The sequence below is a fragment of the Marmota flaviventris genome, chromosome 3, assembly GCF_047511675.1.
Source record: "Marmota flaviventris isolate mMarFla1 chromosome 3, mMarFla1.hap1, whole genome shotgun sequence".
NCBI lineage: Eukaryota > Metazoa > Chordata > Mammalia > Rodentia > Sciuridae > Marmota > Marmota flaviventris.
The window spans coordinates 166,775,535-166,847,623 of record NC_092500.1 but is presented as its reverse complement, the minus strand read 5'-3'; positions in this window follow the sequence as shown (position 1 = coordinate 166,847,623).

Below are 72,089 nucleotides of genomic sequence, written 5' to 3'. Positions count from 1 at the left end.
TAATCGGCATCTTTACAATACTGAATCATTGTCTCCAGGAAAGTGATGTGTGTCTATCTTTATTCTATTATTTTAATATAGATTGTGTGACTTCCTCTTCAGTATATCAGAGTTCCGTTACTGTTAGGAATGGAACTATTTACTCTGTTACTTTTACTAACTGGCTATAAATACAGATTAGGAAAGCTGTTGATATTGCAAGCAGTCACTTTACTATTCTTTATTCTTACAGTTTTATATTTGACTTTCTTCATTTTCATGTATTGTTCTATTTCCAGGGAAAATGTGCGTCACTGCCTATAACTCTTACTTAATTATTCACATCTTCCCATATTGGCTGTAATATCCAACAAATGTTAAATGGTGTTGGTCATAGTGGGCATTCTTGTCTTATTCCTGTTGCCATTAGAAATGCAATCATCTCTGAGTAAATTGTGGCTTCCCTGCCTTCTGTCCTTCTGGGCTCCCATAATTAGGGGCCCGCAGATTTAATTAGGGGCCCACAGATTGCTAGTTTTGATGCAACTGCTCAAAACAAGGGCCAAGAGTGCGTCAGGCTCTTTCTGGCTGTGCATCACCCACATCGTGTTAGGATTTTCCCTTACTTCTTACTTGTAAAACGGTGCTTTCTTACAACCAAGACACACAGATGAAGGCCAGGTGAGGACTGTCTGTTGCCTCCTTTCATCCAAAAAAGGAAAGAAGCTCTCTCAGAATGCAGGAGACTTTCACATATAACTAAGGGAACAGAACTCCATCCCCTGATCTCCTCCCGCAGCAGGGGAAGCTGGGAAAACAGGCACTTCACCAGGTGCATTGGCGCCCAGAAAGGGCATTGACATTTTGTTCATAAGGAAGAAACAGGCATGATAATGAACAGACAGCTCACAGTGTTAGCCACACTGACTTTCCAGGGGAGGTGTCTAGTATTTCCCTAAGTGTGAGGATATGTGCTGTAATTTTCTGATTCAGGGTTTTATCAGCCTGAGGAAGCATTTTCTATTTTTGGCTTGATGAATTAAATCAGCAATGAACGTTAAATGCCATCAAAACCTTTGTGGCACCTACTGAGAAGATATTGTAACGTGGTTTGTTTTTTTCAATTAATATGTTAATTTAGAGTAATAAATTCCAATTGTTGAATTATTCTTGCAATCCTAGGAGAAGCCATGTTTGGAATGTGATTATTCTGCTAATCCATTACTGTATTTAATTTGAAAATACCATATTCAGATTTTTTATATTGATGTGCATGAGTGAAATTGATCTATGGTTTTCTTTATGCCATTCTTTTCTAGTTATTTTCATAAACATTTTGTAGCCACATAGAACGAGTGAAGAAACATCATTTTTGCTCTATTTGAATAATTTAAATAGAACTATGTGTCCCTTGAAGATTTGGTAGTTCTTTCTTACAATAACTTAAGCCAATGGTTGCCTTATGTAGGAGGTCCACAGTTATGTTTTCTTTTCTCCCTTGATTCTTGGTGTCTTCAGATTTTCTGCCTTTTATTGAAAGGGTGGTTGTTGCTCTAGCTGGTTGAGTGATCTGCTTCATCTTCCATTTCTTGTTCTAACATATGTATATTATTAAGAACTTGACCTGGAGTATTACTTTGTCAGTTTTGATATTTTGATCATATATTCATTCTTTCCCAAATCAATTACCATTTTAATATTGATTTCTTCTTTAAGTTGCATTATTTCTTTTTTAAGTTTTCTTCTTCTTCTTCTGTTCAATTGAATAATACAGGGCATTTATTTTTGTTTTCCTATGTCACCAGTTGGTGTTGGTGTTGCCAGTAGTGGGTATTTATTACTTGGTACTAGCTAGTATTCAGTCATCCTTTAATTTTGATGTGAGCCTCTGCTAGTTGGGTACCAGTGGCATGGGCCTGTCATATTCAGAACATATGTGCCCATGTGATGTAGACTTTACCAAGTTAATGCTCCTATCTCAAATTTTAAATGTTAAAAGGGATATGCCAAAATCTAGAGAGTTGGGAAGTGGTGTAGAAAGTGCAGAGGTAAGGGCAGCTATAGTGTCCAGGGGCGACACATATCTGAGAATAATAATGCATGAAACAACACCCAAATTAGACCTTAGCCATCCTTCCTGAGGAGGCCTTCCTTGCACCTTGCCTGGTTCTATAGCTTACAATCAATTCTGAAGCTCCCTATTCTTATTCTTATAAACTTCTTTACTGTTTAAAAGAGTCTTAGTAAGTTCTTTTCCTTAAAATCAAGAAGTGCTTTTATTGGTAATTTACTAAATCCTTCATTAAAGTTAAGAATATTTTCTATAAAAATTTTGCTTCATGACCAATGGAACAGAAGTCACAAAGACAAATGCACATAAATATAGTCATGTGATCTTGATAAAGGTGCCAAAAACATACATTGGAGAAAAGACAGCCTTTTCAACAAATGATACTGGGCAAACTGGATATCTGTATGTAGAAGAATGAAACTGGATCCTGTCTTTCACCGAGCACAAAAATCAATTCAAAGTGGGTCAAAGACCTAGGAATTAGACCAGAAATTCTGCAACTGCTAGAATAAAACTTAGGGTAAACATTCCAACACATCAGCGCAGGCTCACTTCATTAACAAGACCCCAAAAGTGCAAGAAATAAAACCAAGAATCAGTAAGCAAGATGGCATTAAACTGCTTCAACACAAAAAAAGGAAAGAGGAATATGAAGAGAGAGCTTAAAGAATGGGAGAAAATCTTTGTCAGCTATTCTTCCGCTAGGAGATTAATATTCAGAATATATAAAGAACTCAAAAACTTAACACCAAAACCCAAAAATAACCCAACCAATAAATGGGCAAATGATCTAAACAGACATCTCTCAAAAGAAGATATATGAATGGCTAAAAATGTATGCAAAAATGCTCAACATCCCCAGCAATCTGAGAAATGCAAATCAAAACTACACTGACACTTCAATCATTCCAATCAGAATGGCATTCATCAAGAATACAAATAGCAATAATTGCTGGTGAGGATGTGAGAAAAAGATGTACGTTGTTGGTGGGACTGCAAATTAGTACGACCAACTTGGAAAGCAGTATTAAATTCCTCAAAAGACTAGGAATGGAGCCACCACATGACCCAGCTATCCAACTCTCCTTTATATTTTTCCAAAAGAACTAAAGTCAACGTACTATAGTGATACAAATGTATTGATGTTTATAGCTGCACAATTCACAATAGCCAAGCTATGGAACTAGCCTAAGTGACCATCAACAGATGAATGGATAAAGAAAATGTGGCATATATACACAATGGAGTATTATTTAGCCACAAATAAAAATGAAATTTTGTCATTTGATAATAAATGAATGGAACTGAAGAACATCATGCTAAGTGAAATAAGCCAGATCTTAAAGTCAAGTGTTGGCTGCTTTTTCTCATATGTGAAAGCCAGAGAGAGGAAAAAAATCAATCAGTCAATCAGAGAGGATCTCACTAAAACAGAAGAGAGACTAATAGAGTAGAGGAAGGAGATTCAGAAGGGGTAAGGAGAGGAGGGGAGGGGAAAGTACTAAGGAACAAAAGCTACCAAATTATGCTATTACCATATACAAATATACCACAGTGAATCATAAGTATATGTGTGTGTGTGTGTGTGTGTATATATATATATATATATATATATATATATATATATATATATATATGCAAAAATGCTCAATATGTATATATATATATACACACACATATGTATACACACACACAATCATAATGCACTAATTAGATAAATGATAGAAGGGAGATCAGTAGAGTAGAGCAAGTGGATGGGGAGGGAGAAGAGAGGGAAAGGGAAGGCACTGGGGGATGAGACTCACAAATTGTGTAAATTTATGAATCTGGCATAATGAATCACACTGTTATGTATAATTATAATGCACCAATACAAAAGAGAACAATTCTGCTTCATGAAAATGTATGGAGTTTTTTTTTTATTTGGGGCCTAAAACAGTCAGATTTTATTAATAGTACATTTTTGCTTATTGTCAGTTTATTAGACACAAAAGTTCAAACATCAAATTTATTTCCTATATAATTCAAGATTTCTATTCATTTTTGTCCTATTTGCTTTGTTAGTTTCTGAGATAAGTGGGGTTAAGTCTTACACTCTGGTTATAAATCTGGCCAGGTCCTCACCATTTTGCTAGTGTACTATGAAATGTTAGTGTCTGTAGGCGTTTCTCTTAAGCCAGTTCCCCCAGACAAGAATCTCAAAGTTCCTTGCCAAGAGAGATACAAGGCCAGCTGCCAACAAGCTGGCTGAAGAGTAGCAAAAGAGGGCCAAGAATATCCCACCAGAGATGTATTTTCTCTGAATCTCTCCACATTTTGTTCAATGCTTAATGCTTAACCTCTGGCCTAAGATAGGGCATCCTGACCTCACCCTAGAAAGAATCTCCCATCTTCCAAAGTGTCAAGGAAGGCAGGCATGCAGTGGACTGAGGCAGGTATGGATGGGGTCTCACTAATCATCAACAGATTTTTTTAAAACCCTAATTTTAATCATGCCCCCTCCTCTTTCTGCCCAGGTAGCTTTTCCACAGTGCTGTCATGCCAGTGACCTTGCTTCTCCCTTGCTTTCCCTAGAGTGCCTTAGGTTTTAGCCTTCTTCAATGTGCTAAACAGGAAACACTCATCCAACTGTTTTCCTTTGTCCCAAATCTGCTGACATCTCTGGCCTGGGGTCTCCCCGTCAGTTCTCTTGCTGTTGGTACACACACACACACACACACACACACACACACACACACAGAGTTTTTCATAAGTAAATGAAGATGTTTCTTTTGGTTTCTTTCTTTCTCCTTAATTGTCTTCTTTTGTAGTGATAGAAGAAATTTTATTTTCTCTTTGTTAATCTATGTAGCTTTTTTACCAGAATACTGAGAAGGGCTGGGAATACATGAGGAAGAGAGGATGGAAAGAATAAGAAGCACTTGCTTTAGTTCTGACCCCCCCTCTGTATGACCCTGAGAGTAAGTACCTCTCCTCAAGACACATCTTATGCACATCACCTTTACCCTACTATCTCCTGACTCTCCTTTAGGTATTTCCTTGTTTGCACTGCATTTAAAGGATAGAACTCAAAAAAAAAAAAAAAGAAAGAAAGAAAGAAAAGAAATTTGTAGTATTATTGGCCTCAAGTGCGCAATATGGAATTTGGAGTTGCCAGAGTAGCTGGAAGTTAATGTAGTAGGTCTCAGGAAGGAAGTAGCCATAGTCTCTGAATGCAACCTTCCCTCAAATTCGTTGATGACCCCTAACAGTGCTTGCATGGGATGAGAGTCCAAGTGGCCCAAGAAAGGTTGAATAACTGAATCCAAAGTCTCTACATCATATAATGTGCAATGTTCAGGTAAAAGTATTTACAGATTTTCAAAAACATTACTTATATTAAAGAGGAAAAAATAGTTTATATGAGTAGAATTGTGAATGTTCCAGATGCCTCAGAGTGAGCTACCAAATAAGATTTTAAAGTAACAATGATAAACATGTTAAATAATCTACAGGATTTATTGAGCAGAAAGGTGCACAGTCTTAGGAATAATACAGAATTTCATATACTGAGATGATATTTCATACCCTGAAACAATAAGAACCAAACAGAAATCCTAAAACTAAAATATATAACAACTGAACTATTTGTAGATTAAATAGACCACATACAGAAGAGGAAAATAGCGAACCTGAAAACAAGTCATTAGGAAATTTTTAAATTTAATCACGGTAAAAATAAATTGAAAGTGAAGAATAATCAATCAGAAGTTGAGTAGTGTTAAGTTGTAATTATAGCAATTACAGCTCCATCTTTCCTACAGGAAAGAGGAAAGACAACAGAGAGAAAAAAACACCTTAAAGTAACATTACCTGAAAGTTTTTCAAAACTGTCCCAAAACAGAATCCTGCTGATCCAGGAAGCCGAAGCAGGATAAACATAAAGCATATCCCAAGAAACTGAAAATAAATAAATAAATAAAAGGAAAAAGAAGCCAAGGGAATGGGACCCATTACACACAGGGAAATAAGAGCAGAACTGTCATCCTAGAATTCTGCATCTAGGGGGAAATTGATTCAGAAATGAAGACAATATAAAGTCATTTTAAGATAAAGTCTTACAACATTTATCTTCTGTAACTCCACACTAGAAAAAAAATGCTAAATGAAGTTGTTCAGACAAAAGTGAAGTAATATCATAGAAATTTTTAAGTCTACAGAAAAGAATAAAGAGCACACTGAGAGTGCTCAATATCTAAGAAAACATAAAAGACTAATTTTCATTTTCACTTCAAGATTTTTTGGAGTTAATTGACTCTTCTAAGCTGATAATAATAATATAAGGTTTATCACATATAGTGGTAAAATACATGATGATAAGCAAAACAGTGGGAGAAGTATACATGGAAATGTATGTCTATAAAAGTATTACATTATAGGTGAAATGATGTTGTACTAATTCAAGGTTAGACAGTGATAAATTAAGGATATATATGATAATCTGTATAGCAGACACTAAAAAAAATTTGTAGAAATTAGGAAAACACCCTGTCAACCAAAATGTCATCCAGTAATGCTCTGAGCATCAATGGTATCCTCCCAGCCCACTCATACCAGGCCATCCTATCAAAGTAGGAGTTTTGGCCTAGAACTCTGTTCCCCACATTCCAGCACAAGGCTCCTTGGCTGCACCAGCTGTGGTTCAAGAAGCCCCAGGTGCAGTTCAGTCTACACCCTGGAGGCCGCAAGCTGTAAACCTTGGCAATGTCTACATGACACACTATATCTGCAGGCCTGCAGAATGCAAGAGCTGTGGAAGCACAGAAACCTTCACCTCAATTTTAAAGTATATTTCAGTCAACCTGGGAGCTCAGACAGAGGCTTGTTGCAGAAGCAGTCACTACACAAAACCCTAGCTTAGGGAGTTGGCAAGCAAAAATTTCAGGCCAAAGCTGCTACCTAGTGTCCTTACAAGGGCAACACTATAGAGCTACTCGGGTGGGACTGCCTCCAAGAACCCAGCACTATAGAGCTGCATGCAGTGCCAGCCTGGGAGAGCTGAGACACAGACTCCAACATGAGAACAGAAGCATGGGTTAAACCCAGGCCAATCACAGGGGAGTTGGATGCCCATGCCTTACACCAATCTGTCCATGCAGCAGGACATGGAGTAACGGAAGGTTATGGTTATTCTAGAACCTTAGGATTTAATGTGGTTTTCCTTGTTGAGTTTTGAAATCATTATTACTTCTGTCTTTTTGTCTATTTCATGGGTTGTAATTTCTATCCTATGTATTCTAGAAGTGGATGACTTATTTGCTTTCACAGACTCATTGGCTAGAGTGGATTCACCTCAGACATGCTTTTGAGTCTTACCCATTCTTGATTCAGATGAAACACTGGGCTTTGGGCTTTGGAGATTGGACTGGAACAAGTTAAGGCTTAGGACTATTGGACTGGAATTAATGTATTTTACATATGACAAAGACATGAATTTTGAGGTCCAAGCAGAATGCTAAGGTTTGACTATATCCCCCAAATTCTATGTATTGAAAAATTAATTCATAAATTCTATGTTAATGGTCAGTGGAGATGGGGCCTTGGGAGGTGTTTTAATTTGGAAAAGTGTCCTCCCATGTGCAGAGTTTGAAGATTTGGTCCCAGAGTTGGAAAGTGGTGAAATCTTCAAGATCTGGAGCCTAGTGGGAAGTTCTTAAATCATTGAGGATATAACCTTGAAGGGGATTTTGGGACTCTGGCCTCTTCTTCTTTCCCTTTTCCTTCCTGGACAATGAGGTGAGCAATTTTGCTCTACCATGGATTGCTGCCATAATGTCTTGTCACAGGCCCAAAGCAATGGGCCAATCTATCATGAACTGAAACTGCTAAAACTGTTGTTCATTGCTGTGACAAAATACCTGAGAAAAACAACTTTGAAGGAGGAAATATTTATTTTGGCTCACAGTTTCAGTAGTTTCAATCCACTGTTAGCTGGATCTTTGGTGTGGCAGTACCTGAACTTTGGGGAGATTCCAGATCCAATCTATAACAAAAACTATGAGTCAAAATAAAACATTTTCTCTTTATAAGTGAATTATCTTAATTATTTCATTATAGTGAAAGAAAGCTAACTAACAGAAAGTTATTAGGATTTTAGATGAGATCATGAGGATATGCCCCTTATCAGGCAATTGGTGGCTTTTTTAGAAGAGAAGATATCAGAGCTAGTGTGCTTGCTCTGTCTTGTCATGTGATGCCCTCTATCATGCCCTGACCATCAGGAACAAGTAGATGTGGATGCCATGTTCTTGGACCTCCAGAATCATCAGCAAAAACAAATTTTAATCTTCTTTATAAAGTATCCACTTTATGGTATTCAGTTACAGTCACTGAAAATGGACTGATACTCTTTCACAGCTTAAAATAACTTTGTACTTGTGGAAAATAATGAAGAAAAATGAGGGTTCATGCCCAACTAGAATTCAATCTGGGAGAGCAATAAAATGAATATTCAATAAAAGTCCAAGATGTCAGTCAAGGCTTTTTCCAAGTACATCAACAACTCCGGTCACCGGAACCCTCGTGAATTGCCCATCCTTTCTCCCCACATGACCCTGAACATTTGATTAGTGCCTGTGTGTTCCAAGGTCAATATTCTCCTCATGCACTGACTAAATTTGATTCTGAAGGATTTCAAATGCAGGGAAAGTTGATCCACTGCAGAGATGAAAGATCTGCTTGACAGCTGCAATGGAGATAATTAAAACATTGAACAGTTTTCAACTGGGAATGAAACTCTGCTCATCACGGCCCATGCAGACCAGGGCCCTGGGAGAGCTGACAACAAGCAAACAGAAATGGATGGTGACAAAGCCAGTCGACTCCTGCAGTTGGAATTTATGAAAAGGACAACATGCCTTCAGAAAGAAGCTCATTTTGTTTCTGAATGTCTTCCTTCTCACTTTAAAAATATCCCTTGCTCTAAAAATGCCTATAAAACATCTTGGGGATATACATTTTCTTTGATGTAGAAACACAAATCACTTTGTCATGGTCATGGATGTCAATTCTTATTGATTTATTGAAATGTTTTTCATACAAAAATGATCCAAATTCAAAAGCACAAGCGATGGAATAGCTGATCAGTTATCGTGGCCCATCAGGGAAGAGTCCAGATGTTATCAGGTGGATCTGGAATCACCAAATATGGTAATTGAGGAGCAAGTGTTCTCCAGAGAAGCAGAATCAATTGGATGCAATCTGCAAGTGTGTGTGTGTGCACACATGTGTGCCTGTGTGTGTATATAGAGAAAAGAAACAAGATTGGTAAGGAATTGGCTTGTGCAATCATGGAGGCTGAGACATCCAGAGACTGCAGTCAGCAAGCTGAAGGAACTTAAGAAAATGTATCAAAAACAAAAGTCTTTTGAGCTACAACTGGGTTAGGAATAGGATCATGAATGAGCACAAGTCTACAATGAGGTTAAACAACTTTTATGATATGAAAATTTGAAATTATTTGAATGCCCAATACTGATTTAGAATACATCATAAAATAGAATATTACTTTACCATAAAATTAATGATAGAAGAGTAATATGTCAATATATCCTAAATAAAATGTACTGAAATTACACATTATAAAACCATGAATATATTTTTCTGCAATGAATTGTACATTTATATAGCAATATAATATGCTTACTTATATAAATATTTCTTCATATAGTGGCTATATACCAACAAGTACATACATCAAAATGTTAACCGTGATTACTTCTAAAATTAGGCTAAAATTTATTCTTATTTTCCAAATGTTTTAAAGTAAATTATATCACACTGAACTCAATTGGTATATACAATTAATATGTGTTAATAAAAAAATAAAATGCATAAATAAAATGCACGATGATTGGCATGATGCAAACCAAAACCAAAATGAATTGTATTACTTTTTTTTTTTTTTTTTGATAGTGGTGGGGGGTTTAATCAGGGAATGAACTCAGGGCACTCAACCACAGAGCCACATCCCTAGCCCTATTTTGTATTTTATTTAGAGACAAGGTCTCCTGAGTTGCTTAGCACCTTGCTTTTTCTGAGGCTGGCTTTGAACTTGTGATCCTCCTGAATCAGCTTCCTAAGATGCTGGGATTACATGCCAGTGAATTGTATTACTTTTTAAACCAAGAGGAAATGTGGAGATTCCTCAGAAAACTTGGAATGGAAAACCATTTGACCCCGCTATCTCACTCCTTGGTTTACACCCAAAGGTCTTAAAATCAGCATACTACAGTGACACAGCCATATCAATGTTTATAGCAGCTCAATTCACAATAGCTAAGCTATGGAACAACTTAGGTGCCCCAAACAAATGGATGGATAAAGAAAATGTGGTATATATACACAATAGAATATTACTCAGCCTTAAGGAAGAATGAAATTATGGCATTTGCAGGTAAATGGTTGGATCTGGATAATATCATGCTAAGTGAAATAAGCCAAACCCAAAAAGCCAAAGGCCAAATGCTTTCTCTGATAAGCAGATGCTGATCCATAATGGGTAGTGGGCAGTAGGGAAGAATGAAGGATCTTTGGATTGGCAGAGGGGAGTGAGAGGAAGGGAGGAGGGGACAGGGTGGGAAGGACAGTGGAATGAGATGACATTATTACCCTGTGTACATGTATTATTACCCTACCGGTGTGACTCTGCACCATAAACAGCCAGAGGAAGAAGTGGTGCTCCATTTGTGTATAATGTATCAAAATGTATTCTATTGTCCTGTATAACTAATTAGAACAATTAAAAAAGAGGAAATGTATCTAAAAGGTCGGTCAGTCATAAAAATAATTTGGAAGTTTTTAAGAATGAAATTGAACTTGTATGATACCACTCAAACTTCCACCTCCTGCTTAAGGTTGCCAGTTTTGTATTTCTTCCTTTCTTCAATTTCTTTGGGCATCCTTAAGAATAGCACCAAGCCCAGCTCTCCCAATGGGAAGTTCAAATAGTGAACCACCCTTAAATTATTCAGGTTTGCCAGTGTTCTGCCAGAAATGATCCTTTCAGAGAAACTAATGTGTTCATACCTGCTCAGGCCTCCTGCCATTCTTAACTGATGCTAAGACTCCATATAAATTGTCCATTGTGAAATCGTAATTGGCATGGAATGAGCCACAGCCTGCAGCATCACAAACACTGTCAAATCCAAGTTGAGTAGCTGTGTGGGGTTAGAGACAGGGATCTGATTCTTGGGGGCAGGTGGAGGAGAGGAATGTGTGTAAGGCATCCTTGGTAAGAAGACTCCATTTATGCTCACCAGGCTTAAATACATCCATATGTGGTATCATATATGGCTGGTCCAGAAAATGGCGGACAATTGGAAGAGTGATTATTCCTTTAGAGTCCTTTAAAATTGAGAAGAAGAAAATGAACTTGAGTCCTCTGTCTGCAGCTGGAGGAAACACAGACTCAGGGCCGTATGTGCACCTGAGTGTGAGCATGCTCTCAATCTTGTCCTGTAGCAAAGAAATACACACTATGGGAGTGTGGCTGGACACCTTCCCTGGGAAGTCACAGAGGTGAAAAGCCGCTCTGTTTCTGCTGGAAGAGCAAAGAAGGAAGGGGCGAATAGCCAGGGAAATAGGCCAGACTGTGGATATTAAACCCAAAGAAAGCACAAACACAGTTTCCCCTGAAAATAGCACTGGCTGGACCAACTGTGGACTGGAAGAACCTGTTGAGAAAGAAATTGCTGAGGACATTTTAATTCTCTGCAACCATTTGACTTCTGCCACCATCGTAAAAACTACCACAAAGGGAGAAAGGCTTCCTCACCATGGAAGACAGTGGTGCAAAGATAACACTTTGGATGAAAGTTGTGCTACTGACTGAATGGTGGCCTAAATCTATCATCCTTCCATAGGACACATGAGTCACCCCTGCCACCTAACAGTGTTATAGAAGATTTTCGTAAGAGAAAGTCCCTTGGATTGCTCAGTTGTGATAATAGGCAGATGCCCCTAGATGCAACACAGCTATGTTCTCTCATCCGGTGACATGGAAACCTGTATCAGGAGGTTACAGGGACAGCCCTCAAAGCCCCTGTCTCTGATGACTGGTCCCATTTTAAATGGTTCTCTGTTCCAATTCTTTCAGCAGGATTCTTCTCTCTCCCTCTTTTCCTATAGTCTGATGACTTATTCTGCAGAAATGTTGAAAAGCCATGGTCTATGTGGACTGCAAAAGGGTCACAGTGTGTCCATGTCCCTTACAGGAAGTCCCAGACCACATGCTTTCTGACCACTGTCACCAATGATCTCTGATGTGAATTGGAAGGAACTGCACGGTTTATTTATATATATCAAGGTATAAAGTACTTATCACAATGGATTTTGACTCAAAGTGGATGAAGACTCACTTCCAAAACTAGATTAATGAAATGGTAAATTCTTTGATAATTCTGTTTTTAGTGTATTGTTTTCATTTGGACATTCTTAAAGCAACTTCACCAAATTAAATGTTTACATGAAAGAGGGTAGAATATTGCTATACATAGAGAAGCTTCATTTTTAAGTAATTATATGCCATTTAAAAAGACAAGTAATGCATTCTTCGTCAGCAGGAGAAAAGCATATTGTGGAGAACCAAGCATGCCTAGCATTTACCTGGAAATCTTCAAGGCCTATGTTATGCTTTATAACCCAGACCTGCCATTTGAATGTGTGTGATCCTCATTATGGAATCAGGCAGCAAGGTTTAGTTGTTTTCATCAATCCACTGTTCTAATGGTTATTCTAGAAACTTGCAATTTGACCTTCTGTGGCATGTTATTACATTAAGAGGTACTGTGTTTTCTCCAGGGATGCTGGGTTAGATAATTTGCGTTTACACCCCCAATCACCTTTGCATTTTTCACAGACACCCTTACACATGGAAGGGGATTGGTATTCTCAACAATGATTTCAATTACCAAGTTAATTGTTCAATAGCATGCTTGCTATACTGCCCCACATTTTTAGAAATCATATATTAAGCATTTTTCAGAATACCGATTTTTTCCAACCAAGTTTAAAGAAAATAAACATCTTCAAGTTCTTTCCTTGCCCTTTCCCAAATATGCCCTTGCCTAAAAATGATCACTCTCCTGATTAATTCACAGCCTCAAAGTTTTCCCCATCAGTCCTTCTCTTTCTCAGCTAGTATCATTATGCCCCTCTGCAAGGGGTATAATGACATAAACTTTAAAGGTCTGTTGGAGAGAAGCAATGAATGGTAAGCCTTTCCATGAGCTTTCTAACTAATTCGTGGACTGTCATGATTGATTGGCCAACATACTTTCCAAAATTACAGTTTTAAGATATGTAATGAAGTGGGGATGAGGTAGGGTACATTGTAAAATGTGGAAAAAATGATAACCCAGCCTCTCTTGTATTACCCCCATGCCCTAAGAAATTCTAACAATTTTCTTCTTGTAGATTTCTAAATAACAGCTATAACATCTGTGATGTTATATGTCCAAACTTGGAAAGGTTATTTTCAATGCCTACTAAGGCCCACGACTTTTTAGTTTGTTTTGAAAATATAGAATATGGCAAGGGAAAACATTTTTTTAGCTGTTATGATCAGATCTTCCCAACTAAATTATACTTTGGCAGATTTTCTTCCAGATTTGTGCCAATATACATATGGTATACACATACTCACATACATACACACATAGTATTTTAAGTAAATGAAATATGTACATGGTATCTACCTATATAATTATATAAAAATATTTATCTATTAACTACACATATGTAATTTTCATTAGCTGATTATTAGAAACATGAATATTATCTATGTGTCCATTTGGTGCTCTGCATTGGCTGTTGATCATTTCTCTCATTACTGTGACCACAGTTATCCCCTCATCTTGGTTTAGTCACTCAGGCTTCGTTAACTTTAGTTTCTGCCCTGAAGAAAAACAATGTGCATCATAATATTGCCCTGCCTGCTTCCCTAGACTCTCAGAAACGCTTCAGAGAAACAGTGTGGAAATGCACAGGGCAGACAAGCCCTCCGAGGGGCAGGTAGCTGGGCTCACGGCCACCACGCCACCCTGGTACCACTCTCCTCTGCTGGTGACCAGCTTCCTCCCTGGTGGTGTTTCTGCCATGTCCTCAGCTCTGCCCAACCACATTTTGTGCCTCAAGACACAGTTTGAGATTCTAACTGCACCAGGGAGTTTGTAAAATGTGCTCTCTTTGCCACTTCTGAACTCTTGGGAATTTATCTTCTCAGTGGCCTTGTGTTTGGGAGAGGGACTCCCTGAAAAAATGACTACCTTGTCATATTTCATAGGAAAAATTCAAAATATTTTCTTTTTTCAGCTTCAATGCCTGAAGCTGAAAAAAAAAATGAAAATCAAGCATTAACATTATAAAACCTGGTACTCCAGGCATATGTATTGATACCAACAGGAAAAGATAGGGGAACAAAAGGCAGTAAGCTGCCTAGGAGTGGGAGACGGAAGGAGCAGGATAGAAGACACAGTTGTTCGAATCTTTGTGTCTGTTTGATTCCTGAACCCATGTTCATATACAACTTTTATAACAGTGGAAACTTTTTAAAAAGTTTAAATTAGGAAAAGTTTTAAAAATTGCCACGGGCAAAACCTGCTACATGATGTATATATTTTTAGTCAAAATTTTATCTTCTGTTTTATGGGAGAGGTGGAATTGCTTTCTTTTTAGCAGAAGCCTGCCCCCTACCCACTAATTGCTCTCACTAGTGTCCAGTTTGACCTTCTTGATCATGGCCTGTGTCCCCCTAATCTGATGCCATCAGTCAATCCCAACACATCAGCTTGGACAAAGCACTTGCCCAGACTCCTTTTGATGACAATGCTCTAGAACATTATTTCATATCCTTCAAAACTAGGCAGACTCAGAAAGGAAAACACTGCATGTTCCCTCTCAAGAGTGGAAGCTACAAAATGTAGATCTGAATGCAGAATTCTGATGACGAGTTCATAACAATTTATATATTTTACGAGGAACTAGAAGATGGTGACATGAAAGTGCTAATTAAGCTGATTTAATCAGTACACATTGCATATAAAATCATTAAACATTATGTATATATGAGTATCACACTATACCCCAAAAATATGTACAATGATCACATGTTGAGCAAAGAGAAAAGGGAAAAAACAAAAGCTCTCAGTAATCCAAATAACTGCCTAATATATGCTTCCACACTTGAATTCTGCTGAAAAGTTCCAGACACATCACATGCCCTCTGCAAGTCTGCTGGGAAGTCTGGAAACTCAGGCTCCCTCCGTATGAGAAAGCCGAGCTCAAGTCCTGCCCTCAAACCTCCTCCCTCCCCAGGCAGCATGGCACCACAATGCACCATGCTCCTGCCCAAGCTGGAAGTCTGAGTTTCAGCTTTATTCTCTCTGCCTCATTTCTCACATCCAGTTCAGAACCAAGTCATAAAGATCCTGACTTCAAAATACATCTCAAAATTACACACCATCCCTCATTACCTCTACCACCAAATTAGTCCACCTTAGCACTACTATTTACTAGAAAGATTATAAGACCTTTCTAATTAGCCCTCTTGCTTCTTCTGCTCCTTGTTCTTCTACAGGCTTCCATACAGCAGGCAAAGTGACTTTTGTAAATATAATCTGATTAGGTTAATTCCTTGATTAATTGCTTGAATGGATTCACACTGCAATTAGGTCCATGAGAGTTTGATTATCTACAAAGTCTTCTTTTCAACTTATGCCCTTCTTCTTAATTCTCACTAGGTCCTGCCTGCTGTTCTCATTTCAGTCTCTCAAATGCACCTGGCCATTTCTTACATCAGGGTCTTTGCACTGGAGGCTACCTCTGTCTAAACACTCGTCTGTACTCTCAAGAGCTGACCATCTCCAACTTATAGTTTAGGTCCCAGTACAAATGTCCTTTCTTAAAGAGAAAGAGACTTCTCTGGTGTATTGATACCAAGAAGCATTTATTGAAGATTTTCCATCTATGTGTAGGAACACCTGTCGACTCTTTCTCCTAAACAATGTCCTGGGAAGTCAGGGACCATATCCACTGTGCTATCTATTGCATCTGGCTCAGGACAGGTGCTCAGCAATATTTTAAAACACATTCCATAAAAGGTTAATTCATGAAAAAAAACCCATAAAATTAAACAGACTGCAAGGACATAGCCCATGGTCAATCTATGGGTCCCTTTCTAACAAAGAGCCTTTGAAAATGGTTCATCTCACCCAGTCTTCCAAACTCCAAGGGTCAAGGGCGCAGAAGGATCTTGACGATTTACACAGACTCAGCCCGGGATTGCCAGACCTTCTTTTCCCCTTGGCTCTACATGCAAATAATATGAACATTTTCTTATTAAAAAGGAAAAGAGCATCTAAGGTATTTTATTCTGAGTATTTGTTCAGGGAAGAGAAGTTTACACAGCTTGCGGAGAATTATTCAGCAGGAAATTAAATCTCCGTAATTCTGAATTTTCACTTTGCTTTCAATTGGCAAAGCTTCCTGGCAAAGCACTCTGTCCCCTCTAGAACATTCATAATCCCACATCCACCACCAAAATGTGCTTTCTGAGCCAAATCACAAAACAGGTTGGACAAGATGCCTCTCTGGAGGTCTGAGATCCTAGGTGGTAGGAAGCCATGGGCACACCACCAGAGCAGGCTGATAGGCCAGCAACTAACACCTAGGTTTTGCAGGGTAATCTAAAGTTTATGAAGCGCCCACCTAACATAAAAGATTAACAAAGAAAATTTTCTTGCATTATCTACGTGAATATATTATCTGATTTGGGCATTGCCACAATTTTACGAGATTAATTCTAGAGCTCTGTTTAACTGGTGAGGCCACTGAGCTTAGAGAGGCTTAAATGACTAGCCTACGGTCACACAACTGGTGCTTCTGATGCAGAACTCAAAATTAGAATTTTTCACAAATTACTTTTTTATACCATGCTGATTATCTTCAAAAAAAATCTGACTGCTTTGGTATTTCATTTAAGGAAAATAATTGGTTTCACCTAGAAACCAATAGCTGTAATACAGAGTGGACTTGCATGCTAACAAACAGACAGCTGGATCCTCTGTATACTAAGAGAGCCAAAAGGACTTTTGTCATTTCACTTTGCTTCAGATAACAAATAAATGGCCATGATTTTTATTTTAACAGGACTGAAAGAATTTAGAGGATTCTTATATAAGGAATATGGAAAAATTGGACATTTGCCTTATATCATTGTATCTAAGACACCATACGTTGTTAAACTCACCGTTATTTTTGTGCATGGAGAAAGAAAAATACTTTCCCAATGAACCAAAATAAATGAACAGAAAGATCAATCCCATTTTCAAAATCATTTAAACATTTTTAATTATGAATTTAGAATTAATGAAATATACAAAACAACTCAGATCAATATAATAGGAAATTTATTGTCCCTCAAATATCTCTTTAGAAACTCATTCCTTATTTCTGTTGCTTTTGCTAAAATCTCATTTTAAACCCTTGTATTTGTCTGCTTTTGTTGCTATAATAGAATATCTGAGTTTGGGTAATTTATAGAGAAAACAAGTTTATTTAGTTCATAATTCCATTTGTTCAAGAGCATGGCACCAGTATTGACTGGACTCTGATGAGTGCCTCGTGACAGAAGAAATCATGGTGAGAGTACATGTAGAAGGGATCACAAGTTGAGATAGGCAACCAGAGTCCAGGAAAAGGCCAGTCTTGCTCTTTATAACAACCCATACTCATGGGAACTAACTCCATCCATGAGACCAGTATTAATCCATGCCAAGGCCAGTGCTACTAATGACCTAACCACCTTCCACTAGAATCCACCTTTTAAGTTCCACCTCTTAATGCAGCTGTATTGGGAACCAAAACTCTAATGCATGAGGCTTTAAGAGACAAATCATAATCAAACCATAGCAGCCCTCATCATCTTTGGGTCAGAATATTAATCTGCAAAACCTATTGTTTTTCCCATATCACTCCTCCTCCCCCTGATCCACCTTCAGTGTTGGCTATAGAGTAATCCTTCTAAAATATGGCTCTGACAAGACTTCCACAGGATAAATTTTCTTGTTTTCCAACATACAGAACCCAAATACTTAAACTGGCATCCAGGGCACTTCACAATGGGCTTCCAAATAATCTCTGTATCTTCGTCTCCCTCTCTGGACGTCCCAGCGTACATCACTCACAGACCAGGCTTAGCTGCTCCCCATTCCTCAACCCTGGGTCCTAATGCACCAAATATACAGAGATGAGCTTTCTGTTTTACTTCTCAGCAATGCCACTGTTTTCCTCTTCCGCTAGCAAACTCTTGCTTATCCTTTAAGAGGAATCCAGTAGAAAATGTTCTGTGGAGCATTTCTCCCTCCAAGGCAGTGATGGGAGCTGGAAGGGTCATCAGCAATAATTTAGCCCCAATCACACCTTCTACACTTGAGAAGAAGGAGGTTCCATCAAGTGCTTTGCAGAAGCAGTTGGTGACAGTGTTAGGAACAGGATCCATGGCTTCTCATCCTGGTTCACTTCTCCCTGAACTTTCACTAACATAGTGAAAGAGCGAAGGTCAACCCTAAGACCATCCCTGGGCAGCAGACCTTCACAGCTCACCTTCAGCCAGTCTGTCTGGGGCTCACTAGACCTGCAAGAGGGAGGAGGATGCCCTGAGAAGTCCCTCAAAGGGGACTCAGGTCTCTGTGCCCCTGGATTACTTCTCCCTTGGAATAATAATCTCCACCTTACAAAATAACATGAAGATGAAATAAAATTTGTAGATTTCAATTGCTTATCACAGCTCCTAGCTTAAGTAAAGCCCAAGAGATGTCAGCTTTTACCCTTTTCCTATCAGAAGAGACCTAAATGGGGTTATTTTTAGGTTCAACTCATTGTTAAACTACCAATATAATTAGGGAGTATTTTATTTAATACATCTGAAAAAACACACAGCTTTGGTATAAATTCCCCAGTGAGGGTAACATCACCCTGTTTACATAACACACACATGTATTCACTTTTAGAATGGGGTGGGTGGCATTGCCACCAAAGTCATCACTTCTGGGTATTGACCCCCAGCTGGAAAATGGACCAAATGGGCAAATAGAAGGAAGCAAACAAATCTACAACTATAAATGTCAACACACACACACCCAGAAATAGGGAGAGAGATCAAAGGCAGATTATAGCTACCCACGAGAGACACCAAGAAGATTCGCGTTAGGGCAGCAAGATCAAGGCACCCAGAAGACCTTTTCAGGACTTCCAACCATATCTGGAGAGAAATCAAAGGACGAATCCTTGGCTATTGCATTTCAAAATAAATAAAGACTCCTCTACTTCCTTCACAAAAGATCAGCCAAGCTAAATTTATGCTCTAGAATATTACCCTGGGAGCTGTCCCTGGAAGAAATCATTTTAACCCTAATACTGCTCTTTGTTTTGAATCCAAGTCTTCTGCCTTTGCCCACACAGCCATTAGCAGAAAAATTAGAAAAGCATTCAATTGAAAAAATATTTACTGAGCAAAATGATGCAAAGTGCTATCCTAGGGGAAGTGCCAGTCCCCAGAAGTGATTCAGACACCTCCCTTCAATTATTCAAACTTACTCCATTACTAGTTCCTTCTTTAGGGTTAAGCACTGCCCTCTTTAGAAGGTCGTCCTTGAAGTGTCAGAATCCTTGGTGTGAGGATACAACATGAGGTTGACATCACCTTTCCGGAGGGGAAGAACAGCTGACCTGTGAGAGCATTAGACTTGACAGAGATCATGAAGCATTAAGAAAGAGGGAAAGAGAAGAATATGAAGAAGCAAGACTTGTACTTCAGTAGTAAGTCAGATATAAATTCAAAATAGGTCTTATCGACATGCTCATTTCTATCAATTGGTTTTGACTTTCTAGAGCTCTGTGTCCGATTTCTGAACATGGGACATCAGCTGATTGTCTTCATAATGGACATTTTCTAAGCTTGCTAGAGGGAAGGAAAACAGCATTTGAAAGTAGAATCTGGGTTCTGCCACTTGCAAGCTCTATGGTGCCATTCAACTTTCTTATCTGCAAAACCAAGGACAATAGGATACAGTTAGGATACAGTTTTAAAAATCTAACTTCTAGTTAAATTTAGTAGAAAGAACTCATTACCAGGTATTAAGCGGCTTAAAAATTACTATCAGGTTGGAGGAGCTCTTGCAAACATGATTCCTGGAACATTTCTCAGCTCCCAGCATCTGCCTTTGCCATGATGGCAGAATGGTCACCCATAAGGAGTCAGATTAGAAAGTTGCTGATTGAAAAATGTCCCTGCCTGTGCCACAGAGGGAGCATCTCCTCCCTCCCCTACTTCTCTCAGTTCTGAATGAAAATCCCCTGAGAGCACCTCTGATTGCTAGAACAGAAATCACTTGCAGCTCTCAGCTGAGAGGAAGTCTGAGATGCGCAGATTCTGTTCCTCCAGCAAATCTAGTCTACCAGGGCTCTGCAGATGATGCCTCATGGGGAGGGGAAGATGCTCCTCCAGGACTGAGCGCTCGCCACCCCAGCTGCTGAGATTGCTGGGGGCTGATGACCATCAGGGGAGTCTCCCACTGGGCATTACCATCAACTGAATTGAAAAGAGCTACCTCATTCAGGATGAGGCATATATTCCCAGGGGTACACTGCCTTTATTACTGGTCCACATGGGGGTGTAAAGAAGCAAGACATTTGATTCATGGCAGAACATCTCCGGAGAGTCATCCCAGCTCCAGAGGTCCTCATGGAATTGACTGAATCCTGAACATCTCTTCTTTGACACCTCAAAAAATGTGGGTGAGATTCAGAAAAGGGGATTAAAGGATTTCTTTTTTGAGGCCTGAAAGAGGCTGAATGCCCACATCCAAATCCCGGGAACATAGGAATACTTTACATTAAGTGGCAAAATGGAATTTGAAGATGTGGTTAAATTAAATGTTTGAGAGGAGAATAACTTCCTGGATTATCCAGGTGAGCCCTAAATGGAATCTCAACTGTCCTTAAAAGAGAGAAGTAGAGGAAGAACCATGAGAAGAAAGAGGAGGATTACACACTCTGACAGCAGAAACAGAGACTGCAGAGATGCTGCCCCAAGGCAAGGAGCATCAGCAGCCACAGAGACTAAATGAGGCAAGAAAAAAAATGATGGTGGGGGTCTGGAGAGGCTCTGCTCTGGATCCTCCAAAGAGAACCAACCTTACTAGCATCTTGGTTTTGTAAGACTCAATCCAGACTCCTGACCTCAAGAACTGTAAGAGAATAACTATCTTTTGTTTCACAGTAGCAAATTTGTGATAATTTGTTCTGATAGCAACAGAAGACATTATGGTATTTGCAGTGTTATGTAGACGCATCCCCTGGAGAATGACAGTGAGATCTGCCTAGCCATTGCAGGTTAACAGGAACAGCCCAACGAATTCTGAAAATGCTGACCTTGGCCTTGGATTTCCCCCTACCTTCTACCTGGGATAGTGACTAGGTGGGAAATGAGATTCATACACATAGTGAATATACACTTTTTTCATGATCATTGGTAGGTAAAGTTTCTCTTCCCAAAATTTAATTTATGGGGGTTATAAATTGTGTATAGGAAAAGTCTACTAGTAAATAATATATAATAAGATCCATACTTAAATTTCAGAATAAATTTTTTCTGTGTGCCACCTGACAAGTGGCTTTGTGCACTGTTAAAACAAGAGCCAGAGTTGAAGTTCACATGAATCCAAACATCAAACAGGTAAGATCAACACTTTCTGTAGGAGGTAGGGAAAAGGGGAAAGAAACCCCCATCCAAACACCAGGAACATCTCCTGAATTCTGAGACCTCGCTCCACCTCAGCCTTCTCAGCCCCTGACCAGCCTCATTGAACCCTTCCTGAGACAAAGTGGATATACAGAAAGACAAGTAATAAACAGCTCCATCCATCTTCACCACCTAGATATACAAAAACCCTTGGCAACAGCTGCGATATGAGTCAGGAAGAGGGAGAAATTGTCAATTTCTGAGCAATCGTAAATTGCCATGTTGAGGAAAATTGAAAATAAAGGGAAACTATGACAGAAAAACTAGACCAATGCTTCTCAACCTACCTGTAGTGAAAGAACAGTTTCACTAAGATTTCCCATTCTTCCTGGTCAAAGGTGCTTATAGAATGCAATCAAGATGAATGACTTAGAAAACGGAAATGAAAAGACGTACAAGATAGTTATTCTCTTACAGTTCTTCAGTTATTTTGCTGATTAGATTCAGTGAACATCAAATCACTCTTTCAGAATGCAATTAATGTTTCTGAAAATTGCCTCTTCATTTCTGTAATGATTTGTCACTGCCGCAGTCCGGCTGCAGCAAAATAACCGGGGGGTGACGAATAACTTGTGTACCTTGATACACCAGGAGTGGAAGCCGTTTATTGCAGGACAGGAGCAGTATTTATACATTCCACACAGCTTATCTAATTAACATAAACTAGATACAGCAGTCAACCAATCAGGAATCTCCACACTTAATGGCTCGCTTTTGTTACTTCTCAAACCACTCCCTCTGGCATTTTGCCAGGCACCATCCAGACTTGTTTACGAACTCTAACATTCCCCTGGCAAAATACCAGGTGTTATTTTGACTTGTTTACAGACTCTAACATGTCACCATCTTGAACAAGAAGTTCAAGGATGGCACAGGTCCACCAAAAACACCTTAAATAGCACTTTCCTTTACCAAGTCTCCAGGTTGATATTTTAGGTAAATTCACCTCAAGACTCAACTTACAAGATGCCATTCTCTAATGTCAATTAAGCATCTAGGTTTCCTGAGAGAAGTGTTGCTCTCACATACTCCTCCTGCTAGTTCTGCGGCATCACTATAGTCTTACACAATACTATTTTTGTCATTGAAACATTTCCATACGCCCTAGCAATTTGAAAATTATGTTGGCTTCATTACTGAATTCAGAGTATCTTGAACTCCTTAAGATTGAATTGTGGAAGGCGAAAGTAACATAGACCAATCAGACGATTCTGTGAAATTAGGTAGAACTGAATTTCCCCGAAGCCTCTGCACCAACAAACATTCCACTCTCCAGTTGTCTCACAAAATATAAAGAAAATCTGCCTGAAGGTCACCTCCATGCTTGTTTGAAAGGCATATTCCAGAGCCCCATCCCAGCACCACTGATTCAGAATCTTTGCTAATAAAACTTAAGAATTCACAGTTTTATTAAGCAATCCATCTAGAGTTTAGACATACCAAATATTAAAAAGTAGCACATTCATTTAAAGAAAAGGAACATTTGCAGCACAAATTATTCTCTTCTAATAAAATGCAATTAAATACTTTCTCTGTTTTTCCCTTTTACATTCTTGTAGAGCTTCATAGCTACATCACATTAGGGTTAGTGTGTGTTGAGATTTAATGTTTTTACATCTCATCTTTTGATTAAAACTACCTGCAATATTTTGAGAGGAAACATTTTTGAGTTTTGTAGTTTTTATTACAGAAATTGGTTGGCAGGGAAGATGTGGAATACACATGGGGTGGGGGAAGGAATAATGATGGATTTTAAGGACAATGACACTCAACCTAGAATAGCTAGAATCATTTGTGATTCATTTATCTCTGCCTTAGTGGGAGAACTGATCAACCATCCCTGGTAACTGAGTTATCAGCACCAAACTTCTGCAGAAAAGGCTGATTCTGACTACTTAGTTTGATGGGAGTATAAATCTCTATCTTTCTGATATTCCTTGATCTTAAACCAAAACTCTCAATTCACTTGTCTTTATCAGGAAGTACTAGGCTTTTTTGTTTGTTTGTTAGTTTTAACTCCTTCCTTGACTCACAAGAAAATGATAACCAAAAAGAACCATATCTTTGTGCTGGGCATGGAGGCACAAGCTTATAATCCTAGCCAGTCAGGAGGCTGAGGTAGGAAGATTGCAAGTTCAAAGCCCATGTCAGGGTGTGCAACTTATTAAGGCCCTAAGCAACTTAGCAAGACCCTGTCTCAAAATGAAAAATAAAAATGGCTCAGTGATTAAGTGCCCCTGGGTTAAAGGCCCAGTACCAAAAAAAAGAAAGAAAGAAAAGAAAATTCTGTCTTCGTGACCACAATGGCTGATTTTCAGGGAAGATGGACCCAAAGAGAAAATAATTAAAGCTTCCTTTCATTTGAAAAAATGTTATATGTCAAATATTATATGATTATTCCTCTTTTAATCCTTATAATTCTGCAATGAGGGTATTAGAATCCCCATTTTATATAAATGAAATGGAAGATCACTGAAGGTAAAGAAAAAAAAAAAAACCCAGAAACTTCACAGCATGAAAGTGACCTAGCCAGATGTACAACCAGCACCACCGTCCTCCAGCTCAACCTTTTACCCAGTGAGGCCTCCTGACAAGATGAAGTTAAAAGCCTTTATCTCAGAGATGCAAAGACTCTGGAGTTGATTACACAGGCTTTATGCAGAACTATACTGCCTGGATATAAAGAGCTTAGGTACCATCACAAGAGCGGGTTCAGGGTATCAGTAGAATAAGTTTGTCCAAGAGTTCAACCAACCACCCACTTCAGGCTTAAGAGAGCTCAATAAACATACTGATATTTAGCTCCTTAGCTCCTTAGCCCAATTCCACTCTGACAGCTCCCTAGGGTCTCTACTAATTGAAAAAACCTTGATAGAAAAACAGCATAGCTAAGACAATGAACTAAAGTTTCTGAAGAAATCCAGATGAAACCTCTCTCTTTCGTAAATCCACATAAATCTTCAACTATAGAAGGTCAATGGCACTATCCAAAACCACAGAGCACAGCAAGTAACCAAGAGATTATTTACTACTTCAAAGAAATGCTGCCGGAGATGGAGCAAGTCCATATTTTGGTTACCAGAAAAATTGATAGACTAGGACTTGGTTATGAAAAACCTGAACTGCCTTTAAAACTTAGATTGTGTCTTACCGTCTTGCACTGGCTACTCCTACTCTCAGGGGTCAAGCAAGATAAATTAAATGGACCAACACAATTTAATCCCCCTTAAACAAGATCTTGCTGATGTATACCTCTTGATCTCAAAGGCAGTCCAAAATATTTTACTACCAAATCTCTTTATTATTTTTTGTTCGTTTTCTACTGTGTAGCTCAAAAGTCTACTAAAGCTGTATTTAATAAGTAATTTTTCAATTATTTATAAATAAGATGTACTAGCCAGTTAGAGTTGCTGTGTGGAATTAGGTAAGTATACATAGCTGATATAGTTTCAACCAGAAGCAAAGATCTGTAGCTGTAGGTGGCCCTCACACAGGGACATGAACACTTCCAACTGGGCTCGGTGGAATAGTGCTGAGAATAGCCCACCCCCCACACCTACACTCCTCCTCATTGCCTCTCTTGTCTGCCTCAAGAATGAAACACAGCCCCAGACAATGGGCATAGGTCATGTTCCCTATCATCTTTCCTCTTTATGTATTTATTTTGTCCAGTGGAAAGTCTGAAAATGAGCCATTTCATAGTAAATGCTAAATTTTTTTCCCTCAGTTAAGAGGTTTCATGTTGTTAATATTGTTTTTTTAAAGAAGTTTTTGGAGATGTTTATTTTCTTTTCTAGACAAGAAACACATTAAATACAATGTGGTACCCTAGCTTTGGTCTTTGAATCGAATATTCGTTGAAAATCTACTGAAATCTGAATAGATTAGGTAGTTTAGTTAACGGTCATGTACAAATGCTAACATTTTCCACAAATGCACTTCAGTGTTATGTCAATGCTAGGAGAAACTGGGTGAAGAATACATTGAAAGAATTTATTGGAATTCCACCATCTTTGAAGCCATTTTATATTTACAAGTATTCCAAACTGAAACTTGTATTGTGGTTGTTTTAAAGTAACAATAATTCCCCTTGACTGGTAGTTTCACTTCCCACAGTTTCAGTTACCCACGGTCAACCATGGACTGAAAATATTAAATGGAAAATTCCAGAAAGAAGCAATAAGGCTACAAATGGATGCCATTCAGAAAAGCGGGACAGAACCTTACACTCCCCTGTTGTGGCCACCCAGGACATGCTTCCTCGCTCTGTCCTGTCACTTCCAAGGTCACCTTGGTTATTGGATCAACCCTGTGGCCTGCAGTGCTTCTGTTCAAGGGACCCTTTCTCAACTTGACAATGGTCCCACAGCACAGGAAAAGTGAGGCAAAGAAGGCACAGGACATAAACTATGGAAGGACAGATTAATTCTGGTATTTTGTGGCAAAGCTGGAGGGCATAAGAAAAAACATAGTATACACAGGGGTAGGTGCTCTCTGTGGTTTCAGACATCCACCAGGGTTGGAACATACCCCCACAGATAACAGGGACCACTGCATGCATTCAGTATAGAATATTTTGAAAATGTAAATCAACAGAACTATAAAGAGGATGTGGTGGTGCACATCTGTAATCCCAGTGGCTCAGGAGGCTGAGGCAGGAGGATCACGAATTTAAAGCCAGACTCAGCAATTTACAGGGCCCTGAACAACTCAGAAAGACCCTGTCCCTAAATAAAATATGAAAAAGGGCTGGGATGTGGCTAAATGGTTAAGCATCCCTGGTACACCCACCCCCTAAAAAATAAAAAATAAAATTTTTAAAAAGGTAAGACCTTGAAGAGGACTTAATAAACTTTGGAAATTCCAGTTTTATTTACTTATGTTTTTAGTCTGAAAAGATATCTCTGACTCCTATTGCATATATTATCTTGAGACATGTATTTTACTTAGTACTAAGTGATATTTACATGTCAATCTTAATTTCAGAACACTTATCTTTCCATCATTCAATTATATTGACCAAGGGTTTCCTAGAAAAGATTTATATGGTGCTGTATTGCCTGTATCTACCATCAGTTACTAGAATATTTAACAATTGTAGAATTTCATGTTGTTATTTCATTTTTAAAATTCTGTGAAAATACATTAGGGGACAAATTATTGTTCATGGCCATAATTATTAATAAAATTTCCCACATAATTATCACTTTAGATTAAGGATAAGCCTCCAGAATAGCTAGGATCACAGGACCACTGGCATTTTGATAGGGATTACATTGTATATGAGAACACTATGGATAGTATTAATGTATGTTCATATGTCTGCTTCTCAACTTTATGTCTTTGTATATAAAGTAATAATGTCAATTATAAAAGTTTGGTTTTTACTCTGAGATGGTGGTTGGCTGTATGATGGAAGAATGGTGGGAAGTGGAGGGGTCTTTGAAATATAATAATGTCTGAATCTCACATCTGGAAATTCTGAAATAATTGGTAACAACTGGGGTTTTCCCATATATTTTGCCTTATTTCTTTTAGCAACATTTTATACTTTTAAGTATACAAGTCTTTGGTCTTCAGAGTTAAGTTTATTTCAAAGTGTTTTATTATTTTTAATGGTAATATAGATGACATTTTTTCTAATTTCCTTTTCAGATAATTTGTCATTAGTGTATATAAATGCAATGTATTTTGTATGTTAATTTTATATCTTTCATATTTTATGAATTTATTAGATATAACATTTTGTGTATGGAATCTTTGAGTTTACTACGTTTAAGATTATGTGAACAGATAATTCTACTTTTTCCTTTCATGTTTGGGTACCTTTTATTTCTCTTTCTTGTTTAATTGCTCTGGCTTGAATTAATAGATTAAAACAGTGATCAAAAACCTCTCAACAAAGTCTGGTAACCGCTGTCTATATTGGTCGATCCCACTAGACATTTAGAGAGGTAACACTTAACCTTTTTAAACTCTTCCAAAACATGTAAGAAGCAAAAATACTTCCAAATTCATTTTCTGAAGCCAGCGTTACCCTGAAGCAAAGGCAAACAAAGATACAGCAAGAAAAGAAAAACCATAGGCTAATATTCCTGAGACCCTATTGTATTGACTGAAATACAATAAAGGTTCGACAAATTCAAACGCGCATTAAAAGGATCGTACACCAGTGACCAAACGGAATGTATCCCTGGGATGCAAGAATGGTTCACCATATGCAAATCAGTTCATGTACTACTCCACATTGACACACTTCAACAGAACAAAGGATAAAAGTCACATGGTCATCTCAATAGATGGAGTGAAAGATTGACAAAATTCAATATCCTTTCACGGTAAAAGCTCTCAGCGATGAGGTACAGAAGGAATTTACCTCAACATAGTAAAAGTCATATTTGAAAAGCCCACAGATAACACAATACTCAATGTTGGGAAAAATGAAAGCTTTTCCTCCTAAGAGGAGGAACAAGGCAGAGAAGTCAACTCTTGCCACGTTTATTCATCATAGGCCTTGAACTCCTGATACTCCTAATCAATTTAAATATACTTTTTATTGATATAAATTAAATTTGTGCCCATTATAATTATGACCATTTCCTCTTCATACAGTCTTCCAGGTACAGTAGCAGGAGGGATCCTTTTAAGGAAAAATCAAATATGTTACTTGGAACAGCCATCCTTAACCCTTACTGCACATTATTAGCTTTACCAGGAACATTTGAAAATCCCAGTCTTCACCTGTCACCAATTATTTCAGAATTTCCAGATGCGGGATTCAGACATAATTATTTTTCAAAGACCCCCCCCCCTTCCCACCATTCTTCTAATGTACAGCCAAGCACCCTCCCAGAGTAAAAATCAAACTTTTATAATTGATGATACTTCTTAAAGTTTAATATTTTTGAGAATTGCCTGAGGACCTTGTTAAAATACAGATTTTGGTTCCATAATCTGGTCAGGGTGACAACCAAGATTCTGCCTTTGCCACATGCTCTCAGGGGACATGACACTGTGTGCCCTTGGGTCACACTTGAAGGGACACGAGACCCATGTTCTGATTCCTGTTCTCAGTCTGATTTCCCCCACTGCTCTCTCCCTTGTTCATTCCATCTTAGTGTCTTCTCACCATTTCACTAGTAACACACACACACACACACACACACACGTTCCTCTCTTCAGTATTTTGACTGGTTCTTCTTCCTCTCCAATTCCCTTCTTATAGCTGCTGCTGGTTACCACTGAGGAGGGAGGTGAGTCCAGGGTCCTTTCTACCTCTTACCCTTAGGAATCTGCATGCCAGTTCACCCTGGCGCTCACTATGCAAAACTGACGCTGCAGTCGTTAGCGGAGTTCGGCTGTGTTTCTCTTCCTGTCTCTGCCAAAATATATCATCTGTAGCATAATGAATTGGTGAAATAATCAGTTTGAATAATTTGAACACTTTGTCTCCCTTAATATTTTGGGGAAAAACCCACAAAACTTTCTGAACCCAGCTTCCTTCTGGAACATTTCCAGTTTCTTCTAAAATGTAAAGTCTTGTCCTTGTCTATTTGTGTAATGGTTTGATCTCCTTCTCAGATCACTAGTTAGAGGGCAGGTTTATTGACGAAGCTGCCAAGGGCCCTATACTTCTACTTCTTGATAAGTTTTCATATCATTTCGATGTTTAAAAATTGGACATTGGATTCCTTACCACTCTGACCTTTTACAGCCCATTTTCTATGACCTCTTTTTTTCCTCAAAAATTGCCCTTAACTATTACTTCTATCTAATACTTGGTGACTACAAAATTTGAGATGAAAAAGAAACAAAATTCTGAGATTTACTGAGAGTTCCACACCCTGCTAGGGCATCGTCTTGATTAACTAGCACCTTCTTAATATATGGTGCAAAAATGCATATCCCAAAAGCCTGTTATGTTTTAAATAGTGAGTCTAGGCGAACAAAGAGCCAATGGGATTTATACAATTTGTTTTCTAGTTGTATTGTGCATTTTAAGGAAAAAAATCTTACCCGCATATTTAATCATCAGCATAAATACCTACATTTGCTATTTAATCATGAGCACAGAGAAGGACATTAACTGTCACTTTAGTCTAATTGGGGAAGTTAAAATTATCAGTAGGTTAACTTCACCCTGAGCACAGCTGGTTCCCCTTCTTTGGAGTGAGATGTGAGGCACATGAGCCACACATCTGGACTGTGAGCAGCAGAGCTTCAGAGATGGGCTTTGTGTCAGCTTTGCCAATAGTGGTTCTCCCTGGACACCCACAGCCAGAGGGAATCTAAAAATTCTCTTTTCCTCTCCAAAGACCCACATGGTCCACACTGCTCCTGACCCCATCTCCTGGGCCAGGAGGTGAGGCATTTTAATCTCCACAGAAAAGCCTGGTAAATACTGAGTCATCTGCAAGGATAACTTTCCTTACATGTTCTATTATTTTTTCAACCAAGAAAAGAAAAAGAAAACAACAATTTAAACTAGGAGCAGCAGCCCAGAAGTAATGAATAACTGAAGAAAATAATTAGAAGTAGGGTATGAGAAAACCTGCAGCAACAAATTGCCCCACACAGAGTGGGGAGGAAGGGAAAAGGATGTTATAAGGAATTGCAAATACCGAGGGAAGGTCTATTTTTAAAGGAAACTTATGAAACACCTTATAATTCATCTTAATTGCTTCTAATTTTAGATAAGAAGTCAGTGTGAGATCCATGGCATTTTGGTCAAAAAAAAAATTGTGTGGGAAAAAACAGGTTCCATCTTTCATATGAAAAAAAAAAAAATGAAGGCACAGACACCCAACCCTGACATCTGACCATAGGACAGCCATCTCAGTAGGACATCTCAGCCAGGTAAGTAAAGGCAATTGTCCTGGTGCACTGTATCAGGGGAAGATGGGTACAACAGATGTCACTGAGACTTGTGGCTTAGTGAACAAGCAGAAGATAGCAGTTTCCACCTGCTGACAGTGAACATCAGTATTGATTTTCCTAACCCACTCTCCAGCAACATACCCCAAAGGAATTACTCAGCCCCTTTGCATTCCACAAGACCTTCTTGGAAGTGTTCAACTTGGATATTACGTTTATTTGATGGCATTTGAACATATTAGGTTGCATCTTATGAAAAACAATTTGAACTTCAACCTTAGTCTTCAATGGAAAATTCTGTAATATTCTACCCAGGAAATCAGGATAGGGATGAAAGACAGTACTCAATTTGATTTTTTTATATATGTATTTTTAGTTGCAGATGGACACAATACTCTTTATTTTATTTATTTATTTTTATGTGATGCTGAGGATCAAACCCAGTGCCTTACATGTGCTAGGCAGGTGCTCTACACTGAGCCACAACCCAGCCCCTCAGTTTGATTTTCCAAGTTATCATCTCCCTTCCCTACCCTAGGGAAACTATTTAATATGCCTAAAGTGCTTGGGCTGGGTCTATATCCCCTCTACTTCCTGCAAAAAGACAGAATTCAACCAATTGATAAGGAGTTTATTATTGAACCAGGCTATTATCACAAGAATGTGGTTAGAGCCAGTCCTGAGGAAAGAGAAGGTCTCATGTGATCAAGGCTGCAAGGCACCTGGAGAACCCTGGGTATCCTGTCCCCACCATTGCTGCACACCAACCAGCTCAGGTGCTTTGGAGAATCTCTCTGAGGCTCCACTTCTTCCTTAAGAAAAATTAATAATTTATCTCTGCCTGGTAGGTTAATTAAGATTAGAATTTTAAAATGCACATGGGCTGGAGATGTGGCTCAAGCAGTAACGTGCTCGCCTGGCATGCGTGGGGCGCTGGGTTCGATCCTCAGCACCACATAAAAATAAAATAAAGATGTTGTGTCCACTGAAAACTAAAAAATAAATATTAAAGAATTTCTCTCTCTCTCTCTCTCTCTCTCTCTCTCTCTCTCTCTCTCTCTAAAAAAATGTACATAGAAGAGCTGTGGTGTCTTGGGCACAGTGAACTGTGTTCCTGTTCTTCAGCTGGTGCCCACCACACCCCTCAGCGCCTGCTCACCCCTTCTTTTAGCAGCAACCTAGAGAAAAACCTTACACTCTCCCCAACTCTTTCATCTCTTTGTCCTGGCTATTTATTGCATGCCATGTTGGGATCCAATAAAGAAAGTCTCAATTATTCCTAACGATTATATTAGGCTTATTTGTCTTACAAAAAAATCTGGATTTTAATAAATAATAATACTTATTTCCAAAATGAGGGGGTGGTAATAATGGCTGAATTCTAAGTATTTGTTAAATTTTAAGAATTTAGTCAAGGATTAGTCCTCTAACAGAGAGGTCCACACAGTGTTTTTTTTTTTTTTTTTTGGAGAAGGCCAGAGTCTACCTAATGTAGACCTCAGGAGCCACGTGGCCTAAGCCCACCCCTGGAGCCGGGTGTCCAGAAGATAGTGAATTTAAATGAGTGGAAATAACAGCTCTGCTCCGATAAGCTTTATTTATGGATTCTGGATTCAAGCTTTATATCATTTTGTGTTTCTTCTTTTGAACCATTTAAAAACGTCAACACCATTCTGAGGTCCTAGAGCTATACAAAAACAGGTGGGCAACAGGATTTGGCCCAGTGGCCAGCATGTACTGACCTGTCCTGTGGTGCTCAAAATGTGGCACATGAGCAGCGTCAACCCACTGAGCTAAATGCAATCTGTACTCAAAGTTTTTCAGTAAAAGACCAAAACAAAACAACATAAAAAAACAAAAGAGAGAAGAGAGAGCAGAGAAAAGGAAAACAGAAGAAAGAAGAGAAGAGGGGAGAGGGGAGGAGAGCTCAAGAAAGAGATGCTCTCACACTTCTCTCAATCAGGAAGTCACAATCCCACCACAGGGAGCCTGTCTTGGTGTTTGCCACTTCTTTGCTTCCTGTGATGCTCTAATGGTTCTTATCTGCCTTTATTGACAGCTTTTGTATAGCCCTCACATTTCCTGTTCTGGGGACCTACACGTCAGATGCCTGGCCCAGGTGACATACTGTGCCACTGAAGGCTGCTGGCCGCCTGCACAGAGGCATGATCTGAGGTGACCTTGCTGCAGAAATCATTCCTGCTGTCTAGGGGCTGAATCTCAGGTAAGATAATTAACCTTACTCAGAAAGTCAAGCGTTGAATGTTTCCTCTCACATGTGGAAGCTGGAGAGAGGGGGAAAAGGAATAAAATAGGGATCTCGTGAAAATGGAAAAGAGACCAACAGTGTAGAGGAAGGGAGGGAGAGGGAGGGCGAGGAGGGAAGAGGGAGGCAGGGGAAGCCCTGGGGGCAGCCTGTCACATTGTGCTGTGTCCACCTATGAATCTACCCCAATAAGTCCTGCTTTATGTATAATTAAAATCACTAATTAATAATAATAACACAGTAAGCAAATGGGTCACAGGGACAGAGGCAGGGAGGGAAAGGCCAGGTACTGGGGGATTGGTCAAATTATGTTCTACACATGCACAAATATGGCATCATGAGTGACACTACTATATATGGTTATAATGCACCAATAAAAAGATTATTAATCTTTAGATGTTAGTTTTCTCATCTTTAAAGTGGGCTTATAATGGTCAAAACAACTCATGTGGTCCTACCACACTGTGCCTACTGAGGCTCTGCCCTGCTACTTCCTAACTTATAAATTGTAGTGAATCCTCCATGCATGCATGTGTTACTAGGCATCAAACCATGCATCTGTGTGTTACTAGGCTGATCTACACCCCCAGCCCTTTTGTTCATCTTTATCTTAAAACAGGGTCTCCCTGAGTTGTCCAAGTAAACCTTGAACTTGCTATCTTCCAACCTCAGTCTCCTGAGTAGCAGAGATTGCAAGTGTGTGCAGCTGTGCTCAGCTTTTGCAGTGAATCTTAAATGAGAGAATTATATATTTCAGATTTCGAGAAGAGTTACTTTAAAAATTAAGCTTATCCTTATTGTCTTGTTCAACATACACCTAAAAGTCTGATCTTCTAAAGCAAGTTTCAATGGCAGTAGAATTACTGTACCCAGAAAGAGTACTGAACGTTTTCCAAGTGGACTGCAGCTACACAGGCTGATAAGCAGGCACAACTCCTATTGCTCGAAGCAGTCCTGTTGCTAATGGTGTCCAGGGAAGTAAATTACTTGGCGACATATTGGTGGGTCATTTTTCATGAGACATGCAGAGGAGGGAGGAAATATCAATGCCTGCCAATTGGTTTGAATTTTTATCAGAATTGGCAAGGAATTTCTTATTTGAACAGAAAGAAGAAATAACATCAAGTAAATGTGTGGTTTTAAAGAGAGAGAATAAGAGCAAAGACAATTTTGTTCATTTTCTTGGACGCTTAATAACTAATTTGGCTCTTGGTTTGCATTAGAAAAAAAAAGTGCTAGTTAAACACAAGGTAGTTCATGTCTGAGTCATAGGAAGTTCTGTAGTAGAGGGAAATTATATCATGTGGTTTTATGATCTGCTGGACAGTAATTTAATTTAATAAAGACACAGATGTATGCTTTGCCACATAGAGAAAAGTTTTCAACTGTTCCCATCATAACTTTGATCAGTTTTTAGATTTTAATTCTTCTGGCTTATTTCTCCTTTACTCTTACAAGAAATTTAATTTTGTAAGATAAAAAATAAATAAACTCCATGGAAAAGCCACTTTACTTAGTTCCTCTAAGTTTGTAGTCCCTTCCTAGTGCTATAACCCATGCCAGAGGACCAAGTCAATTAACAGAAAGAGCTTTTGAACAACCTGGAAACCATCTTGGATATAGGTTCTTCCGCTCAAAGACAGGCAATGGCTGAACATAGCACTGGGAAAGGAAAGCAGTCTTTTTCACTGAAGTCGTAAAACCAAGTCAAACATCTAGTAAAAATTATACTTTCTGTTGGTTCTAATTCCTTGTGATAAATGATATATTCCTTAGGAACAGAATCATGTTTTCTCACCATTACTTCATGATATCAATATCAATAATCATATGTATGTGTCCAGGACTTCCCATTTCACCTCCTGCATGTAAAGACCATGGGAACTGTCACTCCCATCCCTGCAGTAAGTCGGTGTGAATGGACTGAGAAGTAATGGCTTTTCCTGGACACATAGGACAGGTTTCATAGCAAACAGCCACCGCAGGATCTGGGGAAACAGACCCTGATGCGCCATCTCTGAGTGAAGCTATGGACTGGGAGGAACACTTAACAGCCATTCTGATAAATTCCTGGAGATGAAGTGTAGGCTGGCCTAAAGAAAATCCTTGGGGGGTCGCAGTCTTATGGGGTGCCACACTTTCCTGCCCCCCCCCCGAAAGCACATAAAAATCTTATTGTGGATATTCAACAAAGATGACTCTGGCTGTGATTGGGAATAAACATTATAAAACACACTTAGGGCCTGTTCATAGCAAAGCCCACCCTCCTGTAAGAAAGAATTTTCCAGAGTCTTATCCCATGTAGTAGAGGGTCATTGTTGTTGCTCAAGCCCTTTTTTTAACTTTTCTGTCTGACCTAAACTGGAAAAGCTAAGAAACACCTGTGAAAATCACAGCCCAAGGTGGCAGGCCCACTAAAGTACTGAGATTTAATTGTAGGATTACAGGATGCTTTCTCTCCCACATACGTTCCAGGACACCAACAGGTCTCTATTATAAAAGCAGAGGACTACATCTCAATGAGTACCAAAACATAGACTGTATAGAAAATGGATTTCTTAGGGAAGCCCAAAGAAGTCAAGCAAGACAAAAACAAAGAATTCAAATTTACTACAGGAATTTGAAGACTCTTGGACCTACAACCATAGCAAATATTAAGCACAATTCAAATTCAACACAGATAACATAAAAGTTTACATCAGATGCCTCTTTAAATCAATTTCTCTTACCACATTGTCTAGCTTTCAAAAACAACAAAAAGAAAAAAGAAAAAAACAGAAGATACACTAAAAACTAGTACAAAAGTCTGTTATAAAAATCAAGCATCAGAATCAAATTTATACATGAAAGATTTGGGGATCAACAGACACAAATATAAAGTAGCTGTGATTAATATGTAAAGGACTATAATGAAAAACTGACAGCATTTAAGAATCAATAGATAATATAAGCCAAGAAGGAAGAAAATGCTAAGAAAGTACCAAAGAAAATAGTGGATGCCAAAAAAACTCTAACCTAAAAGAAGAATGCTTTTGATGATCTTCTCAGTATACTGATCACAGCAGAGGAAAGAAAGAATCAATGAACTTAAAGATAAGAAAATAGAAACTTGCCAAACTGAAATGTAAAGGGGGTGGAGGGTGGGGGGAGAGGATGAAGGAACAGAGCATTGAAGAAGAACTAAATAAATGGAGAAATATACTATGTTCATGGACTAAAAGACCCAATGGTATTATGATAACAGTCCTTTTCCATTTGATCTAGAGAATACTAAATAAAATTCTAGAAAGCTCTCTTTTAAGCTAAACTATGGAACCAACCTAGGTACCCTTCAAAAAATGAATGGATAAAGAAAATGTGGTACATACACACAATGGAATATGACTCAGCTATAAAGAAGAATCAAATTATCTGCCAGTAAATGGATGGAACTGGAGACTCATGCTAAGTGAAATAAACCAATCCCCCAAAAACAAAGACTGAATCTTCTCTCTGATATGTGGTTGCTAACACACAATAAGCGGGTGGAAGGGAAGAATAGAATTTTGTTGGATTAGACAAAGGGAAATTAAGGGAAGGGAAGGGTGATGGGAATAGGAAAGACAGTAGAATGAACTGGACATAACTTTCCTATGTTCATATAGGAATACGTGACCAGGCTAACTCCACATCATGTGCAACCACAAAAATGGGAAGTTATACTCCATGTGTGCAAGATATGTCAAAATACATTCTACTGTCATGTATCACTAAAAACAACAGATAAAAAAATTTAATAAAAAGCCCTAATTTGGATTTTGACAAACTGATTTAAACTTTATGTGGAAATGCAAAAATATGAGGAATAACCAACATAATGCTGAAGAGGAAGAACAAAGACAGAGGACACGGATTATCCAATTTTAAAAGTTACTATAAAACTACGATAATAAAAACAGTGTGTTGCTTTTGATAAATAGACATATAAAGCAAAGAAAACAGAATGAAGAGAGCAGAAGTAGATCCAGATATATGTAGTTAAGTAAACTTTGACAAAAGTGCAAAGGCAATTCAAAGGTCAAAAGATGGGTTTTCTATGAAGTTTACTGCAACAACTGGATATTGATAAGCAAAAGAAAAAAATAGACAAATACCTTATACCTTTCAAAAAATTTATTCCAAATGGACCATAAACCTAAATGTATATTGAAACTATAAAACTACTAGCAGAAATCATGGAAGAAATCTAAGTGTCCTGGAGGTTGGTGATGTTTTTAAGTTTTAACACATGAAAAAAGGTGACCCATTATGTCAGTCATATTTTTGTCATTGTGATAAAATACCTGAGGAAAACAATTTAAAGAAGAAAAAAATTTATTTTGGCTCATGTTTTCAGAGGTTTCAGTTCATTGTTGGATGATTCCATAGCTCTGGGCCTGTGGTAAGGCAGAGCATCATGGTGGGATGGGTGTAGTGGAACAGAGCTGCTTACCTCATAGAGGCACAGAGGCAGAATGACAGAGAAAGAGAGGAAATGTCCAGGGACAAGACATAGTCCCCAAGGGCATGCTCAAGAAAATATTTTCAAAGCACATATCTGATAAAGTACTTGTAGCCAAAATAAGCAAAGAAATGTTAAAATCAATATTAAAAGTAAGCAACCCAATCAAAGAATGGACAAAAGATCTAAATGGGCACTAAATAAGATACAGGGATGGTAAATAAGTATATTAAATATTCTAATGTAATATTTTATTAAAAAATGTAAATCAAATAAATATTCCAATTAGAATGGCTAGATTATTTTATAAAATATAATAAAATAAAAATAACAATTTTTGACAAATATATGGAGCAGGAGGGAATATTACTAATTGTTGAAGAGAATGCAGAGAGATACAGTCAATTTGGAAGACAGTTTTGGTGGTTTCTTAAAAAGCAAAACAGGCCATGCATTTGCTCCTGGTAACTTGGGAGTCTGAGGCAGAAGATCTCAAGTTCAAGGTCAGCCTCGGCAACTTAAGAAGGCCTTAAGCAACTTAGCAAGACTCTGTCTCAAAAGAAAAAAAAACTTTGGATATGTATGTGGTCATATGAGTGGTCAGCCTCCCCTGGATTAAATCCCCCAATACCAAAAACAGCAGGGGTGGTGGTGTTCTTGCCATATAATGCAATAGTTACCTGCATAGATATTTACTTGCTTATTTTAAATGAATGCCCCCCCACACACACACACATAAAGAGATTGTATGGCTTAACACCTGAGAGCCCGATAAAGAAGGCTTGGGGCGTAGGGTCTGGACTGACCAGCCTGCATATTAAGTGCATATTGCTAAGTGAAAGAAATCAGTCTGAATGTCCGCATGCTTCCACTTGAATAACATTCTGGAAAAGGTAGAACTGTAGAAACAGCAGAGCTGTGGTTACTAGGAGTTTATGAAAGGAAGGCAAGTTGAATAATTGAAGTACACAGGACTGTTTTAGAGCAGCGAAGCATACTGTGGGATCCTGTAACTCTGGATGGATGACACTATGAATTTGTCAAAACTGACTTGACTTTACAGCCCAAAGACTAAACCTTAACATGTTTAAAAATCATTTAGGATGTGGAAGAATCCTGGGATGCAAGCAGACTGGGATGAAAGAATCTACTATATCACAAAATGTGTGCAGTAATGTCACTGAAGGGGGATGGGGGGGGGTGTGCTGACCTGTGTAAGAATAAGAGAGAAGCAGCAGAGAGTGCAGAAGCACTGCTTTCTAGCTGATAAAGTCATTTTTCCACGGGAGCACCTGCTTGCAATTCCAAGAACCACTGTATACATATCCTGGAACTGAACTATTAATTAAATGGATGGCCAAAGAAGGAGGTCGGTTTCTCATATTCTGGAGTGAGTTTTTAAAGATAAGCAAGGTAAGAAGGGCTAACTTGCAGGTATGGGTTAAACTTGGAGACGTTATTATGTTCTCACATTTATCCTAATATAGATGCAGTTGGTTGCGTACGGAAAGATTAGTAAATGTGTACGGTCAGGATAGTATACACACATGTATTTTCTTCCTTTTTCAGCTAAGAGATCCTGGAAGCATTGACACCCAAGTAGCACCTAGCACCCCGATCTTGATTTCTAATACCATTCTCCAATAAAAGAATGCTTCTAGTACCATTCAGCAATAAAAATGCCATCCCCGAATACCAAGACTTCTTGGGAAAATGTCTGATTCTAGGAATGAGGCAGAAAATATAGAAGGTGAGCCTGGAGCATGTTTCACTGACAGAAAGTGAGGAACTACTAAAAGCAATCAGATGATAATTAAGACATATTGAAGGAACACAGAAGCCAACTAAAAGAGCTCCCAATGAGTCAAGCTGGAAGAAATTGAAAAACAAAATACAGTATTAGAATTATAACTTAAGATATAAAATAAGTAATAATGAATACATACCAATTTCAACAATGGTTGAATGAGTTAAGTAAATGGAGGAGACAAATCCCCAGGCAGAAGAATCCCAGGTAATTGAAACTTCACTCTCAAGTGAGAAGCAAGAGTCCCCACAAATTATATGTGGGCTCTGCACAGTGACCTCCTTCCCAAGAGCTCAGTATGGAAGTGAAGGGATAATGTTAGAACAAATGAACCTGGCAAACACTCCCTGAGTTAGGGGACCAAGGCTCATGTGACATGACAACTCACGTCAATAGTGTGTGTGACCTTTTATGACATGATGAAAACATCATTTTACCTCTGTGCTTTCCCTCCCAGAACACATAACCCCAATCTAATCTATGAAAAAGATGTGGGACAAATTCCACCTGAGGCAATTCCATCCAACACTCAAGTGGTATGTCTCCAAACCTTCAAGGTCATCAGGTACTAAGGAGCTCTGGAGAAACTGTCGCAGTAAAGAGAACCCAAGTAGCTATGAGGGCTGCAACAGAAAAACAGCATTAGTTTAAAAAACAACTAAGGAAATCTGACAAAGTGTGAACATCAGGTAAGAATAATGTGTCCAATGTTGTTCAAGAAGTGTGACAGGGCTGGGGATATAGCTCAGTTGGTAGAGTGCCTGCCTAGCATGCATAAGATCCCTGGGTTCAAACCCAGCACCAAAAAAAAAAAAAAAAGAATTGTGAGAAATGTGAAATGCTCCCACCAATGGAAGGTATAACTGTACATGGAATAAATTGTTACAGCGTCTCTGTAAATCTCTCTCTCTCTCTCTCTCTCTCTCTCTCTCTCTCTCTCTCTCTCTCTCTCTTCTCTGTGTGTGTGTGTGTGTATATATATATATGTATATATAATATATATATATATATACATATACATACGGTACATACACTGTATAGCGGAATGCAACATAACAGTTAAAAAAAAAAAACAATCATTTTTTTAGTTACCTAAGGTTGGTAATGAACTGTCATAACATGAGTTTGATCCTAACCTTCTGCCTACTTCTAGAAGATGAACACTCCTCCCATATACATTTATTGGCTTATTCTTTGCTCATGAAGTAATTCAACAAATTTGTTTGATCAACCACAGGACCAGGGTCTGTATTACTATACAGAACTAACTGCCCTCTGCATTGTGACTCTATGTCTTTAAAAAGTGTGATGTAATTATACTCTAAGAATTTTAGTTAATAGTGAATTTTAAATTAAAATAAAAAACAGAAAATGATAAAAGCAAAACTCTCCAAGTTATCAGAATCAGTGATTGATTATTTCATTAACAAGGAAAGACTGACCAGCTATTTTCTTCTAAAGGCGCAACAAGGTATTTCACAGTCTGCTGAATTTTAAAGATCTGCTTTTGTCCACATGCTCAGTGGTGAAGATAAAGAGAGGGCTGTGAAGCCTGCCACTTCTTTCACCCAGACGTTCCTCAGTCAGGCCCTGTGACCCTGTGGATCTGGTGGGGCTGGAATTGTCTGGACAGGTGAGCTTTTGGCAGGAAACTCCAGGGGACTCACACTGTAGAATTTTAAGATTTTGGAGCAAAACTGCCATTCTTTAACAATAGCTTTCTGGGTTGGTTGCTTTGTTTGTTTTTAGAAATGCTTTCTGGCCTTGGTAGAAAATAAATGCTTAATCGTGGGCTTTTAAGCTACCATATGACTTGAATTTCCATCATGTATTTGGATTGTTGGACATACAAAGACAGAAAGTTAGCACTCCGTAATCAAATAAAAGAGGAAATTTAAGCCCATTCTGAAAGCAGATGGAGAGATGGCCAGAAGTATCTCATTCACAGACAGTGATTAATGGTTTAGTGGACTATCGGGGCTTGGAAGGAAAAAGACTGGGAAATTGGTCATGAGGGGGTCTTGGAAAAGGTATGTGGGAAGATGTAAAGATACTAGTGTGACATGTGAAGGCTCACCAGGGATTGCCTTCAGCAGTCCACCTAATTGAGTGGATAAAGTTCTTTTTATGGGTATCAGTCAAACTTGTTTTTCCAAGCACCACTGCCCTTGCCCAGTGACTCACCAACAAAGTGACTCTGGCAGCATGATGTAGATTATGTGTGTGCTTAGCCACATTAATGTATACTCTCCAAGGTTGATCCAGCAATGCTGCCCAGCTTTCAACAGGAGAAGAACCCCATTATAGCCTTCCCACCAGGACTGGCCAGGTACCTAGAAGCCCACTGCTGGGGTGATTACATAGGACACTTACCTCAAAGAAGGACAGCATAAGAATAAATAAATACTTATTCTGGTCATAGATTTGCCTTCTTCGCTCAAATATTTCTACAACAACCACCATCCATGAATTTATAAAAGCCTTATTCAGAATCCTGATATTTCGGATAGCACAGCTTCTGACCAAAGCCCTCATTTAACAATACATAAGGGTGGCAATGAGCCTGCACTTAGTTACAGTGCCAGCTGGATCATAACACCTCCCAGGACTGTAGCACCTTGAAATTTCACTAGAAATTATATATTCCCTAAACCTGGAGCCAACATATGGTGCTATTTCTCCTATGGCCCAAGTTCATGGTTCTGGGTATCGAGAGGTGGAAATAAGAATGGCTCCTCAGACCATTAACTCTAAATATCCATGGGTGAAGAGCATATACATTTCTCATCCAGAAAACCTTGATTTGTGCCAGACTACAGGATTTTATTACCAAAGAAGGTGTGCTTCTACTGAAAGACTCAACAATAGCCCTGTTAGGAAGAAAGTAGTAACTGCAGAATTTCATGATGAGGGCAAAGTGGGTAGTGGAATTGGACAGGTATGAACACCTGCTATGGCTACATGACCCCTTGTAAAAATAAAGACTGTAATAAATTACAGTATTTCTTATTTTAATGGGAATGTAATTGTGTAGACAGTCACTTACTGCTTAGGAATGCAGACACATTCTGAGAAATGCATTGTTAAGTTGTTTTTTTCATTATGTGGGCATCATAGAGTGTGTTCACATAAACCTAGTTGGTACAGGTCACCCAACATCTTTTGATGCAATCCAAAGACACAGTCAACAAAAAATGTATGAGGTTGCCATCAGCATAATATAAGTTGACTGTTCGACGTAAACTTTCAACTTACTGAAGTGACAATCACATAAAAGTATAGCATATAAAACCATACACTGTACATGAAAATAAATGTTACTGGTTTATGTATTAGCATACCAAACATTTTATATTGTTTTAAAGTGCAATACATATAAAATGTATGGTATACTAATACATAAATCAGTAATATTTATTATCATGTACAGTATATGGCTTTATATGCTCTACTTACTTTTATGTAATTGTCAGTTCAGTAAGTTGTTTACATAACCACCACAAACACAGAAGCAATGTGCTGTGACACAAGTTATGATGACCATGACGTCACTGGGGAGTGGGAATTTTTTAGGTCCATTACACTCTTAGGAGACCATCATCACACCAGCAGTGCATAGGTTCCTCCACCAGCTCCCGCCATTGCATAAGCTTAAGTCCTGCTATAAATCTTTCATTAATCATCATTATACTGATGCTTTTCTGAATGAAACCTTATCCATAGAGTATCTTACTCTTCACTCTGAAAGGATGAATGAAAATACCAAATGCAAAAATCAAACACCCCAAAATTCATAGGTAGGAGGAATTTCACTATCAAAAAGTAATATGTTCATCCTCTCTTCCTCTTTTTTCATAGTCTAGAAATAAAATTTTTAAAATTATTTTTAACCAAGCTCTTGTTTAAAATCATGTGGCATGCTGGGAGCTTCCAGCCAACAGGCAAGAAGAGCCTGGGACTAGTTTTGGGTGAACCAAGACACATGTACTAGGAAGAAAGAACTGTTCCCATGCAGGAAAAGATCATGAGTTCAAATCAACCAAACACGACTCTTATTTGGAACAAGCATCTCTTGGTCCCTGGAAGGGACTGGGCCAGCGTGTGGCAGCAGACTGCTGGTTGTCTGGCAAAAGCAGAAAAAGCTTTAGTTACAGACTAAGGAGGCTCTTCAGGTCTAGACACTGAGAGAACACAACCTTTTGTTGTCTGTTGGTTGTAAGACTTCAATAATAGTCATTTACCTGTGAGTCCTGGAACCTTGTCCTGTATGCAAAATGTAGTAGTTAGACATAGTATTGAGTGAGCAAATAGGTTATTGATTTCTGCAAGGCAGGCTAAGGGCAGGCAGGAATTGATCATTTTAAAGGTTGATACTATAAATACTTGCTATTTGAGTAGACTAACTTAAAATTTGTTTCTTAAATTGTATCAGTAATGTAAATGATATCATTTTGTCTGTCCCTCTCTGTGTGCAAACACACATATATGTATATATCTTTATATAGAGATATATATGTAAAGATAACATATATAATGTGAAATATATATCAGTAAGGTTTCTTCCACTTGTTGTGGATGTCCATGCTCTGATATTAAACCCCTCCATACCTCTCTCTCTCTCTCTCTCTCTCTCTCTCTCCATCATAGATGTTTGCCCCTAGAGCTTACTAGTATCTGTTAGTCCTTTTGAATAACAGGCATAAGGAAGTTTGACTTTTCACAACAAATTATCACTAGCAAAAAATAATCCAAGAAAAAAATACAAAATATCAAGGGAGTAAGGATAATGAATTTGAGGAAAACTAGATGCTAGGATGGGACCTTAATTTTTTTTTTAACCCAAGCACAGAGTCAACTTCTGTCTGCCTCACCTTCTCTCAGGCCCAGCCCTCATTGGTTTCTAAGCCTAACTCAAACTAGACAGGGAGTGTATCTGCTGTAGTCACTGAAGGTAGTCTCACCATCGTAAAATGAGACTCTATTCAGATTCGTGCATCCTTCCATCCCCTGGGCTTCCCTATGGACACACAAACAGCTTTCTCTGAACCCTGACCTCCCCTCTGCTGGCCCCATCTTAGATATTTTGCCTCAAGTTCCCTGACACTGGCTCACCCAATCCTGCCATCAGTGAAACCTCTCTGAAGGGCTGGCCCTGTTCTTCACACTTCAGATGACTTCCGATGTTCCCTGTGCTTCAGTGCTGGCCCCACCTGCCATGTGGCACCACCAGCCCAGTGTGGTCTGGCGCTTCTCTACACTCCACAGATGCCTCTGATGTGAACCTGATGTGGAGAATAACACTCCAGGTACATTTCTGAAGACTATTAAAGATTAAATACCAATAGGAATGATAAATCTGAGGCTGCACAGTAATTCTTATCTTCTCTTGGTGGAACAGACTCCATTTCTCAGTGTGGTTAATTCAGAGGTTTCCATTCAAATGCATTCCCTACCAGTCCAGAAGGATCTTGAGCTTATCCTTCTACCTCAAATATATATGGTACAAGAGTCCAAATGCCCCTGCAAACATGTGCCTCTGGACGTCCTTCTCCATTAGAAGCTTTTCTCAAACATCTTGATGTCTTCAAACGAACTTGGTCGTGACTGATACAGCTGGCTTTCCACTTTCTGTATCTTGGAAGGAGGAGAACTAACTTAACCTAAAGTGCCTGAAAAAAGAAAAATAAATGGGGGTGAGAGGACGACTGTGCCACTCCTAATGGACAACAAAGAAATACTGCCTGACACCAGTCCTGAAACTATTTGGTAACACTTGCCTACTAAGACAACACTTCTGTTTTGGATGACTAGGAATCAATAGGAAAACTCTCTCTCATGCCACAAGAGTACTGAAAAAAGTAACCTCCAGATTACTTTTCCAACTCCTAAAACAGTAGAATAGGGCTGGGGTTGTGGCTCAGTGATAGAGCACTTGCCTGGCATGTGTGAGGCACTGGGTTCAATCCTCAAAACCACATAAAAATAAATAAATAAAGATATTGTGTCTATATACAACTAACAAAATATTTTTTTCAAAAAAGAATATTAGCATTTATGTTTAATAAGAGCTACCTCTAAAACATATTTAAATAAGACTCAAGGAAAAGTAAACTAGTGATTTAATCCATTATTTTTTTAAAGGAAGAAGAAAATTGGTGACTTGAGGAAGAAAATATAATAATGTCCTTTTCTGTTAGGAAATAGTAGACAACAGGTAACCAGTAGAAACAGAAATCTCATGGCACATTGTGTGATGAGACTTCCAGTACCACAGTCAGAGCCTTCACTAAGAAGTTTGCTTAGGACTAATAAAGCTAATTGCTTTTTAGGGCTCCTGAGAATTTTAACATACTCTGCAAGACTAGAGACAATAACTGCAGAAAACATAATGTGTGGACATAGTAGTTCCACACATTTAGGAACAACTGCCCAGCCTTACCCAAGAAGAAATAGACAACTTAAATAGTCAGTCTACTAAATGAGTCTTTAATCTATAAATGCGTTAAAGACATTTAGCATATGGTCAGAAACATTCTGCAAAAAAATAAAAATAAAAACAAAACTATGGATCCAAGTGTTTTTGCTGACCTTGGCAAAACTCCCGAACTTTTAAAGGACACATAATGCCAATCTTACAAATCTTTTCCAGAAGGGAAAGCACTTCCCAACTCCTTCAATGAAGTCAGCCGTGCTCTAATTTAAAATAAAATGAAGACATTCTAACAAAGAAAGAGAACCACAAAAAAACAACCTCACATGAAAATTTGTAAAACATCCTCAATAAATATTAGTAAATTGATACAATGTATAGTGAAGATTCATGCAGCACAACCAAACGAAATCTGTTCTGGGAATGCATGGCTAACTCAACATTCAAAAACCAACAAATGTCATTCACCATCCTATCACATGAAATAAGAAAGCCCTTATATAGAAGTAGAACAATCAATAGATGTAGAGAAAGCATTCACCAAATTCAACACATATCCATGGTAAATTTATCAGCCACAGAAGGAAACTTTCTTAAATTGATGATCTTTTAAAAACCTACAACTAGGATCATAACTGATACTTAAAGGCTATTCACAGTTTCCTTCTAAGGAACAAATAGGGCAAGTACATCTATTCTGTTTTTACATATTATTGCATCATAGAGCCTAACACATGCAAAAAGGCAAGAAAAAGAAATAAAAAGCACACATTTGGAAAGAAATAAAAGTATCTTTATTTGCAGGCAACATAATTGTATATGTATAAATGCATAAAGAATTCATGAAAAGGGGCAAACTGTGGGGCAAGAAGATTTTCAAAACCCATTTTATTTCTGTATCCTGGTAATAAGTGATTGAAAATTTGAATTTTAAAACTTTTGAAATTAAAATACAACTAATACCATTAAAGTATGGTATAATAATTGACAAATTTGATAAATATTTGTAATTCATTACAATAAAAACATTACTCAGAGAAATTTTAGAAGATATGAATTAATATAAAGATAGACCATGATCAGAGAATGAGTCATAATTGTTAAAAGGCCTATTTGGAGTTGCACAATTTGATCTATAATTCAACATGATTCCAATAAAAGTTGAAGAAGACTTTGGGGGCAGATTCTAAAATTTACATGAAAATGCAAACATCCTAAAACAATTGTGAAAAAGAACTAAGTTGGAGATATTACACTGCCTGATTTCAAGACTTACCATTCACCTACAGTAAATAGACAGTGTGGTATTAGCACAAAGTTAGATAATGAAAGAGAGAAACAGAGAGCCTACAAATATAAAATTTGTATATTGTCAACTGATTTTTTATGAAAGTGCTAAGATAATCTTCAATGGGGAAAGTAGCCTTTGCAAAACAAGTACTGAAAAAATTGGTTACTCCTATGTAAATTAATGAACCTGAACTCTTACTTCATTCCATATATGATAACTAATTTGAAAAGTATCATTGGTCTAACAGAAGGGCTAACACTATAAAACCTCTATAAGAAAACAGTGGAGAAAAGGTTGGTGACTTTAAGGTAGGAGAGGTTTCCAAATTATAAAAGGAAATAATGGATAAATGAGACTTTATCAAAATTACAAGCTTCTACTCTTTGTTACCTATTGTTAAAAAGTGATAAGGAGAGTCACAGACTGGGGAAAATATTGACAAGTATATCACTGATGGAAAACTGAAATTTAGAATATGCATAGAACTCATACAACTCAATAATAAGAAAATGCAAATACCAAAGAGAACAGGCAAAAGGGTTGGATTGATAATTCACCAAAGAATATCTACTGATGGCAAGAAGTAAGCACATGAAGAGATGTTCAGCATCTCTGATTATCAGTGAAGTGTAAGTTAAAATCACAATGCAAAGTGAAGCCATAAACTATGCACTTGAAATTTCTAACATTAAAAATTCACTGTAACAAAAGTTTGCTGATGCTGATGTGTGGAGCAAGTAGAATTTTCCTGTGCTGCTGGTGGTAAAATAAAATAGTACAACCATTTTGTTAGAAAGTCTGATAGAATCTTTCAGACTTCAATATATAACTCTTGCTATGAGACAGCATGTCTGCTTCTGGGTTTCTACCCTAGAGAAATTAAATCCCAGTTCCACATAAAAACTTGATTGTACACAAATGTCCATAGGAGATCTATTTGTTTGGGATGGTTTGTTAGAAACTGGAAGCTAGAATAACCCAGGAACAGTAACAACTGAATTAATAAATTGTGGTATCCTTTAACAATAGAATACTACTTTGACATTTTTATAGCTATTGACACATATTATAACATCAGTGATTCTCAAAACAAATGTCTAAGTGAAAGAAGCCAGATCTTCTACATAATGTATGTTTTCATTTGTGTAAAATACTGGAAAATACAAATTAATGTATAATGACAGAAAGCAGATGGTGATTACTGGGGGATGGGAGTGATAGAAGAGCCAGACTATAAGAGATTATTAGCAAGCTGTTAGGGTTCTAGAAAAAGTTTATTTTCACTCTGGTGATGGTTTTCTACATGTTAAAATTTATCGAGTTCCCATATTTACAGTTCACTGGGTATTAATTATACCTCAAGAAAAAAATTTAAATAGTTTATAAGACAACCAAAATGAATAAAACCTATTTTTTAAAGTTTGAAACTTATCATTAGATAACTTGGGTAGAATACGGCAATAAGAATACAGAAAATCTATTGTTCTGTAAAAGGTCATTACTTCCTAGTTACTCAAAATATCGATGCTACTTGGAAGAGATAATCTTGAAGCTGCTCTAAGTAGCTCCATTCCATCAAAGAGTGCACTTTGTTCCATATTTGCCCAATAGAACTAGGAAAAAAGACATTTTTTTCTAAGGATTCTTACTGAATCTTTCACAGAACCTTGGCCAGCCTTGCTTGAGCCATGGCCTCTTCTGGGATTCAATGGACTGTGGGATGGAGTGCAGCACTATTACCCTCAGGCTTTGTGATTATTTACTGAAGAGACAAAATAATTGTCTAAGACTTCCATATTTTTTACTGAAATACGAGACAAGAACCACTTAAAGAAGGCAAAGTTTACTTTGGGCTCACAATTTCAGAAGTTCAGCCCAGAGTCAGCCAACTCAATTGCTCTAGGCCCCAGATAAATTGGAGCATCATGGCGGAGGAGCATGGTGGAGGAGCTCATGGTGGCCACAAAATAGAGAGCATGAAAGGAAGGGACTGCAGGGAAGAGAAACTCTTCCAGAGCATGCAGCCAGTGACCCACCTTCTTCTCCAGCCATGTTCCACCTGCCTACAGCCACCACACACACAGTCCATTCAAACTAGGATAGACTGATTAGGTTACAGCTCTCAAAACCCAATCATTTCACCAGTGAATATTCCTGCATTAACACAGGGGTTTTGGGGGAAAAACCTCTTATCCAACCCATAATGCCATCTGAATCTTGAGTTTTGACTGAATGTAATAGGTCATTATCTCCTAGTCTAAGATCAGCCATAGGGATAAGAACTGTGGACTTAAATAATTGGACTATAAAGAAAGCTGCTAATAATTTGGCATACCTTTGTGAAAATCAGTAAAATAAATGAAGTTGGAAAAATGCAAATGTAAAAAGCATGCACACGAAACCATACCATCCTAGATGAGATAATGTATTGGCAAAAGGGTTAAGTTCCTTAAATCCCTATTTCAGAACTTTCAAAACTTATCATTTTGTTAAAACAACAAAATACAACCGAGACAGCAACTTCCAGAATCAGCTTCTGCCCCCCAGGACTAGGGGAACAAAGAGTAAGTGTTGGCCAGCGTCTGTAGAATTAGAACTCAACACCAGCCATCTCACCTATGGTGCCTCTGAAGAGTTGCACTGAGGCTTGTCTGGAAGTTACAAAGGTCTCTGCAGGGTAGATGTGCCACTATAAGGGTTATGTTAATAAGAACAGCCAGAATACAGAATGATAGCCCCTTTTGTCCTTGTCCTGCCTATCATCGTATTGTGCCATCTTCTTGTTGTTCAGAAACCATCAGGAAGTCAGAAAACAGGGAATAAAGGAAATGTCATTTGCAGAATCATGCCATCAATGGGTCAGACCAGTGAAGGGTAGATTTGGAGTTGAAGGACAAGAGGTCACTAATCATCACAGAAGCTTCAGTAATGATGAGTAAGTGTTAAGTGAGGAGTGTGGATGATGGGAATCTTCTTCTAGCAGAGCCATAGGAGCACCTGATTTCTTGGGGTGGACCTGACCATACCAGTACCCGCTTTGACCAGATTGATTCATCTGTAACAGTGAGGCTCAAACTGTGACCTCTGGACCTCTGGCAGAGTCCAGTCTGAGGGGTTGTAAACTAGTACAAAAATGCAAACTCTTTCTTGTTACCATATAGTTAATGATTTGCAATTGTATGTCCTTTTTTTCTATACAAAAACAATCACAAACCACTTAAGTAATATACTAGGTGAATTATGAAGAATGACCAAAATTGGAATTCATAAGAACTAAAGTATGAACAGAGTTTGCCAAAACATCTAAATCCATGTTCTAGCAAGGTGTCTGGATGACACAAAATCTTCTACTGGGTTTGTGCAGATATTTGGAACTCCTGTGCAACTCATTCCACATCAGGACTACCATTCAATTCTTAATTCATTCAGAAAGTGGAAATAGAAGGTAGGTGGGAGTCAGTACTATGGGAATAAAATTTGAAAGATACTAATTTTAAGCCTAAGGCCTTTCACAAACAAGCCTTCTTTCAGGAGTATTTTAGAAACTTCTGCCTCAGCAGCAAGTGAAATTTATAAATCAGTTATTATGCTAATACACTGGATAGTTTCCATAGCATAATCAAAGATTCTTCTTCTGCCTGGTATGTTATATCAATACATGTGACTAGATATCTATCTTAGAGCCCCTACGCAGCACTTAGGATCCCTCCTGTTACTAGAGACCTATCCCTTCCAGCTGGGTTAAAAACTGTTTTGACTCTTGATCAGACTCTCCACCTGTGTTTCCTCCACACAACTGGCCCCTGCTCCCTAAACTTTTACCTGCTTCCTAATGCTATCCCAGTCCTTTTAACCACCTGAACACCAATACTGCCATGTCCCCAATTAAAAATATTACCAATACCATAAATATTTATTGTCATATACGTATGTTATTTCACCTTAGATATCTACCCAAGTCAGAACTGAAGCAAGCATTTGTCATGATTCTTTGTTGACACTATATTAGGCAAAGGTGGAAGCCATTTGGTGGCCAATCCTATATCCTTGTCAATGTCTGTACCCATTCTCTACCTTTGCTAGAGAAACTAGAAACTGCTAGAATGACTTGAGGTTGAGCTTATATTATACAAAATACCCTGTTAATCTCTCCTTACTCTGATCCCAGATACTTACTGTGTTAGTCAGCTTTCTGTCACTATAACAAAATACCTGAGATAATTAATTTACAGAGAAAATTTTTCTTTTGGCTCATGGCTTTAAGGATTCCAGTCCATGATCAGGTGGCCCTGTTGCTTTGAGCACATCATGACAGGAGAATGTGATGGAGCAAAACCATTTACATCATGAGCCAGGAAGCAAAGAGAGAAAGAGGAGCACCACAGTCCCCTTCGAGGCATGCCCCTGATGAATGAAGGACCTCCCTCTAGGTCCCACCTCTCAAAATATCCACCACCTCCCCATAGTGCAACCTGGGGGACCAAGCCTTTGACACATGGGCCATCATTGTCATTTAAATCCTACTGATATCATTTACCAATCACCTTCTGGCCTGATTATAGTTTTACAAATACAAATGTAGAGGGGGAAATATTCCCTCACGATAAAGTTATCATCTAGCTTCCAGGTGTTTAAAAAAATAAATCACAAAGGAGTCTAGCTTAATATAGTGGTTCCAGGGTTTAGGAATCATAAAAGTAAGCGTTAGAGTTCAGAGACTCTTTGGAGAGATCTCACCTACATTAGGATGCTTTATGGTTCCATACAGGTCTGGGTCATTCCTTTAATCCTGAGGAAATCATTCTCCTAGGCAGGGAAAAAAATATTCCAAGAATAAAGACACCTTGGTGGACTGACTGAGCTCTCTTGCTGCCCACTGTCCTGCACTGTCACCACAATTGCTGCCTGGAGGCCAAGGACTTCTGTGGACATCAGGAACAGAGCCACTGGTGTTCCAAATTTTCTCTCAAGTTATCCCTTCAGCATTAAAATACAGTTCACCACACAGCGACATGTATTATAATCTGTGGCCTTTTGATCCTCAACAAACTCCTCAGCTTCCTGTCAAAAATAATTCTCCCAGTGGAAGTCTGACTGATCACCAATAGGGAAAAACTATCTAAATAAATAAATCAATGTTTTGACATCTGTGACATTAATTCCCTGATAATGTTGTATCTATAAAGAAGGAGGGCAAAGGACCAATAGATGGGAAAACCTCAAGATTGACATCATCTCTCATCCTGTGAATTTTGGGAATATATTATGCAAGTGTTGATAGTTCTATTAAGGAAAAGCCCACATAGATATTGGCTGTGGACTAGCTGGTAACTTTATTCACATATATATTAATTCTAAGGATGACCTAGAGTCATCTCCTAGTACCCAGTTTTCAGAGTGGGCAGGGAATATAAGGGAGAGCTCAGAATTCTTGAACTCATCCCCAGTCTGTTAATCTTAACTATGGTCAATCAGATGACCCCATCATTAAGACTCTAGATTTTACTAAGCCAAACACTGAGGAGATGGGCATTCTCCCAGGGCAACACATGTGACATGTTTGATCCTGGAGCTGAAGCTAGTACAGTTACAGCTCACAGAGCAAAAATGTTCCTTGGCATTGTTTTGGGGAAAAATTGCTTCCAGGCATCAGAGAGCAGCTGGGCTGTATTTTTTGTTCTAAGAATTCTGGCTACTTCAGAAAGCTCAAAGATAGTGACAGTGATCATATCTAAAATGATCACAGCATAAAAGAAAATTGCTGTGTCACCATAGTGAACAAAACACTCGCTGGCTGAATTCAAGAATCATATTGCAAATTGTGATTTTTCTCATGTGAAAAATGGAGGTGATATTATTACCTATTCGTGGCCCAAGTGAAGTAAAATATAAGTATCCATGCTAATGTAGTGAGTATCTAATATAAATTCCTTTTCCTTTCAACTTGGAAGATAGGGTCCATTCATTTCCATGAGTGTATCACTGTTGCCTGACTTCACTCTCTGCAAATAATAACCTTTTTTTTTTTTCAGGTATTAGAGAGCCAAGTCCATTCTAATTTCCAAATATTAGTATTACATTTTTTTTTTTAATTTGGAGCATTTTCCTATACCCAGCTTGGGATAACCTCAGGTAGAGAACCATGATGAGGGAAGGAGGACACGGGACTTTTCCTCAGTACTGTCCAGTGTCCCTCTGTCCCTCCTCCTCCTCTCATTTGCCCTGCTGCCTCCGCTGCTCCATGGCAGAGCCTGGGGACCAGGACACAGGGAAGTCTTGCTCTTCCTTGCTGGCCTGGATCTTCCTTGGTATCTGTGCTTTTCTGATGTCGCAAAGGGAAGACCCAGTTTCCTACTGCTCTTTTGCTGACCTTCTTCATAAAAGTCAGCATCTCCTTGTTCCCAGAGCACCTGCAGAGTCCTCCCTTCACCCTCGCTGCAGGCTCCAGTTTATTTACTGGGCTCTGGTCTCAGCCTCTACTGCAAGTCCCTCATCCAACACCCATCCGTTCAGTTCTCTCTTTTTCCTGTCAGACTCTTTCCCTGTAATCGTGGGCCTGGTGCCTGTGGTACGTAAATCCAGCTGTCCATGGACTTACATCTTCTCCTGTGCCTATTTGACACCATCTGAATAGAAGTCAAAGAGGGGAAAAGAGACACCCTGAAGAGCTCTGATGCTTGACCTGCCAACCAAGGACAATCACATTTCTTCTTACTCATCTTCAGCCTCCTTGATCCAAGGTCAACTCCTGATCACCAGGGCCTGATGCCACGGAGAAGAGAAGCAGGACCTGGAGCTGGGTGAGAATAAGGGCAAAGGGGGACAGATGGCATTGGATGCCATGGGGCCATGGAAGAAAGTTCTTCCACAGATGACAGGCTGTGCCTCTGCACAGAGGGTGACACTGGGGGTGGGGGGGCCTTGAGGTGGAGAACAAGGGCCCCCAAGCCTGCTGATAGGGAACAGGTAGGGAGAGGCAACCAGCAGAGAAACTCTAGCTAATCCCCACCCACAGCGCACCCTGTATGGGCCACCAGAGGAAAGACTAGCCGGAAGAAACAAGTGGTTTGGATTTCTCTTGGATTTTATGTAGAGGTAGATTTACCTTGAAGCTGATGGAAGGAGGCCTCACTGGAGAGGCCTTTCCGAGCCCTGCCTTGTTTTCTGTGGACACGAGAAGGAAGCAACAGGCAGAGCCTAGCACAGAGGTGACTGGGAATCTCCTGGTGTTCTGGTGGCGTTCCTGGCAGTCCACCTCCACACCCTCTCCACTTCTCCCATCACGCGTCTCTGAAGGACTCCAGACCTTTCTGAAGTGACCAGACCTTTCATTTTGTTCCCTGGGAAACTAGAGAACTGCAGCTTCATAGCATGTTGACCCACAGAACAGATCCTGAGAGGGCGGTGGGTAGAGAAAGGACCTGGCAAATGTGAACCAACTTGTATGGCAGGACCAAGGCCTGGAACTCAAACAGGCTGGCATGTTCCCAGAGCTGGCATGCTGTCCTCTCTCCAACCCGATGGAAGCCACAGTCTTGTTAGTAAAGATGATAGAGAAGTGATATTGGGTCAGGTCCTAGTAGCCTCAGAATGAGGAAAATGAAAAATAATAAATATATTTTGTTATTTCATTGGAGTGAAAAGGACAACGTTCATGAAGTGAATACTTTTCACTGTAACTTTTTTCTGTTAAATGGCAGGTAAAGATATTTATATAAGTATGCATGGAAGTAACACAATATGTCAAAGACTAGTTTGCCCTTAGAACAGTCTCTTAACTTCTGACTTAAGATTTACTTCTCTATAAAATGTGAGCAGGCCCATCAACTATACCACACTGATTGCACCAAGGTGTCATTAAATGAGATCAAGTATGTGAAAGTGATTTACAAGCTGTGAAGTCTGGTAGACCTGTGAAAGAATGCCATGGCTTTCAGAGTACGGAGGTACTGGTGTTTGCTAGGAGTACCAGGAAGTGCAGAGGGCTGTGGAATTGAACTTGGAAATGACTGCACCGGGAACAACCACAGTGTTCAGCAGAGATCTCAGAGATCTCAGTTTCAACTTGAGATTTGTCAGTCTTTGTGTAATCTTGATCGAGTTACCTAATCTCCCGAGTCGGACATTCCTTCATCTACACCATCACATACAACAGGAAATTTCTTATTAAGTGAAATAAGATGGGTCAAACTGTAAGCACAGAGACTGGGATGTTGTAGGTGACCAGTAATTGAGAGCATCAGCAGTGACTATGCTGATGAAGAGGAAGAAGAGGCGGTATACAGTGGATTCAGACAGAGGTGAAAGGGAGCACGTTCCCCATCCTCCACTACCAGGGAACTGAGCTCTCAAGAGCAAGGTACTAATAATTAGCACCATGGACAGAAGCAAAGAGGATTTGACTCCCCTCACCAAAAATCTTAGTCATTCTAATCTACAAAAGAAAGGACATACCAGATAATCTGTTAAAATATTTATTTGTTATCAACATTTTCATAATTAAAAAGTAGCATGTACCTCCTTGCTACTCCCCTAGTAATCCTTCCATATGTGGTCCACAAATATTTCAAGAGCAACCTCTGCGAACTAGACACTGTGCTGGGGACACATGATTCAACAAAGCAGGCACTGTCTCTGCTCCTTAGAGCATGTAGTCTAATTGGAAAAATACACAATCAAACAACTAATTACAGTAAGATGTAATGAGCACCAGAACAGGAGAAATTCATAGTGTCAAGGGACATGGAGCAGAGGGATTTTATTGTTTTGCAAAGGGATAAAAAGATCTCCCTGAAGTAACAGAGTTTACACATATTTGAGAAGTTAGGTAAGAAAGGGGAAGCACTTTTCTGGCAGATAAAATATCCTGTATGGAAGTGTTCCAGGGAGAGCACACGCACGTTGGGCTGATTGTAAGGAAGAGGAGAGGAGAGGTGGACATGGGTTCTTCTCAACTATGGCTAAGAAGTTTTGATTTTTCCCTGAGGACAACAGGAACCTCTGAAGCATTTTGAAGAAGACCAAGATTATCAAATGTGCAATTATGATTACTCTAACTGGCGCCTCTTCCACTTTTCAAATGTCAAAGGTTGGCAGAACACAGCTGCCAGCCTGTCACCCTCATTCAGGTCCTGCTTCAGTGACTTTTCTTTGAAGTCTTTCCCGATTTCCTGAGGTGATGATTCTACTCACATTCCCTCAGCCTTTCAGAATGTTTCCTCTGTCTTCGGTCCTTCTCTGCTAGAAATTTCTATAATTCATAACTGTTTCATACAAACTTTAATCTCAAACATAAGACACTTGACGTTACCCTATACAGGTACCCCATACAGGTCTACACCCTGTTCTTGCACTAGGATGGAATCACAATTCACCAGTGATTAAATGGATCAATGATAGCTTTATCACCAAAGAAGATATTCCTGTTTAGAAGCTATAAATGGCAATGCAATTTATAATCTTGTTTTCTCAGAAGCTCATAACCAAGTTTCTGTATTGCAATGTCACAAAATGCTCAGATTTATGGTTATTTTAGGAATATTTATAAGGATAAGATAATAACAGAAGTAAAAGCATCAGAGTTTGGATTATTGTGAGAATAGTTGAGAAAACTGAACTACTTTTTTCTTAAAATATATTTTTACTTGTCAATGGACTTTATTTACTTACTTATATACGGTGCTGAGAATCAAACCCAGTTCCTCACGCATGTGAGGCAAGCGCTCTATCACTGAGCCATAACCCCAGCCCTTGGAACCAGCTTTTGAAGTAGTAAGTACTATATAAATAGTAAAATTTGGTATACATTTTAAAAAATGCATATTTCATCATGATTTCTTGCACTGACTATTAACTGCCTGCTAATGATGCCTAGAAACATATTCACAAAATAAACCTTTTCTGGATTAAAATCATGTGTATATTTCTGGATTAAAATCATTGTTAGTAAGTATACAACTTACAAATTGAAACATAGTATAATGAAATGAAAATGGGATCATGAGTCAGCAGAGTTGGTTTTAACGATGAGTCTATAAATTACTTCTTCCTTGTGTGATGTTTCTCAAGTTTTCAAATTTTCCAGGGCTTCTGTTTTCTCCAGATAAGAATGATAACCCCACTACATCATAGTATTGTAATAAGAACTAAGTTCATGAATATAACGATGTTTTCATAAACGCAACATTCTGGCTTATTGTAAATGTTAAGTTTGTTGTTTCCACTGGTCTACTGAAGGTCATAACATAAATAAGCTATTATAAATCATGTGTCAAACGTGGAAAATTCCTCACCCTAATAAGTATTTATGCAAAGCCTGTAGTGACTCTCTTCTTGAAAATCCCTGTTGATTTTTCCAGATGGATTCAAAGGTTAGATGAAGCACTTCACAGGAAGAAAGGCAGGACACAGGGATGGTGATAAATGCATATCACAGTGGAAAACTTACACATAAGTTTCCACCAATATTATATTACAGTCTAAGCTCTTTTGTGTACTCCAACTTGTGCAAAACATTCAGATGTTAGAAAGCCAACATAAAGCAATTGAGTTATGGCACATTTACTTATTTATTTTCAAATGCTCATTGAAAGCCATATTTAAAGTGGGTCCCCTTAAAAAATTCTAGATCCTTGAGATAACAAAGAGAAGGTATGGTTCTTGCTCTAAAGAAATCCCATAAAGGCAAGACTATATAATATAATATGATAATTTCAAAAAAAGATCTGCATGGAGTACTATTTATAACAAAGGAAGACTCCTGAGAAATAAATGAGAAAAATTTCAGATCCAAAGAAGCATGCACTATGTCTTAGAGAACAAGGAATCTTCTAAGCAAATGGGCAAAGAGTTAGACGGAAGGAGATTCCAAATCAAGGGGAAAGCATATGACATGAAGTCCCAACTTATCTGAAGAAAGGAAATCCTCTCTGTTTTTCTAAGAGAGTGGGAAGTTGCCGGGTGGTGATCATGGCAGAAAGAGACACCGTCCTCTTTAATCCTTCATTTTATTTAACAGCCAGCTCTTAAATCTTCCTACCATTCTTGAAAGGGAGAATGACTCAGTATGACGCGACTGATGCTGACACCTCTGCTTTGCTTTAATGACACGCTAATTATTACAAATACTCATTAATTAACTATAGTATGTGCAAATTTTACATGTTCAACAGGATGACAAATGGGGTGTTTTCCCATCATGTTAACTTTGGCTGATACCCTAAACCTGAAATTAAAGGGTGAAGGATACCCAATATTCTAAAGACAGATATTGGACCATCTAGCAGGTGGTCCAGCAAACAGGCTTAGCAAACTCTGGGCCCCGCAGAGGGCACCAAAAAAACAGCAGTGCCTAGTATTGACAAGAAAGTGTTAGAGCATGATCACTTCTTTAGGAAAAGCATTTCATCTCAGTAGACTGGGTCTCAGAAATCTTGAATGTGCCCTCTAATTTTGGAGGACATTGGACCTAGAACTGATTTATATGCTCCACACTCCAAAAACATCCAAAGGCAAGAAGTTTCTTCGTGCATGACAGAAAAGATATGGTTGGTTAGAGTGAAGGTCATCACATAAATAAACTATACTGAAAATGCTGTATCAAAAGTAGAAAAATCCCTTCCTCTGCTCTATCTACTATGTAGGAAAAGATCTTCACATCTTGGCTCTGCTTACTGAAAAGAGATGGAGATTGTAGCCTTGGGAACATCTAGAGTTCCAAGGATAAGAAGAGATGGGGGCACTGGAAACAGCCCATATGTGAGACAACTTGAAAGGGGCCCTTTGCAAAAGGCAGGTTTGTAGAAGTAAGGAAGTTGATTGGAATTCATATAAGTGGGCTGAGGGGGCTTCTAAACAGCCAGCCATGAAAAATGACCCCCATCAGACAGTAGCAGATGGAAAAATCCCCAGAAGCAAGATCCTCTGAGAAAAAGATCCCGAGAGAGAGAACCGGGTCTTCCTTTGAAACATCAGAAAGGGATGCGTACAAGGGAAAAGCCAGGCTAGCACAGAAGAACAAGCTCTTCCCTGTGTTCTGGTCTCCGGGCTCTGCCCCACAGGAGCAGAAGCAGCAGGTGAATGAGAGGAGGAGGGACACAGGGCACAAGACAGTACTGAGAAAGTCCCTGTGTCCTTCCTTCATCAGGTTTTCTCCACCTGAGGCTATCCCTAGCTGGGCACAGGGGAAAAGTAAAAGAAAACTAATGTTTGGAAATTATAATGGATTTTGCCCTGTTTTTTATTTTTTAAAGTGAAACTATACATTCACACGTAGAATGATCTGGCTGCCTGCTTGGAAGTTCATGCAGGGAAATGAAGGAGTCAACAGAACAACTTTAAAAGAACAAAGGGAAGGGGCTGGGAGTATAGCCCAGTTGGTAGAGTGCTTGCCACTCATGCTCAAGGCCCTGAGTTCAATCCCCAGCATCACAAAAAAAAGGGGGGTGGAGGGAAGATCAAGTTGTTTCCTACCCACACCCTCGTCAGCCCATAGCATTCAATAAGCCAGTTACACATGAAGCATCTCCTGTAAATAGCATCAAATCCCATGACTTATACATTATCATGCTGAATTTATAGACCATGAAACTGAGTCTCAGTAGGTGAGGGAAACAGTTGAGGATTACTTCCCACCCAGGTGGATTTAAACAGAAGGTTTCCTAACTCCCAACCTTGGACTTGCTAGCTAAGTTATTCTGACTTCTCATTATGTATATTGTAAACGGAAACTTCTGTTAATAGTAAACAGATCTTGTTGTGAAAGTCTTACATTTTACTAAAACCAAGATTCTAAAAAAGGAGATGATAAATGTGTGGCAAGGGCAAGGAATAACGAGGGGGCACATAAAGGCTGATGTCATTGGATCAGCAGTTCATTCACAGATTCCCTTTGTATTCTGCAAGATATGGCTGGTGTGTGGATTTGACAGACATGTATTGAGTTTCTCCTATGAGTCGGGCACCATGTGTGCCAATGAAGACAGACATCAAGGGGCTTCCACCATCATGGGATCAGGGACTGTGAGCTCTACAGATGGCCTTCCAATCGCAGTCCAGTCTGTTACATTTTCTAATGCAAATGTGCATGTGCAGAAATGGGGCTCTGGCCCTCACCTGAAGGTCACAGAGGGCTTCCTGGAGGAAGTGACTTGTCAGCTGACACCTGAAGGATGATAAGGGCATGTATAGCAAAGAGGATGTGTCGTTGTTTTGTCCACAGGGAAAAAAGTAAATACGCAGCCCTGGATGCTGGAGAGGGTACGACAGCCTCAAGGAACTGACAGAAGCCCTCTTGGACCTGGAGGAAGACGAGGAGGAGAGAGACGGTAGCAGGCAACTCGTGAGTTGACGCAAATTCCTGAAATCATATTAACAATCCAACTTCCGAAAAACCTCTCTCCTCCAAACCACAGTTCTGATCCAAAAAGTTGGGGAAATGGGAGGAAAGCAAGGAACCGACACTGGTGGCCACTTTCCCAAAGCGGCTGTTTCCTCACCTGCTCCTTCCACTGGTGTGGGCTCCAGAAAGGACCAGGTAACAGGGACACATGTGCCTCGGCATCCAGATAGACACCTATGACCCGCCACGACAATGGAAAAAGTCTGGTCATTCGCATTTCTAAAATGCTGGAAATTAGGACTGACCCCCCTTCCCATTTTGCATCAGTGAAACAATCTTACTGGGTTCCCAAGAATACAAATGTATCAACCATTGACGATGATTGCATTTTTTGCAAAGCTCCAAAGCTTTTGGGCTTTCTCTTCTCTTTGCTTTGTACTGTTTGTGTAGAAACAGAAAAATGCTAAACAAAGACACAGGTCCAGGATTGTCATCCATCTGATGATATTCTCTGTTATTCCTACACTTCTTCCTTTCACTTCCTTCTTTTGATTACTCTTCTTGGTCATTATAGGAATAGAGTGAGAAAATTAGCATTTAGCAATGAATAATGATAAAAAGTACCATTCGCTGAACTTTCCATTCAAGCATAATACTGGGTGGTTTGCATATAGTATCTCACTTAATCCTCTTACCACTCCTATGACGGGTAATTGTATCTTAACTTTCCAGAAGAGGATCTAAAGCTCAGGAGGATTTACTACAGGTATTTTCTGTTCTTTAGTACTCTAGTACAGTTAGAAATATCCTTCAGCTTCTTTACTCTTTTACCCACAGCCAGTCTTGTACGAATTCTACCAGAATAAAATAAAGCTGCTTCCTATCATGGAATGTGTTAACTTGAGAGAAGATCTGTTGTACTCGAGAAAAAATATGCAGTACTGCATCCATATTCTTTATCCATAGCCTCAATTTTTGATAAAGGAGCAAATAAAAATTTTCTTTCACTCCACAAATCTATTTTTCATTAAAAGCAGACATTCCCTCAAGTAATATTAAATATTGGGCAGGCAATCAAAATATATTGCCAAATTCCTTTCTTAATTTGGTAGGGTGAAGCTATTTCTAATTCTCCCTGACAGCAAGTTTTCTAGGCTGACAATTGCTCAGCAAATTTGCATTATAATGCATTCTCAAAACTTAGGAGGTTTTGCAATAGGAAAATTTGAATTTTCAGATCTATAACCCCATGAAAGCTATCATTATAAGATGAGGTATATGTAAAGGACACTATGAATTTTAATACATAGTAAATACCACTTCCTACTTGAATTTCTACTGATGATTATTAAACATTTAGATTTTGCTTAGGAATTGTCTCCTTGAATGTGATGATCTCGGAACAGAGAACTTCTTGCAAGGCATGTGTCAATTGGCAAGTAAGATGTAGATAGACTGAAAACCATTGCCTTTTGGATTGCAATCTCTAACACTGAGGAAGCTTCTTTGTCAATCTCTAAAATGAGTGAACAAATTGAAAATATGATCTGCCTCAAGTAACCTAAAAAGTCCTGCTGGTGTGGATATGGTTTGTCCCCTCGAGGTATGCATGTGCTAGAAGCTTTCTCTCCAGTGTAAGTGCACTGAAAGGTGGTGGAATCTTTATGAGGCCTCGTGGGAGGGAATTAGTTCATGGGCACCACCCTTGGGAAGGATTCATACCTGTCTCACAGGAGTGGAGTAAGGTCTCTTGGGACTAGATTAGTTACCATGAGAGAGGGTTGTGTTAAAACAAGACCACCCCACGTGTTTGTGTCTTCCACACGTGACACTGCACTGACATGTGCTTCTGCCATGTGAGGCCATCTACTGTGCTCTGAGGCACCTTGAGGACCTCACCAGGTGTGACTGCCCACCCAACCTCCTGAACCATGACCCAAAGAGTATTTCCCTTATGAAATGCCCGGTCTTGGGTATTTTGTTATGGCAACACAAAATGAACTAACAGAGGCTTCCATCCTGAGATTTAGCCTAGAAACTCGAAAGAAGAATTGAGATTGAAATCTGAGCTCACAGGATTAAGAACCACCCTTTCTTCTACCCACTTCCAAATTGCTATTAGACACCTGGAAATAGAGGAAATCTAGGATGACAGAAAATGAGAAAAGTATATACACCAAATAAAAGCAAAGAAAGGGAGAGTTGGGCCTTCTCATATTTTCTTACAATCTTTAATTTTAGCTTTATTGAGGTAAAATTGACAAATAATTATATATATATATTCAAGATGCAAAATTTAATGTTTTAATGTTTACATTGTAAAATTATTTCTGTAATTAAGCCAATTAACCTGTCCAAATACGTAAGCTCAACTCTCTTTGCAAATTTCAAGTATATAATCTATTATTAACTGTATCCACCATGCTGTGCACTAGGTCTCCAGAGTTATGCATCTTAAAACTGCAGTTTGTACAATTTGACCAATAGCTGTCTGTTACCACCAACCTCCTAATTGTTTCCTTCTATTGTTTCCATAAGTTTGAGCTTTATAGATTTCACATATAAGTGAGAATATACATTGTTTACTTTTCTGATTTTGGCTTATTTCACTGTGGGTGATGTCTTCCAGGTTTATCTATATAGTCTCCAATAGCAGAACTACTATATATTTTAAGGCTGAATAATAGAACAATATTATATGTTGTGTACATATGATATATAGCTGATACATTTTGATCTATATTCTATATAATCACAATTTCTTTATTCTCTCACCTGTTGATGGACAGTACAATTGTTTTTATATCTTGGCTATTGTAAATGATGTTGCAGCGAGCATGGAAATGTGAATATCTCCTTGAGATAGTGAAACTGTAGTTTCTCCACTTCTGGGGGCTGGTAGGGTCTGCATAAGCTGCAGGTCTCTGCAGCCAAGAAAACCCCGTTATTGTGTTAGTAGCCAATCAAGGCCCCAGATGCCTGCTAGTACCAGCTCCAAGAACCAGCACCAGCAAAGTCGCGTTCTTCTCCACTACTGTCAAGTGGCCTGTTGCAGCTCTGAATGGCAGACCATGCTCTCCAGTGTCATGGCAGACCCCAGCAGCTCACTGCCAATTTTTTCTAGTCCTTGTCTCACAAATCTGAAGAATAAAATTCATGCCCAACAACAGAAGGCAAGAGTGAAAGGAGGATTTATTCAAGTGTGAAGAACAGAAACAGACCTCTAGCATTGCAAGAAGGGACCCAGTAGTGATGCAGTTATTGCTAAAGTGCTTATGATTTCCATCCTGTTCATTGTTTCCTGGCTGTTTTATAGACCCAGTCTTTTTCCTTTCTTCCTCCTTTGCCATATTTCTTTGTGATTTTCTTTTCTTGTGATGGTATTCCTTCTCTTTTGTGTATATTTTATAGGTTTTTCTCTTTGTAGTTTCTTGAGGCTCACCACATTACATCTTATATTTATACTAGTCCATTTTAAGCTGATAACACCCTTTTATCCCATGCACAAATGTTATGATATTCCTTCTCCCTTCTCCAAACTCTTTGATGTCACATTTTTTATTACATTGTGTACACTTTAGCAAATTATCACAGCCATAGTTATTTTAATAGATTTGACTTTTAACCTTTGTGCTGGAAATCACTTATGCCCCACCATTACAGTTTTAGGGTATTCTGAATTTGACTCTATACTTGCTTTTACCCATGAATTTTGTACTTTCAAATGTGTTCATGTTAATAATAAGTATCCTTCCATTTCAGCTTGAGAAAACTCCTGTTAAAATTTCTTATGAAGCAAATTTAGTGTAGATGAACCCCTCAACATTTGTCTATCTGGGAAAGTCTTTATTTCCCCTTTCCTTAGGAAGGACAGTTTTGCCAGTAAATATCCTTGGTTGACAAGTTTTTACTTTTGGCACTTTGAATATGTTATCTCTGCCCCTGCTTATTTCTGCCAAGAAAACCACGGATACACTTACGAGGGTTCCCTTGTATATGATGAACCTCTTTTTTTCTAGCTGCTTTTTCCCTCTTCATCATTGGTTATTGACAGTGTGGTAATGCCTTTGGGTTGAACTTGAGTGAGGCATTTCAACATAATATGCCTGGATGTTTCTATTTCCTAAATCTGGAAAAATTTCAACCATTATTTCTTTAAACTAAATCTCTGTCCCTTTCTTTTTATCTTCTTCCTCAGAAATTCTATAATATGACTATTAGAAAATGTTCCATAGACCCCCTAGTTTCCTTTATTTCTTTTCATTCTTCTTTCTTTTTTCTTCCTCTGTTTTCAAAGGACCTTAAGTTCACATATCATTTTTACTTGACTGAGTCTGTTTTTCACACTCTTGACTTCAGTTTTAATTTCAGTCATTATAGTCACAAGTTATGGCATTTCTATTTGCTTTATAAAAAATTATTTCTGTTTCTCTTGAACTTCTGATTATTTTCTTGTATTGTTTTCCTGAATGTTTTTCAGACATTTACTAGTGTTCTCTTGTAGCTCACTGAGCTTCCTGAAAACAATCAACATGAATTACTTGTCAGATAATTTAAAAATTTCCATTTCTTTGGAGTCACATGCTTAAAAATTATTGTGTTCTTCTGTGGTGACATATTTCTTCGTTTTTGTTTTTGTTTGTTTTCATGTTTCTGGTTGACTTGTGTTGATGTCTGCACACTTGAGGAAGCCAGTCACTTATTTTTTATTTTATGGCTAGTTTCAGTGGGGAAAGACCTTTACCCATGGATGAGTGTTCGGGCACTAGCAGGGCAGGTTGCAGTGGCTATAGCTCCAGTAAAGATATAGTGATGTGGACTCCATGAAGCTTTGTCAGCTGAAGTTGACATTGGCAGAAATGTTCCATGTTGCTTGGTAGCCAAGGCTGTAAATGTCTGTAGTGGTGATAAGAGTTATTGGAGGTTTGGTTATCGAGGTGTCCAGGATTCTCCTGATCTAGTTTTTTCCATAGGGAAGTTGTGAATTTGCTTGTATAAGTGGCTCTGGTGTCCTCCTAGCAGCCACAGAGACTAGGTCTGGTGCACAAGGACACATGAAAGGAACATGGTGACAGGACCCAGAGCAGTGATGGCACCAGAGTTCAGGGTGCATATCCTGACTGCCACTTTGATAATAACAGAGAGGTGTAGATGCTGGTGAATCAATCATGGCACTGAGGTCTGGGATGTGGTATGTTCAGAGCTACTGCTGCTCTGGGAACAGATCCTTCTGCTCAGTGGTGGCTCCAGTTTCCTAGCACAGGTACTCACATGGCAACCACAAAGACAGGTTCTGGAGAGCAAGCACATACAGAGCCACAGTTGGATCTAGGACACAGTGAGTTCCCTATGTCAGTAGCTCTAATTGCTAAGGTATGGATACACATGGAATAGCAATAGACCTGGGGCCTGGACTACAGATAATGTAGATGGCTATGGCCGGAGGTGCAGTGTAGCACACTAAAATGATGACTTAAATGCTTGAGGTACAAGTCTCACAGAAGAGTGGCAGAGCCAGGGTCTCTTGTACAGCTGGCTGCAGAACATGCGTGGCTTAAGAGCCTGGGGAAGGACTAGCCTGAGACAGTAGTAGCTCCAGTATTTGAAGAATGGGCACATTTGGCATGGCCCCAGAGCTGGGGTCTATGCATTGGGCATATGGTGGAAAGCTTTCTAATTGCTGCTTTGATGTCATTGAGGGTGGGGGTGTGGGGATGGAGAATGTATCTCCTGCTTCACTCTTTTGCTGATGTCACACATTTAGCCAATCTCAGACTAATTATAAGTCAGAGTTCAACATCCACTGGAAATATCAGTGGAATAGTCAGTAATCATAATATCTTTGTTATCCTAAATTCAGAGCAGTTCATTTTATAGGAAGCTGTTTGGGGCAAAGTTTGTCATTTCCAAGGTCTTAAAGTAGTATCAAAGAAAATAGAGGAGTCCAGATAAAGCAAAACTCCTATTCCTAAGAAACTCCTAGCTTACCCTAGGTATAGATAGGCTTCTTGCTAAATATGATCAGGGGTTGATGTGGCTATTTTGTAACAAGTCCTGGCACTTAAAGAATGCTGCTATGGGGGGGGGGGGGGGGGCGGGGCTGGGGTTGTGGCTCAGTGGCAGAGTGATTGCCTCGCACACATAAAAATGAATAAACAAAGATATTGCATCCGTCTATAATTTAAAAATATTTGAAAAAAGAAGGCTGCTATAACAAACATATTAAAGAAATACTTTGCCCCAGAGAGAGATTCCTGCTTGAATATTGAAAATTAGAGCTCCCTTTCTACTTTGCAACTGTAGCATATACCAGCAAAGTAGATATCTAACAGAATCCAATATGAATTACATAATAGCTCCCCAAATTCTTACACTAAGCATTTAAACCAGCTTTGACCCTCTTTGTCAGGAAGAATCAATATAAGAAAAAAATGTTGCATTTTTAACTGAGAAAAATTAGAACTAATATTACTTTCATTAAATAGTTGCTTCAAAAAAAAAGAATATGCAGAACAACTTTATTTTTATTTTTAAGGAAATTCAAGAAAGAATTAAATTTCTGAGCAGATTTAGACAATAATTTAAATGAAAAATTATGAGATCAAGAAACTTTTATTTGGAAATTTAAGACAAAACTAAGAACATAATTTTAAAAGTATAATTAGGACAATTAGAAGTTCATAATTATTTCAGAAATCATATTTGTGAGCTACAATTAAAATTTGAGAGAGTCTCTTGGAAATAATAGGAAAAAGATAAAGTTAAAAATTATGTGAGTTAAGAAAGAGAAACCAAAGGTAGGCAGACCTGCGACCTACCGGCAGAACAGGCCCAGCGACCCGCCGGCGTAGTAGACATGTCACCCCAATTGGAGGAGGAGCACAGCTGCCGCCCGCAAGGTAGGCAGACCTGCAACCTGGAGAACAGGCCCAGCGGCCCGCCGACGTGATAGACAGATCACCCCAATTGGAGGAGAAGCACAGCCGCCGCCTGCCCCTGCAAGGGAGACTTTGCAACTATACAAGAGCAATATAAATATATAGGGGGAAAATTCAATAATACAACAGTTTCACCAAACAGAAAGAAACCCGAGCAGTATGAAAAGACAAGGAAAGAAAGGAACACAAGCAACGCAGGTCAACTCAACTTTAGAAGAGGTAATAGCTGCAGCAGATGGAGTGTCAGATAAAGAATTCAGGATTTACATGCTTCAGATGATCTGGAGTCTCAAGGAAGACATTAGACAGCAAAATCAGACAATGAAAGATCACTTCAACAATGAATTACATAAACAAATCCAAGAAGCAAAGGATCAACTATACAGGGAGATAGAGGTTATAAAAAACAAACAAACAGAAATCCTAGAAATGCAGGAAGCAATAAACCAACTTAAAAACTCAAATGAGAATACTACCAGCAGAGTAGAACACTTAGAAGATAGAACATCAGACAATGAAGACAAAGTATTTCAACTTGAAAAGAACATAGACAGCTCAGCGAGACTCTTAAGAAACCATGAGCAGAACATCCAAGAAGTATGGGATAACATAAAGAGACCAAACTTAAGAGTCATTGGGATACAGGAAGGTATAGAGGTCCAAACCAAAGGAATGAGCAATCTGTTCAATGAAATAATACGAGAAAACTTCCCAGACTTGAAGAATGAGACAGAATCCCAAATCCTAGAAGCCTACAGGACGCCGAACATGCAAAATCATAAGAGATCCACACCTAGACACATTATAATGAAGATTCCCAACATACAGAATAAGGAGAGAATTTTAAAAGCTTCAAGAGAAAGGAAGCAGATTACATTTAGGGGTAAACCAATCAGGATAACAGCTAATCTTTCAACACAGACTCTGAAAGCTAGAAGATCCTGGAACAACATATTTCAAACGCTGAAAGAAAATGGGTTCCAACCAAGAATTGTGTATCCAGCAAAATTAAGCTTCAGGATGGAAGATGAAATTAAAACCTTCCACGATAAAAAAAAAAAAGCTAAAAGAATTTGCAGCTAGAAAACCATCTCTTCAAAACATCCTCGGCAAAACATTACAGGAAGAGGAAATGGAAAATAACAATGAAAACCAACAGTGGGAGGTAGTACAGTAAAGGGAAAAAATAATCAAAGAGGAAAAACAAACCATGTTAAGTAACATAAATAAACAAATATGGCTGGAAGAACAATCCATATCTCAATAATAACCCTAAATGTTAATGGCTTAAACTCACCAATTAAGAGACACAGGCTAGTAGAGTGGATCCAAAAAAAAAGATCCAACAATATGCTGCCTACAGGAGACGCATTTGATAGGAAAAGACATACATAGACTGAAGGTGAAAGGCTGGGAAAAATCATATCACTCATATGGACTTCGGAAACAAGCAGGAGTGTCCATACTCATATCAAATAAAATAGATTTCAAGCCAAAGTTAATCAAAAGGGATAAAGAGGGACACTACATACTGCTCAAGGGAACCATACACCAACAAGACATAACAATCATAAATATATATGCTCCAAACAATGGTGCAGCTATGTTCATCAAACAAACTCTTCTCAAGTTCCAGAGTCTAATAGACCACCATACAATAATTATGGGAGACTTCAACACACCTCTCTCACCACTGGACAGATCTTCCAAACAAAAGTTGAATAAAGAAACTACAGAACTCAATAATACAATTAATAACCTAGACTTAATTGACATATATAGAATATACCACCCAACACCAAGCAGTTACACTTTTTTCTCAGCAGCACATGGATCCTTCTCAAAAATAGATCATATATTATGTTACAGGGCAACTCTTAGACATTATAAAGGAGTAGAGATAATACCATGCATCTTATCTGATCATAATGGAATGAAACTGGAAATCAACAATAAAAGAAGGAAGGAAAAATCATGCATCACTTGGAGAATGAACAATAGGTTACTGAATGATCAATGGGTTATAGAAGACATCAAGGAGGAAATTAAAAAATTCTTAGAGATAAATGAAAATACAGACACAACATATCGGAATCTATGAGACACAATGAAAGCAGTTCTAAGAGGAAAATTCATTGCCTGGAGTTCATTCCTTAAAAAAAGGAAAAACCAACAAATAAATGATCTCACACTTCATCTCAAAATCCTAGAAAAAGAAGAGCAAAACAACAGCAAAAGAAGTAGAAGGCAAGAAATAATTAAAATCAGAGCTGAAATTAATGAAATCGAAACAAAAGAAACAATTGAAAAAATTGACAAAACTAAAAGTTGGTTCTTTGAAAAAATAAATAAGATCAACAGACCCTTAGCCATGCTAACGAAGAGAAGAAGAGAGAGAACCCAAATTACTAGCATACGGGATGAAAAAGGCAATATCACAACAGACACTTCAGAAATACAGAAGATAATAGAAATTATTTTGAATCCTTATACTCCAATAAAATAGAAGATAGTGAAGGCATCGATAAATTTCTTAAGTCATATGATCTACCCAGATTGAGTCAGGAGGATATAGACAACCTAAACAGACCAATATCAATTGAGGAAATAGAAGAAGCCATCAAAAGACTACCAACTAAGAAAAGCCCAGGACCAGATGGGTATACAGCAGAATTTTACAAAACCTTTAAAGAAGAACTAATACCAATACTTTTCAAGCTATTCCAGGAAATAGAAAAAGAGGGAGAACTTCCAAATTCATTCTACGAGGCCAACATCACCCTGATTCCTAAACCAGACAAAGATACTTCAAAGAAAGAAAACTACAGACCAATATCTCTAATGAATCTAGATGCAAAAATCCTCAATAAAATTCTGGCGAATCGGATACAAAAACATATCAAAAAAATTGTGCACCATGATCAAGTAGGATTCATCCCTGGGATGCAAGGCTGGTCCAATATACGGAAATCAATAAATGCTATTCACCACATCAATAGACTTAAAGATAAGAACCATATGATCATCTCGATAGATGCAGAAAAAGCATTTGACAAAGTATAGCATCCCCTTTATGTTCAAAACTCTAGAAAAACTAGGAATAACAGGAACACACCTCAATATTGTAAAAGCTATCTATGCTAAGCCTCAGGCTAGCATCATTCTGAATGGAGAAAAATTGAAGGCATTCCCTCTAAAATCTAGAACAATACAGGGATGCCCTCTCTCACCACTTCTGTTCAACACAGTTCTCGAAACACTGGCCAGAGCAATTAGACAGATGAAAGAAATTAAAGGCATAAAAATAGGAAAAGAAGAACTTAAATTATCACTATTTGCAGGTGACATGATTCTATACCTAGCAGACCCAAAAGGGTCTACAAAGAAACTATTAGAGCTAATAAATGAATTCAGCAAAGTGGCAGGATATAAAATCAACACGCATAAATCAAAGGCATTCCTGTATATCAGCGACAAATCCTCTGAAATGGAAATGAGGACAACCACTCCATTCACAATATCCTCAAAAAAAATAAAATACTTGGGAATCAACCTAACAAAAGAGGTGAAAGACTTATACAATGAAAACTACAGAACCCTAAAGAGAGAAATAGAAGAAGATCTTATAAGATGGAAAAATATACCCTGTTCATGGATAGGCAGAACTAACATCATCAAAATGGCGATATTACCAAAAGTTCTCTATAGGTTTAATGCAATGCCAATCAAAATCCCAACAGCATTTCTTGTAGAAATAGATAAAGCAATCATGAAATTCATATGGAAAAATAAAAGACCCAGAATAGCAAAAACAACTCTAAGCAGGAAGTGTGAATCAGGCAGTATAGCGATACCAGATTTCAAACTATATTACAGAGCAATAGTAGCAAAAACAGCATGGTACTGGTACCAAAACAGGCGGGTGGACCAATGGTACAGAATAGAGGACACAGAAACCAATCCACAATACTACAACTATCTTATATTTGATAAAGGGGCTAAAAGCATGCAATGGAGGAAGGATAGCATCTTCAACAAATGGTGCTGGGAAAACTAGAAATCCATATGCAACAAAATGAAACTGAATCCCTTTCTCTCGCCATGCACAAAAGTTAACTCAAAATGGATCAAGGAGCTTGATATCAAATCAGAGACACGGCGTCTGATAGAAGAAAAAGTTGGCTACGATCTACATACTGTGGGGTCGGGCTGCAAATTCCTCAATAGGACACTCATAGCACAAGAGTTGATAACTAGAATCAACAAATGGGACTTACTCAAACTAAAAAGTTTTTTCTCAGCAAAAGAAACAATAAGAGAGGTAAATAGGGAGCCTACATCCTGGGAACAAATCTTTACTCCTCACACTTCAAATAGAGCCCTAATATCCAGAGTATATAAGGAACTCAAAAAATTAAACAATAAGAAAACAAATAACCCAATCAACAAATGGGCCAAGGACCTGAACAGACACTTTTCAGAGGAGGATATATAATCAATCAACAAGTACATGAAAAAATGCTCACCGTCTCTAGCAGTCAGAGAAATGCAAATCAGAACCACCCTAAGATACCATCTCACTCCAATAAGATTGGCAGCCATTATGAAGTCAAACAACAACAAGTGCTGGCGAGGATGTGGGGAAAAGGGTACACTTGTACATTGCTGGTGGGACTGCAAACTGGTGCGGCCAATTTGGAAAGCAGTATGGAGATTTCTTGGAAAGCTGGGAATGAAACCACCATTTTACCCAGCTATTCCCCTTCTCAGTCTT